This window comes from Tasmannia lanceolata, unplaced genomic scaffold (genome assembly GCF_043159265.1).
Source record: "Tasmannia lanceolata isolate RefF3 unplaced genomic scaffold, GAP_Taslan_0.1 ptg000020l, whole genome shotgun sequence".
In the NCBI taxonomy this organism is placed as follows: domain Eukaryota; kingdom Viridiplantae; phylum Streptophyta; class Magnoliopsida; order Canellales; family Winteraceae; genus Tasmannia; species Tasmannia lanceolata.
Window position 1 is genome coordinate 29,356,026 of NW_027518697.1, and position 72,089 is coordinate 29,428,114.

The window sequence follows — 72,089 nt, forward strand, 5'->3', positions numbered from 1 at the left end:
TTGGCAACTTAGAGGGGGGGTGAATAGGATGTTTATAAAACCTTTACCTTTTAAAATTTTTTCCTAAGATTTCACCCAAGACTTATCCCTTGTTTAATTAAGTTTGAAAAGTTGAATTTAAACAATATTACAAATTAATATAAGTTCAAAACACTTGTTGATTAGCAAACTTAATTAGGTAATTTTAATAGCCTAGTTAGCAAGGTTAAGATATATAGGTTGATTATCAATGCTAACTACTCACTCAATTCTATGCACAAATAATCAAATAAGAGAGTGAGAGGGAGTGAGAGAAAATACCAATCACACAAGTGACACAGAGATTTATAGTGGTTCGGGAAACGGCCTACTCCACTCTTCTCAAGGTCGCACTTGAGGATTTCCACTATTGAGACCTCCACGACGCCCGGCTCCAAGGCTTTTACAATCTAAGGGAATTAAATAAGGATGCATTTCCACCTTTACAATGACTCTCCGCCGAGTCCTAAGCGCTTCACCCAAGGGAATTAAAAACAACGGATGCCTTTGCCACCGATCGAATAAAAAAGAAAATAAAAGCTTTGCCTCTATGTAGGCTACAATGCAAGTTGAAGCTCCAAGGATGCTCTCAAGAATAAAAAATTTAAGCCTAAACCAATCTCAAATGATTTTCTCAAATCAAGGCTGAAATAAACAAGAGGGGGGGTGAATTGAATTTTAACACAAAATTATCCCTTTTGAAAATTACTTGTGAACCTAGTTAGAATTTTTCTTCTTTAAATTAGGTTTTTGGTTAGTGCAAGTAAGATTGAAAACAAAAGATATACCAAACCAAAAACAAGAATTGAAAGTACAAAAATGAGAGATGACACACCGATATATAGTGGTTCGGGCAAAGCCCTACTCCACTCTTCTTAAGATCGTCCTTAAGAATTTCCACTATTGGAGACCTCCACGATGCCCGGCTCCAATGCGGTTACACTTCCAAGGGATATTAAATAAGAATGCCCTTACACCTTTACAAAAGACTCTCCTTCTCCGCCGAGTTCTAAGCGGTGCTCCCTAGGGTATTAAAGTAGGATGCCCTAGCCACCTTTACAAGAAATGAAGATTGAATAGCTTGGCTTCTTCTTGAAAGCTTGATGCTCTTTGTAGACCCTTGATTGCTCTTCAATGATGGTAGTTGCAAGTTAAAGCTCTAAATATCCCAACTCAAGAAATTTGCAAGTGCAAGCAAAAATGGATTGCAAGTTTTCTTTAATGCTCAAGGAGGTTTTCAAATCATCAAGAGAGACGAAATGAATCCTCTAGATGTTGTATATATAGCCTCTCCAAAGAATATGACCGTTTGGGGGTGGCAATAACAAAAATCACAAATTTATTCAAATCCCAACGGCTATATTCTCACCTGTCGCGAGGTTCTCAGAGTTCCGAGAACCATTCTCGGAGCTCCGAGAAATTCTCTGAGTTCCGAGAAATATTCTCGGAGTTCCGAGAGACAGAAGAACAAAATATTCTACTGGACCATTTTCTCGGAACTCCGAGAAAATGGCCAGAAGCTACTGGACCATTTCTCGGAGTTCCGAGAGAACTCTCGGAGTTCCGAGCTCGAAGCTCCGAGAAAAATCTCGGAGTTCCGAGAAGCCTAAAAAATCAGCAGTTTTTGTATTTTTTGCTTATTTGATTTTTTGGCTTTTGGAACTCAACTCCTATGATAATTATGGAATGTTTATGAGGGTCCCAACATGTTGGTCCACCACATAATCATTTACTAAACCTTTAAAGTTCTTTAAGTGTTCTTTGAAAAATATTTTGAAAATACTTTGCCTTGACTTGAAAATCTAAAGAGAGGAGATGTACAATGATACCTATGCAACCTTCAATTTCTCTTTAGCTTTGGTCTTCAAGTTGATCTTCCATCTTTGTATGCTTGCTTGAGAGATGATGTGAGCTCCACTTAGCTCCTTTGACTCTTGTTGGGTACATCTTCAAGCATGACCATGTTGTGTGTTGGTTTCTTCAATGATCAATCCTATCTTAAACACAACACTTCAAAGCAAATTGATTAGTATTCAAAAACACAATCAATTATGTTTAGAATCATCAAAACAAGATAGGAGAGTAGACCCTTGGGCTTACAATCTCCCCCTTTTTGATGATGACAAACAAAATTGATTATGAGGTGTGTGTGGAGTGACATAGTAGGCAAGTGAATACTGGAACTCCCCCTCAATATATGCACACAGATAAATGATAACAATTAAAAGCATATGGTGCATAAAGTCAATTGAATAGATAATCAATTTCAAACTTCTCCCCCTTTTGTGATCGACAGAAAAGGGTGTAAAAAATAAAGCAATTTAGGAGTAGATAAAGATTGAGTTAGGTACTCCCCCTAAATCAATGCTTATGGTATAAAAATATATAAAAATGTATATAACCAAGTAATGCACATATACCTTCATGATCGAGATGTTGACATATGTCAAAATGTTAGGTATTTTAATTAAAGTGAAAGTACCTCTCCAACTTAGAAAACTAAGAAGGCTAAGAGTACCAATTGAGTGATTTTTAAGATTAATATTTGACATCTCATTCATGCAGATACTACCAAACAAAGATGATATATATAAATACTATATAGATAAGCTGGTGAAAGGCACAAAGTATTTATTTGGCAATTTCTTTGACTTGATCCGCACTCCAAATGTTTAAGGCACTTCGGATATAACAAATTCTATCATCACTAAGGGGTTTTGTAAAGATATCCGCTAATTGATCTTCAGTGTTGATATACTTTAAGCAAATATCCCCTTTTTGTGAGTGATCTCTAATGAAGTGGTGTCTAATCTCAATGTGTTTTGTTCTTGAGTGTTGTATGGGGTTCTTTGTTAAGCTTATAGCACTAGTGTTGTCACATTGGATGAGAATATTTTTCATTTTAATGCAATAGTCCTTCAATGTGCTTTTCATCCATAGGACTTGAGCACAACAAGCTCCAGCTGCCACATATTCTGCTTCTGTTGTGGACAGAGCTACTGAATTTTGCTTCTTGCTAAACCATGAAACAAGTGATTTGCCTAAGAATTGGCAAGTCCCACTAGTGCTTTTACTATCTACTCTACATCCAGCGAAGTCTGCATCTGAATATCCGATGAGAGTAAATGAAGATGATCTTTCATACCATAGTCCTAGACTTTGGGTTCCTCTTAAGTACTTGAAGATCTTCTTGACTGGCGATAGGTGAGACTCCTTTGGATCCGATTGAAATCGAACACAGAGACAGACAGTAAACATAATGTCTGGTCTGCTGGCTATCAAATAGAGTAAGCTACCTATCATACCCCTATACATCTTCTGATCCACAGATTTGCCAAATTCATCATTTTCTAGCTTAGCAGTAGTACTCATGGGAATTCTTGATGTCTTACTGCTATCCATGCCATACTTCTTTAATAACTCCTTTGTATATTTTTCTTGATTTAAAAATATTCTATTTTTGTATTGTTTAATTTGGAGTCCTAAGAAATAGGTTAACTCACCCATCATGCTCATTTCAAATTCATTTTTCATTAAAGTTGCAAATTCATCACACAATTTTTGATTAGTTGAGCCACATATGGTATCATCCACATATATCTGGATAAGGAGAATATCTTGATTTTCTCTTTTGATAAATAATGTTTTGTCCACCTTTCCCATCTCAAATCTTTTTTCAACCAAGAAAGTGCAAAGCCTCTCATACCAAGCTCTAGGAGCTTGCTTTAACCCATACAAAGCTTTATCAAGTCTGAAGACATGATTTGGATGTTTGAAGTCTTCAAAACCTGGAGGTTGCTCAACATACACTTCCTCTTGGATATAGCCATTTAGGAAGGCACTTTTGACATCCATTTGATATAATTTAAATCCTTTATGAGATGCATATGCCAAGAGTATCCTAATAGCCTCCATACGGGCAACAGGAGCAAATGTCTTATCATAGTCTATTCCCTCCTCTTGATTGTACCCTTGGGCTACAAGCCTAGCTTTGTTTCTAGTGATAATTCCATTTTCATCCAACTTGTTTCTATACACCCATCTCGTGCCAAAGACTGGATGATCACTAGGTCTAGGCACTAGCCTCCACACCTTGTTCCTTTCGAATTGACTCAACTCTTCTTGCATAGCCATCAACCAATATTCATCATTTTCGGCTTCCGTGATGGTTTTAGGTTCTAATTCGGATAGGAAAGCCAAATGGTTACTCACACTACGATAGTATGATCTAGTTCTTACCGGCGATGTGGCATCACCTAAGATTTGGGATTCAGGATGATCTACCAATGTTCTCCTATCCCTAGGCAATGAGTTATCATCTACATTTTCTGCTTCCTCACTAGGTAATATATGACTTGTAGATACATGAGGAGGAGCACTTAACTTAGGTAAGAGATGTTCATTAGGTTCATCCTCATCATTTGGCATTTCTTGAGGTGTTGGCTCTCTCTCATCAAATGTCACATGCATGGATTCTTCGACAACTAGGGTTCTTCTATTAAATACTCTATATGCCTTGCTATGTGAAGAGTACCGTAAGAATATTCCATCATCCGACTTCTTATCAATTTGTGTAAATTATCTTTAATGTTTAAAATGAAGCATTTACATCCAAACACTCTAAAATAGCTTATATTTGGTTTCAAGTATTTGCAAAGCTCATAAGGTGTTTTCTTAGAAATTGGCCTTAAATATACCCTATTTATGATATAGCAAGCGATGCTAACCGCTTGCGCCCAAAAATATCTAGGGAGATCATTTTCATGCAATATAGTTCTAGCCATTTCTTGGAGAGTACGATTCTTTCTTTCTACAACTCCATTTTGTTGAGGTGTTCTAGGTGCGGAAAAATTATGTTTTATGCCATGTTCATTACAGTAAGTGTCAAAATGTACATTTTCAAATTCCGTTCCATGATCACTTCTAATGTAAGAGATAGCAACACCTTTTTCATTTTGTATTTGATTGCACAATGTAAGGAAGTTTTCATAAGTTTCATCTTTGTGTGCTAGAAATATGACCCATGTAAATCGTGAGTAGTCATCCACAACTACAAACACGTACCTCTTTCCACCTAGGCTACTTGTCTTCATTGGTCCAAAAAGATCCATATGAAGTAGTTCCAAGGGGTAGGAAGTTGAAATCATATTTTTAGGTGCAAATGAGCTCTTCAATTGTTTTCCTAATTGACAAGTTCTACAAATATGATCTTTGGTGTATTTGAACTTATGCAATCCTCTAACAATTTCTTTTGAGGAGAGGGTCGAAATGAGTTCCATTCCGGCATGACCCAACCTCCTATGCCATAGCCAAGACAAGTCACATTTTGGAGTCTAAGATCATCTAGTCCAATTGTGTAAATGTTATTGTCTCTAGAACCTATGAATTTTACTTTTCCATCTATCTTATTTTTAACAATGCATTTGTCGGGACTAAAGACTACTTCAAACCCATTATCACATAATTGACTAATGCTAATAAGATTATGGGACAAGCCATCAACAAATAGTACATCATGTATGGGAGAGGTAGAGTTACCTATGGTGCCTTCACCTTTGACTTTTCCTTTCTTATCATCTCCATAGGTAACGTCTCCACCATCCTTGAGTGATAGGGATGCGAATTGAGTAAGGTCTCCTGTCATGTGTCTAGAGCATCCACTATCAAGGTACCATGTGTTCTTCTTGTTATGACTTTTAAGGCATACCTACATATGAATAGGCAAGTGAGATCCCTTAGGTACCCAAATCTTCCTAATCTTGCTATGTTCATTTATTTTTACTTTAGAGTTCAATTTGATTTTATCTTGTTTAGCATGCAAGCAAGAAACCTTGTAATGACCTTCTAGACCACAATAAAAACAAATCTTAGTACTACTAGAAGAAGCCTTTTCAAGTTTGTTTTTATAGTTAGATATTGTAGTATTCCATTTATGTCCAAGTCCACTTTTGTCACTTGACATTCTTTGTATATTAACAAGCTTATCCAATTTCAATGAACTATTTTCAAATTTTTCAAAAAGTTTCTTTAGTTCATCATATTCAAAAGATAGTTTACCATTTTCATGATGTAGCTTGTTGTTTTCATTAGAAAGTTTTTGTCGGTTTTCATTTAAGATTTTGATAGAAGCATTTAACTCATGAATTTCTACTTTGTATTTTTCATTTTTATCATCTAAAAATTCATGATCTTTCTTTAACCAACCAAATTCTTTTGTCATGTTAGCAAGAGAATTTTCAAGTGATGCAATTTTATCAAATTGAATTTCAAGTTCATCATTTGCATTTTGTAAGGAATCTAGAACTTCTTTTAAGACAATGACATCATTTAAAGTGTTTACCTCATTATTGTCGTTTGTTGAGGCCATGAAGCACACGTTCCTTGCTATCAAGCAATCTTCGCCATCATTTTGTTCGCCTTCGCTTTCAATTTCCTCATCCCAAGTGGCGGTCATTCCTTTCTTGCCTTCTCTTCTCTTGAAGCGGTTGGTTGAAGAAGGCTCATTATTGAGCGGACAGTCCGGGCGACCTTATCTACTATCATAGTAGTTTCCTTCTGTGGTGTGTCAGATTTAACTTTCTTAGGTAGCCTGCAATCTGCTGCAAAGTGACCCCATCTCCCACAGTTGTAGCACTTGCCCTTCTTTCTCTTAAAGACAATCTTTTTGGCTTCCAACTTCGGGATATCACTCTTAGGTGACTTGGATTTCTTAGGAAATTTCTTGCAACCGTAGCATCGGGGTTGAGAAGATCCATCACCCAGTTCTTCTTTCTTCTTGAATGGAGGATTGGTCCTTCTATTTCTCATGCCTCCCGTATTTCTTTGCAAGAATTTGATCCTCCTTGTTAGGAGGGCAACTTCATCTTCCATGTCTTCCTTTGCATCTTCATTTTCACCTACATTACAAGCAAAAGCAATTCCTTTTCCTTTTTCAATTTTAGTTTCAATTTCGGGTGCTTTTGTTTTGAAAATCATCTCATGGGTGATCAAGGACCCTATTAGTTCATCTAGGTTTAATGTATTCATGTCCTTGGCTTCCGTGATTGCAGAGGTTTTGGATTCCCATGACAAAGGTAGGGACCTAAGGATTTTGGTCACTAAATCTCTATTATAAAATTATTTTCCAAGACCCCTTAGTCCATTTACAAGATTGGTGAATCTAGTGTACATTTCAGCAATTGTTTCATCGGGTGTCATTTGAAAGAGTTCATATTGCCGAAAAAGATGATTCATTTTAGATTCTTTGACTTTATTGGTTCCTTCATGGGTGACCTCTAAGGTATCCCAAATTTCCTTAGCCGAATTCAAATTTGATACTCTATTGAATTCTCCGGGAGATAGAGCACAGATAAGGGAATTCATAGCTTTGGCATTATAATTTGAAGCTTGTTATTCGGCTTCGGTCCAATCATTTAGATTTCTTGTGGGTAATGTGTATTCATTATTAATTGCTCTCCACATTTGATAATCTTGGGTTAAAAAGATTTCATTTTAGTTTTCCAAAAACCATAGTTTGTGCCATCAAAATAGGGTGGCCTAGTGTTTGAGTAACCTTCATGGTGTTGAGGATGGTTTGCCATTTTAGAATCTTTACTCTAGACCCGTTAGGGTTTTAAAAAATTAGAGACGAGGCTTTGATACCAATTGAAATAAACAAGAGGGGGAGTGAATTGAATTTTAACACAAAATTATCCCTTTTGAAAATTACTTGTGAACCTAGTTAGAATTTTTCTTCTTTAAATTAGGTTTTTGGTTAGTGCAAGTAAGACTGAAAACAAAAGATATACCAAACCAAAAACAAGAATTGAAAGTACAAAAATGAGAGATGACACACCGATATATAGTGGTTCGGGCAAAGCCCTACTCCACTCTTCTTAAGATCGTCCTTAAGGATTTCCACTATTGGAGACCTCCACGATGCCCGGCTCCGAGGCGGCTACACTTCCAAGGGATATTAAATAAGGATGCCCTTACACCTTTACAAAAGACTCTCCTTCTCCGCCGAGTTCTAAGCGGTGCTCCCTGGGGTATTAAAGTAGGATGCCCTAGCCACCTTTACAAGAAATGAAGATTGAATAGCTTGGCTTCTTCTTGAAAGCTTGATGCTCTTTGTAGACCCTTGATTGCTCTTCAATGATGGTAGTTGCAAGTGAAAGCTCTAAATATCCCAACTCAAGAAATTTGCAAGTGCAAGCAAAAATGGATTGCAAGTTTTCTTTAATGCTCAAGGAGGTTTTCAAATCATCAAGAGAGAAAAAATGAATCCTCTAGATGTTGTATATATAGCCTCTCCAAAGAATATGACCATTTGGGGGTAGCAATAACAAAAATCACAAATTTATTCAAATCCCAACGGCTATATTCTCACCTGTCGTGAGGTTCTCGGAGTTCCGAGAACCATTCTCGGAGTTCCGAGAGAACGGCCAGAAGAACAAAATATTCTACTGGATCATTTCTCGGAGTTCCGAGAAAATGGCCAGAAGCTACTGGACCATTTCTCGGAGTTCCGAGAGAACTCTCGGAGTTCCGAGAAGCCTAAAAAATCAGCAGTTTTTTGTATTTTTTGCTTATTTGATTTTTTTGGCTTTTGGAACTCAACTCCTATGATAATTATGGAATATTTATGAGGGTCCCAACATGTTGGTCCACCACATAATCATTCACTAAACCTTTAAAGTTCTTTAAGTGTTCTTTGAAAAATATTTTGAAAATACTTTGCCTTGACTTGAAAATCTAAAGAGAGGAGATGTACAATGATACCTATGCAACCTTCAATTTCTCTTTAGCTTTGGTCTTCAAGTTGATCTTCCATCTTTGTATGCTTGCTTGAGAGATGATGTGAGCTCCACTTAGCTCCTTTGACTCTTGGTTGGTACATCTTCAAGCATGACCATGTTGTGTGTTGGTTTCTTCAATGATCAATCATATCTTAAACACAACACTTCAAAGCAAATTGATTAGTATTCAAAAACACAATCAATTATGTTTAGAATCATCAAAACAAGATAGGAGAGTAGACCCTTGGGCTTACAAAGGCACAAGGGATTGGTGAAAACAATTAACCCAAAAATGGTTGCAACTAAGTTTCTAGGGTTTGTTAAGGTTGGAACATGTTCATCAAATCTTTTGAACCCATACAATGGGTATATATAAGTTCCCAACACAATATTACCGTTTTAGGGGCAAAACAGCAATTTTCAGGTCAAACAGTCAACTAGCTGTTGGTCCTCCAACGGCTATTATTTTTTGAGTTCGTAGTGTTCTCGGAGTTCCGAGAACCATTCTCGGAGCTCCGAGAAAATCTCCGAGTTCCGAGACAAATTCTCAGAATTCCGAGAGAACGGGTAGAAGATGGAAAATACTACTGGACTATTTCTCGGAGTTCTGAGGGAACTCTCGGAGCTCCGAGAAAAATCTCGGAGTTCCGAGAAGCCTATGAACAGCAAGATATTCCTGTTTTTAGAGCTGTTTTGTTTTAGGCTTTTGGAACTCAATTTTATCATGTTAAATGGAATGAGGTTCCACAATGATGGAACACCACATGGTCATTCACTAATCCAATTAGGCTCTAAGGGTGTGTTGTAGTCTCTTTGGAAAACATGATTTTTCACTAGTTTTAGGGGTTTAAAAATGTGCCTTGACAAGAGGAAATGCAAGAGAGATAGAAATACATTCTACCCTTTCTATGACTCTCTTCAACTCTTCTCTTGAGCTGGGATCTTCTATGGTTGAGATTTCATTCTTGACATCTTCAAGTTGTGGTACAAGCTTCTTGGTCCTTTGCATTAGGTTCTTGATCCTCCAGCTTTGGCCTTCATTGATCTTCCTTCATTTGTTCAATGCTTTGAGATGGTTGTGTGGAACTTCTCCTTGGTTGATCCTCTAAGGTATGGTTTGTCCAAGTATGCTCTAGCTCCTTTGTCCTTTGTTTGGTTCATCTTCAAGCTTAGGCCATCTGTGTGTGTGTGCTAGCATGGATTGACCTGTGAATTACCTGTCTATAGCACAACACTCAAGGCAAACAATTAGTCCATAAATGACTAATCAATTTGCGTTTGTTAATCATCAAAACAAGGTGATTGAGTGAACCCATGGGGAACCCTTGGGTTAACAGGTTCTTACGATTGAGATCGCAATCCAACGGTTCCGAAAGACATTGAGTAAATTGATTCAATTTGTTGAAGTTAATGATTTTCAGTTCCTTAAAGGTTTCCGAATCCTAAAATCTAAGGAATACCAATGGATCTAATATTGGCAAGTTTCCGCCTTGAGTTGCATTCATGAAAGGGAATCGTGCTTTCCACCCTTGTATTGCATAATTTGACACGTAAGTTATAGTATGTTATTGCCTGGCATATTTCTCAAGATTTTCGTGGACAGTGGACCTCCGAGCCAACAACATACTATAATTTAAATGCTCAAATTATTAAGGATTGATCACAATTAAGATACGATTATGAACGCAATCTTGGCGATTATACTATCAAAGCATTGCAAATCAGCAAAGGAAATCAATGACTCTTAGGGTTTCTGTTTCGATAGTTTAAGGATTGAATACGTGATGAAGCATTAGAATTCTCTGGAAATTTTTATAACAATTGGAATTTGTTTCGATTTTCTTAAAGATTTTAACAAATTCCAGTTCAGATTATAGATTTACACATAAACTTATAGCAAATCGAATCTAAATAAGCTGAAATTTTTACAGTTGCTTTCCCTTGACCAGAGAAAACTACGGTAAACTTTTCATGGATTTTAAATGTATTTTGCTATCAGTTTTTCAATGTTGAAGATGTTTGTCCAGATTATAGATTTACACATCAACTTATAGGAAACCAAATCTAAATTATTTCAAATGTTTACAGTAATATCCTCTGGGTCAGAGAAGGTTACTGTACAATTTTTATTGATTTTGAAAATGATTTACTATTAATTGTAAAATGTTAAAGAGATCTATCTAGATTATAGATTTACACATAAATGCATAGAAAATCTAATCGAAATAAGATGAAATTTTAACAATAGATTTATCTAGACCAGAGAGGATTACTGTAAAAGGTTCATGAATTTTAAAGATGATTTACTATCAATTTTTTATTTTAAAAGCATCTGTTCAGATTATGAATTTATAAAGAAACACATAGTAAATCTAATCCAAATCAATCCAAACTTTGTGATAACATGTAATTCCAGCAGTAAATATCAATAAAATATTTTTAGAATTTTACATTACAATTTTGCTATGTTATTCCGATTTAATATGGCATGCTTGATTTGGTATAAAAAATCATAAACAAGTAACTAACAGCAACCAAAAATTTTAAAAAATTCACAGGAGATTAGATCAAGTCTTAGTTACTTTTCAACCAAATTTCATCTCTGGAAACTCAATATATCTTTCAAAAATTAGTTTTTTCCAATTAAAACTCTGTTAAGTTTAAATTTTCAAAACCTTAAAACTTTGTTATGTTTAAATTTTCATTGACTTTGGATCTGTTTTGACATCTTTTTGAATTTGATCTTGAGAATTTTACCCCTTTAAAGGTAAAGTTCAAAAGGTCAAATCGTAATAAAAACGGAGTCAAAATTTCTGAAAATTCCAGATTCCTATGCTTTTTAATACACAAAAGACTCAGAGATTGAAAAATTCAAGAAATTTCAAAGGTTTATTAAAGTTACTTTGTAAAGTGAATTTAACCCTCTTAATTTTAAAAATTGGATTTTAATATTTAAAAATAGATTTTTCAAGAAAAAGTTTAGATTATGAAATAACATAAACCTGATCTCATCTCCTCAAAATTTCAAATGCAAACAATTTCATATTCATAGCTTTTCAAAGAAAATCATAAATTCAATGCTAGCAAGCTTCTAGTTTAAACTACATGAAATAGGATTTTGGAAGACCAACCTTGCTAGCTCTCCTTGTCTCTAGGGTAAGTAATCTATGGATATACGCTTTGACTTACCCTTTTAATCGCAAAGGAAACCCCGAAGAATAATAATATAGTCGTTGATCGCGCTCCTTGTCTCTAGGGTGCGTAGATCTGAGGAATACGCTTTGACGCACTCTTTTATACGCTCTAGAAACCCCAAAGAACCATAAACTAGCCTCTAATATGTTGAATGTATTGAATATGTGAAAGCACTTTTTGAAGAACCAAGTGGAAGAGATGAACACTAAAGCAACAAAAGAGATGAATGAATTCCAATGAGGAAGAGAGAGATGGATCAATTTTCTAGAGAAAAGCCAAAGGTTGTGCTTGCTTTGTTTTTATAGAAAAAGTTAGGGCTAGATTGGATTTAGAAGTTTCCATTGTGAGGACTCCTTCCTTTAGTTAGTTTTCAATTCTCACCTACGGCTTGCTTTTTCCTTACCTTCTAAATTGTATTAACTTCTAATATTGATTTCTTGCAAGCCAATCAATGCTAAATTACACAATGAAGATCCTTCAAGATCAATATAAAAGTCTTCTCACATAGGAAACTAGCTTTTATTAATGATTTTCGGCCAAAAAGGGTTGTCCGACGTTTGAACTCATTTTTGACCTATTTAAAGGCTAATTCAGAAAACATCATAAACTAGAAAGTTGTAGATCGTTTCGAGACGTTCGAAACAAGTATATAAAAAAAATTTGTAGAGAAAACAGTAAAACGTTATGGTAGTTTTAGTAACCTGACCATTCAAGCCATTTATATTTATAACTCTTCCTTCTTTATTATTTTTCTACAACAAATATGATGTCACCAACCACCTCATCCCATATTGGACGTTTTTGCGTGTGGCCTCCTCATGTGGTGCGCCCACTTATGTGGCCGACCCACATGGGTGGGTCTACATGGACCCCCACCTTGTGGGCTTTAGCCCAATGGGCCTTCTCACATGAGTTTTGGATTTTTTTCATAAAAATTTAATAAAATTCTTTTAAATTCAATATTTTATGGATTGACCTAACCCATGTGACCTTTATGGTGCACTCCTAACATATGGTTGAACCATCCGCTTTACAGAAACAAATTTTCTAGACCAAAACACCCCTGACCCGCCAAAATGCGACCAAAATACCCTCAAATTGGTTCATTTTTTTAAGGGGAAAGTTAAAAATGGAAAGTTTTCGTGGTCAAACCTCAAAAATAGAAAGTTTTTAAGTTTACTTCTTTTGGTGGGTAATATCAAACAGGATCATTTGGCATTCCCTAAAAATGCCCAAAATGCCCTCAACACTCAAAATTTCCAAATCAAGCGAAACCCCTGAGAGGTCTAAATTTAGCTGGTTTTTCAAAATTCATGGAATCACTCAAGAATTTTCAGACACAATCCGGGGGTCAAATGAAACACATTGAAAATTACCATATTACCCCTGTGGTGCAAGAATAAAGGAAACCTTGAGAAATCTAAATTTAGCAGGTCTTCCAAAACTAATGAAAATACTCATGATTTCTCAGCCACAACTCGGGGGTCAAACGGGACACATAGGGAATGACCAAAATACCCCTGTAATGCAAAACTGGGCAAAAATGAGGGAAACCATGAAAATTCTAAAAAATTACAAGTTTTTTCACTTGCTTGGAAACTTAAACTTTCATCTTTCAGATATCATTGGAACACCCTAGGATTGCGAATCAACTTCCAAACACCTAAAATGAAAGGAACTCTACCCTATAATGTATGAATGCCTAATCTATTGCGGAATATGGACTCGAGACTTGACAAACTACCGAATCTTTTGCTTTTTATAGTGTAGCAAAATGGGGTGTCTACAGATGCCCCTCTTTGGTAGAGATGACATAGTCATTGAATACCAAAGTAAAAGTGACAGAGCCATTTTGTGTAGCTTTAATTAACAAAAGATTTACTACACACAATGCAACCTAAATGCTTCTTAATGCAAAATCCTAGACGAAGTCCTAGAATTTTGAGAAATTAGGTTATTCGGATGAAATTATTTGTCATAGAAGCACTAAGCTTTTTCTCTAGGGCAGAAGAAAGAATCTTTTTGGTTTAGTGGCTTCTGCTCTTTACTCTAAACCAAAAGGAAGAAGAATATCTCGATTCAGAGGCACTTTCACTTTTTCTCTGAAAAGAGGAAAAATGGAAAATGGAATTTCGATTCAGAGGCACTTTCACTTTTTCTCAGAAAGGAAAATTTTAATCCAGAGACACCTTCGCTTTTCTCTGAAAAGAAGGGAAAAGGATTTTCAATCTAGAGGCGCCTTCGCTTTTTTTTTTGAAAGAAATGAGAGATAATTTTCAAACCCAGAGGCACCTTCGCTTTTTCTCTGAAAAGAAATGATAGAGAATTTTCAATCCAGAGGTACCTTCGCTTTTTCTCTGAAAAGAAAGGATTTTCGATCCAGACGCACTTTGGCTTTTTCTCTAAAAATAAAGTAGAAGATATATTTTTGATCTAGAGGTACTTTCGCTTTTTCTCTGAAAAGAAAAGGAGGTTGAATTTCGATCTAGAGGCACTTTCGCTTTTTCTCTGAAAAGAAAAGGGAGATGGATTTTCGATCGAGAGGCACTTTCGCTTTTTCTCTGAAAAGAAAAGGAAGATGGATTTTCGATCCAGAGGCACTTTCGCTTTTTCTCTAAAAAGAAAAGGAGGATGAATTTTGATCCAGAGGCACTTTCGCTTTTTCTCTGAAAAGAAAAGGAAGATGGATTTTCGATCCAGAGGCACTTCCGCTTTTTCTCTAAAAAGAAATAAAAAATGGATTTTAAAATTTAATTTGAACTTGATTTGATGACCTGAAATGAACTTGAACTTGGAGATTTGAGCATGAACTTGAGTTGATGATTCGAAATGAACTTGAATTTGGAGATTTGAGCATGAACTTGAATTTGATAAATTTAAAAATTGATGAACTAAAGATGTGTGAAATCGGATTCGAGGACAATAGATATTGTGGAAGACTCAAATTCAAACGAATGATGAGACAACGCATATCAGGAACTAAATGCAACGGTGTAGACACCCCATTTTGACCTGACCCAAATTTCCCAAAAATTGAATAAATCCCGAAATTCGAGTCCCGAAACCGAATTCACTGTCTCCCCGAATCAAGTCTCAAGTTCCCAAAACCTAAGGTCCGGAACGAAATTTAAAGTTTCCCAAAATATCCAAACCCGACATGATCCTAAGTTAATAGCCCTACCCGACTTTGAGAAAATTTAACCTAAGTTGCACTCTAATCCATTTTTTTTTAATCTCAAAATCAAGCAGGAGGGAGGTGAAATATCCAATATGGGTGTGCTAATACCAACCCCATGGGCAGTAAACAACTAAGAGCTAAATGTTAACCCCCCATTTTCTACTCAGACCACCCCTCGTAGTTAAAAAGAGTAGTCATAAATACACTTGAAGAGGATTGTCCAAGGAACAAAAGGGGGGGGAATATATCATTTCCCTAACAAAAGGGATCCAATTAGGGTTTAGAAATGGGGGGGGGATTTTTTCTAAAAAAAAAAGAAAGGAAGGAGGAAGAGGGCAACAACACAGAGAAAAAGAGGAAGAGAGGAGCAGGAGGACCGGCCACCACCACCTTCGCTCAACCACCTCTAGCCACCATCACTTCAAGCCGGAATCCAGCGAGGCCTCCTCCATTACCGGAGCCAATCTCCACCAAACCACCACTCCTACCTTCTCCAACCAAATCCCCATCTTCCGTCCATCTTCCGACCTCCATCGCCACCTCCACCTTTGCCCCATCCTCCTCCACAACCCACGGCCATCATCCACCACCTCCATCTCCACCGTACCAGCCACCATCCTCAACCTCAAACCTGAAACCCAAAACCCATCTCCATTTTCAACCTCTGCAACCCACCTCTTCCACCTCCACCATCCTCCGCCTCCATCTCCACCCCAACACCACCCTTCAAAAACCCTCTTCCATCCTCCACCTTCACCTTCCTCAACCCCAAAACCGAAACCCATTTTCTGCACCTCCAAAAATCGAAACCCACCTCCACCGAATCACCACCACCACCTCCCTCCAAACCCCTGTTCTCTTAACCCCATTGAAACCCAGCTCCGGCCGGCCACCTACCACTCCATCGGCCACCCTCCCCATCTCTTCTCCTCCCTCCACCACCACTATCCCCATTTTTGAAAAAAAGGGAAACAGAGAGAGAGAGAGAGAGAGAGAGAGATAGATATATATATATATATATATATAGAGAGAGAGAGAGAGAGAGGTTGGGGGTTGTCTTCTTCGGCCTCGTTCTTGCCAGCCATTTGCTCCGGCCACCGACCCTACCACCATTTTCTTTTACCCATCAAACCCACTTGGGTTTTCTTCCATTTGCAGCCACGATCCCACTCTCCGTTGATCTACGCCCCAAATTCGATTTGTCATCATCTTTGGCAATTTCGCCCCGATCCGCCGCCTTTGCCCAAATCAGAAGAAGAAGAAGAAAGGAGGAGCAAAAGCTTGAACCTACAAGGCTCCAATTTCAAGTAATTCTCCCAATCTCTTCCTTCATTTCATTCTTGGTACTCTCTATTTCTCTTTCTGTTTCTTTCATTTCTGATGGTCTTAATTCCACGTTATTTTGTTTTGGTCTTGGAAAACAACAAATGATTGGTGTGTGCTTTATGTATGTCCATAATATGTTTGATTAAAAGCCTCTAAGTGTCGAACATTTATTTGAGTTTTCTTGGGCCATCTTAGATGTGCCGATTGTGATTTGAGGCTCTATTCTTTGAAGTCATAATACTTTTGTCTTTAAATTGTTAAGATGAGAAAACCATCTATACTACCATGTACCTGTCTCTTTTTGGATGTGTGTTCTCATGCCTACTCTAATTTGCTAAATTTTGCCATCTTGTACATGCCCTCCGGTTCTATGTCTAGTAGTATTGGAAGTTATTATCTGTGTTCAGGGTCTCCTTCGGTTCTTCAGGATTTCTATCGCCTTTTTGGAAACTCCTTCTCGGGCTAGGGCGATGACGGAATGTTTCTTGAGCCACCCCGTTGCCCTTCATGTCTCTTTGCCTATCTCTTCATTTCTCATGGGCTTAGGGATTTTCCCTTCTTGGAGGCCATCCTTTCTTACAGGGCTTAAGGATTCCTTCCTCTCTGAGATGATCATTTTCTACAGGGTTAGGGATTCACTTCTTCCCTTCTTCGGGTTCATCTTTTCACACGTTCCTTGGGATTTTCCTTGCATTACGGGATCCCCATCGATTTTGGGAACAATCGTCGGGTTTAGGCGATGACGGACGGCAACCTCTTGAGCCAAAATCCCCTTTCAATCAAAAGGGATAAAAACAACAAAAACAACAAAAATTCAAAAACTCTCAAAGCGTTTTTCAAAAAGCTGGTTGGCTTGATCCCTTTCTACAGGGTACGTAGGCAGCTTGGGATCGTCATCCCAAGTTAGTCAAACCTTTCAATAAAATCATTTAAACCCTTCAAAAAAAAATTCATTTCAGCATCCAAAAATATCTTTCAAGCCTTTCCCAAAAATCCAAAAACCAAAATGGGCAAGGATGGTGATTGCCAGGTCACTCGGAGCCTTCTTTTCATTTCATTTCCGATTTTGATCGTGGTTTGCCGGTTTTATCAGTTTTTCGACGTTTTATCGGGTTTTGGGACGGTCGACAACGTAGCGTGGCCCCTTTACAGGGATTTTCCTCGCTGAGCCCAACGATAGGCTATGACGATCGCGAGACTTGTCCGATCTTTAGCGGATCAGGATCACTGAGCTCGATTCCTTTAGAATCGCTCCCTGAGTCTATCGTATGTCCCATTTTCTTTTCCCTGGCATTTTGGGTTTGCGAATACCGTCTATTTTCTGATTCTTTTCTTTCCTTGCATCTTTTAGTTTATCGTGTGTTTGTATTTGCTTCATTGTGTGTTTACTTTTAGCTTGCTTATTCCTTGTGCGTTTAGTTTCACATGCTTAGCTGTAGATATTTACTGCTTTTCTGCTTATCATATCTGCCATTACTTGCTTAGCAGTAGCTGTGTATGCGGATGTTATTGATTTCCTAGATGTGATGGGTTAGGAGTAGATGCAGTGAGTTAGGATTTGGATGTTTATTTTCTTTTGCCCATCCCCGGGTCATGTATGCTTAGATAGACGTTTCTTCGGGGGTACTCGTTCTCATTTCACATGATTTTAGCCCAAAACTCTTCAAAATTAATTAAAAATGGCATAAGAGACCAGGTGCTTGCACTTGGGCGAATTGGGGGCGCTTAATACCTTCCCCATTCGTCATCAGGCACGGACTTTTGTATCTCTGGTTATCCGTTGCAACAGAGTATTTCATGGGATCCAGGGCCTACTTCCTTGGATGGCGACTCTTCTTTGTTATAGGTGCATCTTGGTTCCGGGCTGGTCCTTGAATCGAGAGGTATCTCATTTATATCGCCACCCATGCTGTGAGTGGCATCATTTCGAGAGTTCCTTGGTAGAGTTCTCCTTCACATTGTGGAGATCTTAGAGGACCAACGTGGGATCTCGTGTCCCTCGCCCGTTGTCCTCGGGATCGGGGTCCACAAACGGCTATTGACATTTATCCTTAAAGAAGAAATGATGAAACATAACTTATGAGAATTGCTAAGAATACTTTCAGGAACTTTTAAGAAGAGGTTACTGCCTAAAGACCATTTGTCTTTATTGCTGGAGATTCTTGGTATTCATAATTGAAACCCTGATCTAAATACCTGAACTGGTAATCTAGAACAATGGCTCTCTTGGATACTGAAATTGGAAGGTGGGATTTTTTTTTCTGGCTGGTATTTTGACAAACATTTCTCGACGGTAATGGTATGCAATAAGCTGGAAAGAAATTCTGAATTTTAATGTTTCATCTTGCTGAGGAATCAGTCCAACCATCGTCAAGTATGAGACTCTCCCAAGCCTATGGTGCCTTTCTGGGACATGGTCTTCTTATGGAAACTGTGTCTTCTGACGTTTTGCTTTTAAATTCTTTCTGAAGTGGCTTGCTTAAACCGAATCTTTCATATGACGACTCCTGAAGTTCTTCCATCAAGATTTGTATGGCTCAAGTACTGAAATAAACAAGAGGGGGGTTAATTGGTTTTAACACTAATTTATACCTTTTTTAATTTTTAGTATTAAACCGAATTTGATTTTTCTTCTCTTGATTAGATTTTGGTTAGTTCAAATAAAATCAAAAACTAAATAAATGCCAAACCAAAATCAAGAATGAAAGTGCAAGACAAAGAAAGAACACACCGATATATAGTGGTTCGGGCAAAGCCCTACTCCACTCTTCTTAAGATCGTCCTTAAGGATTTCCACTATGCGAGACCTCCACGATGCCCGGCTCTGAGGCGATTACACTTCCAAGGGATATTAAATGAGGATGCCCTTACACCTTTACACCGACTCTCCTTCTTCGCCGAGTTCTAAGCGATACTCTCTAGGGTATTAAGATAGGATGCCCTAGCCACCTTTACAAAAATAGAAGATGAAAATTTGCTTGGCTTCTCTTGAAAGCTTGATGCACAATGTTGTCCCTTTGATTGCTCTCCAATAGTGGTTGCAAGTGAAAGCTCTAAATCCAAACTCAATAGATTTGCAAGTGCAAGGCAAGTTTGGGGAGAAAAACAAAATCTTAAGCTCAAATGGGTTGCAAGTTTACTTGAATGCTTAAGGAGGTTTTTCAAATGTTCAAGAGAGGAAAATAATCCTCTAGAAGGTGTATATATAGCTTCTCAACAAAATATGACCGTTTGGGGGTGTTAATATCAAAAACTACATTTTAATTTAAATCCCAACGGCTCTTTTCTGTGCTGTCGCGAGGTTCTCGGAGCTCCGAGAAATTCTCGGAGTTCCGAGAGAACGGCCAGAAGATGGAAAAATTCTATTGGACCATTTCTCGGAGTTCCGAGAAAATGACCAGAAGTGAAAAATACTACTAGACCATTTCTCGGAGTTCCGAGCTCGGAGCTCTGAGAAAAATCTCGGAGTTCCGAGAAGCCTAAAATAAGCAGATTTTGTGTTTTTATTGCTTATTTGATTTTGGGCTTTTGGAACTCAATCCCTATGATAATTTTGGAACGTTTATGAGGGTCCCAACATGTTGGTTCACCAGATAACCATTCACTAAACCTTTTAAGTTCTTAAGTGTTTTTGAAAAACTATTTTAAAACACTTTGCCTTGACTTAGAAATCTAAAGAGAAAATATGTACATTGAATTCTAGGTAAACCTCAACTTTTCTTTAGCCTTGGTCTTCAATTGGTCTTCCATCTTGTGTATGCTTGCTTGAGAGATGATGTGAGCTCCACTTAGCTCCTTTGACTCTTGTGTGGTACATCTTCAAGCATGACCATGTAGTGTGTTGGTTTCTTCAATGATCAATCATATTTTAAACACAACACTTCAAGGCAAATTGATTAATATTCAATAACATAATCAATTATGTTTAGAATCATCAAAACAAGATAGGAGAGTAGACCCTTGGGCTTACAATCTCCCCCTTTTTTATGATGACAAACAAAATTGATTATGAGGTGTGTGTGGAGTAACATAGTAGGCAAGTGAATACTGGAACTCCCCCTCAATATATGCACACAGATAAATGATAACAATTAAAAGCATATGGTGCATAAAGTCAATTGAATAGATAATCAATTTCAAACTTCTCCCCCTTTTGTGATCGACAGAAAAGGGTGTAAAAAATAAAGCAATTTAGGAGTAGATAAAGATTGAGTTAGGTACTCCCCCTAAATCAATGCTTATGGTATAAAAATATATAAAAATATATATAACCAAGTAATGCACATATACCTGTTCATGATTGAGATGTTGACATATTGTCAAATTGTTAAGTATTTTGATTAAGTTGAAGGTACCTCTCCATCTTAGAGAAATAAGAAGGCTAAGAGTACCAATTGAGTGATTTTTAAGATTAATGTTTGACATCTCATTCATGCAGATACTACCAAATAAGGATGATATATATATACTATATAGATAAGCTGGTGAGAGGCACAAAGTATTTATTTGGCAATTTCCTTGACTTGTTCCACACTCCAAATGTTTAAGGCACTTTGGATATAACATATTCTATCATCACTAAGGGGTTTTGTAAAGATATCAGCCAATTGTTCCTCAGTGTTGATATATTTTAAGCAAATATCCCCTTTTTGTGAGTGATCTCTAATGAAGTGGTGCCTAATCTCAATATGTTTTGTTCTTGAGTGTTGTATGGGGTTCTTTGTTAAGCTTATAGCACTAGTATTGTCAGATTGGATGAGAATATTATCCATTTTAATTCCATAGTCCATCAATGTGCTTTTCATCCATAGGACTTGTGCACAGCAAGCTCCAGCTGCCACATATTCTGCTTCTGTTGTGGACAGAGCTACTGAATTTTGTTTCTTGCTAAACCAAGAAACAAGTGATTTGCCCAAGAATTGACAAGTCCCACTAATGCTTTTCCTATCCACTCTACATCCCGCAAAGTCTGCATCTGAATATCCAATGAGAGTGAAGGCAGTAGATCTTTTATACCATAGTCCCAGACTTTGGGTTCCTCTTAAGTACTTGAAGATCTTCTTGACTGCCGATAGGTGAGACTCCTTTGGATCCGATTGAAATCGAGCACAGAGACAGACAGTAAACATAATGTCTGGTCTGCTGGCTGTCAAATAGAGTAAGCTACCCATCATACCCCTATACATCTGGTTATCTACAGATTTGCCAAATTCATCATTTTCTAGCTTAGCAGTTGTACTCATTGGAATTCTTGATGTCTTACTGCTATCTATGCCATACTTCTTTAATAACTCCTTTGTATATTTTTCTTGATTTAAAAATATTCCATTTTGGTATTGTTTAATTTGGAGTCCTAAGAAGTAGGTTAACTCACCCATCATGCTCATTTCAAATTCATTTTTCATTAGAGTTGCAAATTCATCACACATTTTTTGATTAGTTGAGCCACAGATGGTGTCATCCACATAAATCTGGACAAGGAGGATATCTTGATTTTCTCTTTTGATAAATAATGTTTTATCCAGCTTTCCCATCTCAAATTCTTTTTTCACTAGGAATGTGCAAAGCCTCTCATACCAAGCTCTAGGACCTTGCTTCAATCCATATAAAGCTTTATCAAGCCTGAAGACATGATTTGGATGTTTGTAGTCTTCAAAACCTGGAGGTTGCTCAACATACACTTCCTCTTGGATATAGCCATTTAGGAAGGCACTTTTGACATCCATTTGATATAGTTTAACTCCTTTATGAGATGCATATGCCAAGAGTATCCTAATAGCTTCCATACAGGCAACAGGAGCAAATGTCTCATCATAGTCTATTCCTTCCTCCTGATTGTACCCTTGGGCTACAAGCCTAGGTTTATTTCTAGTCATAATTCCATTTTCATCCAATTTGTTTCTATACACCCATCTCGTGCCAATGACTAGATGATCACTGGGTCTAGGCACTAGCCTCCACACCTTGTTCCTTTCGAATTGACTTAACTCTTCTTGCATAGCCATCAACCAATATTCATCCTTTTCGGCTTCCTTGATGGATTTAGGTTCTAATTCGGATAGGAACGCCAAGTTGTTACTCACACTACGATAGTATGATCTAGTTCTTACTGGCGATGTGGCATCACCTAAGATTTGGGATTCATGATGATCTACCAATATTCTCCTATCCTTAGGTAATGAGTCATCATCTTCATTCTTTACTTCCTCACTAGGTAATGTATTACTTGTAGATGCATGGGGAGGAGCATTTGTCTTAGGTAAGAGATATTCAATAGGTTCATCCTCATCATGTGGCATTTCTTGAGGTGTTGGCTCTCTTTCATCAAATGTAACATGCATGGATTCTTCTACAACAAGGGATCTTCTATTAAATACTCTATATGCCTTGCTATGTGTAGAATATCCTAAGAATATGCCATCATCCGACTTCTTATCAAATTTGTGTAAGTTATCTTTAATGTTCAAGATATAGCATTTACAACCAAACACTCTAAAATAGCTTATATTTGATTTCAAGTTTTTCCAAAGCTCATAAGGTGTTTTCTTAGAAATTGGCCTTATATATACCCTATTTATGATATAGCAAGCAGTACTAACCGCCTCCACCCAAAAGTATCTAGGGAGATCATTTTCATGCAACATAGTTCTAGCCATTTCTTGGAGGGTTCGGTTCTTTCTTTCTACAACCCCATTTTGTTGAGGTGTCCTAGGTGCCAAAAAATTGTATTTGATGCCATGTTCATTACAGTAAGTGTCAAAGTGTACATTTTCAAATTCTGTTCCATGGTCATTCTTAATGTAAGATATGGCAATACCTTTTTCATTTTGAATTTGATTACACAACTTAAGAAAATTTTCATAGGTTTCATCTTTATGTGCTAAAAATATGACCAATGTAAATCATGAGTAGTCATCCACAACTACAAACACGTACCTCTTTCCACCTAGGCTACTTGTCTTCATTGGTCCAAAAAGATCCATATGAAGTAGTTGCAAGGGGTAGGTGGTTGAAATCATATTTTTAGGGGCAAATGAGCTCTTCAATTGTTTGCCTAATTGACAAGTTCTACAAATATGATCTTTGGTGTATTTGAACTTAGGCAATCCTCTAACAATGTCTTTTGAGGAGAGGGTCGAAATGAGATCCATTCCGGCATGACCCAACCTGCTATGCCACAACTAAGAATCTTCACTAATGGCATTAAGACAAGTTAAATTTTGGAGTCTAAGATCATCTAGCCCAATAGTGTAAATGTTATTGTCTCTAGAGCCTATGAATTTTACTTTTCCATCTATCTTATTTTTAACAATGCATTTGTCAGGGTTGAAGACTACTTCAAAACCGTTGTCACACAATTGACTAATGCTAATAAGATTATGAGATAAGCCATCAACATAAAGTACATCATGTATGGGAGAGGTAGAGTTACCTATGGTGCCTTCTCCTTTGACTTTTCCTTTCTTATCATCTCCAAAGGTAACATATCCACCATCCTTAAGTGATAGGGATGCAAATTGAGTGAGATCTCCGGTCATGTGTCTAGAGCATCTACTATCAAGGTACCATGTGTTCTTCTTGTTATGGCTTTTAAGGCATACCTACATATGAATAGGCAAGTGAGATCCCTTTGGTACTCAAATCTTCCTAATCTTGCTAAGTTCATTTATTTTCACTTTAGAGTTCAATTTGATTTTATCTTGTTTAGCATACATGCAAGCAACTTTATAATGTCCTTCTAGACCACAATAAAAGTAAGTTTTAGTACTACTAGAAGAAGCCTTTACAAATTTATTTTTATAGTTTGACAATTTAGTATTTCATTTATGTTCAAGTCCACTTTTATCATGTGACAATCTTTGAATATTAACAAGCCTATCCAATTTTAGTGAACCATGTTCGAATTTTTCAAAGAGTTTCTTTAACTCATCATATTCATGAGATAGTGTAGACACCCCATTTTGACTGTGCCCTAAACCTTTCAAGTTTGACCTAAATCCCATCAAATGATTGAATTAGGGTCCCAAACTTCACCCTAGGTTGGATTATGGTCTTCTCTTCCCCCCTGCAAAATTTCATCGAGATCGGGGCTCGTTTGCTTAGCGAACAGATTGAGAAGGTGTGTGTAGTGCAAGGAGAGAGTGGCCCGCATTGTTTCTTTGATTTACCCCAAAAACCTTGTATTTTAGGAAAAAACCAAACCAAATCAAGCCCCTAAGTGCCCATGAATACATTTTTAGAAGCCTTATAACCTCAGAAAAATCCTCGCAAAATTTCAGAAAAGTTTCGCCGAAAAAATTTGGAAAAGACAAGCGGAGTTTGTGTGGTTATCAGGAAGTGGGGGGTGCATTAGCCATTTAGGGTCGCGCATTTGTGCGCTTATCAATTAGTGTTGCCAATATCATTTCCCAAATTTTATATAAAAGCAAAAAAAATCAAAGCTTATTAAAAAAAAAAAAGAGAGAATTTTCGTTTCCCCTTTTAGAGAGAGAGAGTCTGCAAAGCTAGAGAGAGAGAGTAGATCTCGTGCGATCCAAACCCTGAATCCATTCCTTTTCCTTCGCCGATCATTTTCCGGTTGATTTTCTGGTGGAATTCTCTTCTCCGGCAAGCGTTTCACGGTTTCAATCTCACTCTGTATCATCTTCGGCTTTGATTTTTTTTTTAGCTACGAATTCTAGATCTAAACTCCCTAACCTAGTTTTTCCCCTCTTTCTTCTCCGACAAGCGTTTCACGTTATAATTTTGGCCAAATTTTCGGCCGTTTCTTCTTCTCCGGTGAACGCAACCTCTAGCTTTCGATTCTGCAAATCTATTCTTCTCCTCTGTTTTTCTCGTTTAAGCCAGAGTTTGTTTTTCTCTGCATAAACCCTAAGATCTGAACTTGTTTTCTTCTCAACTGATCTTTGATCATCATTTTCTTTGGAAATCCATGTTAAAATTCGGAGAAGGAGAGACCGGTAGATATATGCAAATGTAAAGTGTGTTTTTGCTTCAAAGCTGAAAGTTCTCTAAAAAAGAAAGGAATCAACTCGGATCTATTCAAGATTGCAGAGATTTTCTTCATTTGGATCACAAGATTTGTTCTCGAATTAAGATTTCTACATCGGAAGAAAAAAAAACAAGGAGAACATTAAAGTCACTGTGATAATTCAGGTATTTTCCTTATCTTCCACTATTAGATCTATCAAATTCTATATTAAAAAAAAAAAGAAGAAGAGAAGCTATCGATTTTGATTACTTGTATCGATCTGTGGAAAATCATAGATATAGTTTTCTTTTGAATGAATAGCTTGTTTTTTTAATTAGCAAGTATGAATCATATAATTTGATCTATGAAGTTTTTTTTTTATGGAGAATGTAAGTAATAGCGTATAACTCTGTTTTTCTTTAAAAAAATTTAATATATAATTTTTTTTTTAAGATGTGATGTTTTCTAATGTGATTGATCTGATAGAATGAGGTCATGATTTCTGATATTTTATTGTTTTGGTTTCATGTGTGCAAATCACCTGTGTAATTGTTGAGATTGTAAGAATTCTTTTGATGTCTTGTCTAGATTATGAATTATGTTCATTTCAAGAAGAGTGAATGATATGTTTTGATTTGTTGATTAAGGATATTTTCGATTTCTTTAATCGTAAGTATTATTTTTAGCCTGTGAATATGTCATTTACTATTTTGTTTTTCATGAATCTTTTTCTGTTCCTTCTTATAAGTTTAATAATAATGATATGGAATAAAGGTTATCTGAGTATAGATAGTGGTGTTTGTACTTGAAAAATTTAGAAAATCATAAGCTGTATGTTCTGTTCTACTTGAACCAGGTGGTAAATAATTTTTTTTTTACGAGTTGATGTGAAAGTACCTGTGTATGTTTTTTTTGAAATGGTTTATTTTTCGTGTAATGCATTATTCGTAGACACGATCAGTCCTGGATGGTTCCCTGTTTGCATATGATTCAATTCTTGTGTTAGTTATTGCTTAAATACATAGTTTTGTCCTATATATTTTCTTGGTCACATGTATTTCAATTTTTGAATCCTACACTGAAACCAAATCATCTCATTCACTTCACTTTGATAAGAATCAACCCCTGTTTTTTTTTTTTTTTTTTTTTTTTTTTTTTTTTTTTTTTTTTTTGTACGGGAAATAGACATAATTCAATCGTCAATTAGGCCCATTTATTTATGGATTGTGAGAGCAATTCTGATGTTAATTTTTCTTAATACATGCCAGTTCAAAGTATTTAGGGATGTATATAATATGTTTAAAATGTTTATTTTAAGTGTAGGAGTTCAAGTTATCTAAGTATTTTTCAAAATTAAATTGGTTTTCTACTCGAAGATTGATTTAGTGGTGTATGACATTAGTGTCATGGGTAGAAAAATATTTCCATATTTGTAATCCATTTTATTTTGAGAAATGTTAAACTGTGCACATATTATATCCCTGATTTGGTAAAAAAAAAAATATATTGAATGTTTAAGGTAGTATCTATGAATTTTTATTGCATATTATTAGAAATGGGAAATAAGTTTTATAGATATCAACAACTTAACCTATTTGATTGGATGGCATGAGGTCTTTGACATTCTAATAAGAGATGTATTGAATTTCCACTGTTTGCAAATTTCATTAGATAATTTCTTACAGGTAAATGCAATAGGGATTAGAAAATAGTATGAGGATTGTCTTTGTGAGCAATGCTTCATGTCTATATGTATATAATTGAAGCCTTTGTACCCTTATTTAATATGCACAGCCCTTATTTCACTTTTTAATATTCGCAGCCCCTCATTCTTAATAATGACAGCCATTTCTCTTTAATAATGGCAGCCCTTGTAGCCTTGTTTTGTGGTAGCCATATTGAAACCCCCCCTCATTTACGCTATCATTCCAAAGCTTTTGATATTATTTTATTTTTTTCTTTTATCTCTTTCTCTTCTTAATTCTTGGATTGTATAAAAATTAATATTATGTGAGGATGAGATACTTGATTTTATGCTTATATCCGTAGTCCAAATTTTGTGACTGTATTTATCTTGAAACATTTTTTTTATATATTTTGTATGACTTAGTTTGAATTTTTCGGTGATAGAGAAGACCTTGTGGGATTTGTAGTGGTACTTGGAGAATTTCTAAAGATGCTAAAGCCTATCTTAGCAAAAGCTCTTTTTATATTGCTGTATAAATGAGTGAATTGGTTGAAAATTTGTGCTGTATTTTATACATGCCCTGTATTTTAGCAACAAAAAGTTATCTTTACATGATTAAGGCGCATGCATAGGAGTTCAGGTTAGATCCAAGGTATAGTAAGCTTAAGGTAATAGCAACAAAGAGCCATCTTCAGACTATTATTGTTTAAAGTTTTCATCAGTTACATAGTAGTTATCTACGATTTGGTCATTCAGTGTCATAGCATGGGATGTGTTCTCATTATTTGATCCATCATGCTTAATGCCTTGACACCCATTGGTTCATTTTCATAAGAACATAGTTGCTATCTATTGTTGTTTATTGTTTGCTGCCCATTATTGTGAATAAACTGCTGCCCATTGGTTCATTTTCATAAGAACATAGTTGCTATCTATTGTTGTTTATTGTTTGCTGCCCATTATTGTGAATAAACTGTTGCCCATTGGTTCATTTTCATAAGAACATAGTTGCTATCTATTGTTGTTTATTGTTTACTGCCCATTATTGTGAATAAACTGCTGTCCATTGGTTCATTTTCACAAGCATATAGTTGCTATCCATTGTTGTTTATTGTTTGCTGCCCATTATTGCGAATAAATTGCTGCCCATTGGTTCACATTCACGAGCACATAGTTAATATTCCCTGTTGTTTATTGTTTGCTGCCCATTATTGCGAATAAATTGCTGCCCATTGGTTCACATTCATAAGCACATAATTAATATTCCCTGTTGTTCACTACTTGCTGTCTATCAGAATAAGAGAAGATGGTTTTTTTTTTTTTTTAAAAAAAAATGAAATGAGAATTAGACAAGGCTGTATCTATTGGTGAATTTTTTTTTTATTTTTATTTAAAAAAAAAAAGAAAAAAGAAAAGAGGCGATGAAGGCGTTAGCCTAAGCCCATTTTTAGATTTTTTTAAATAAATTGTTTAAATAAGAAGAAGGAGATCAGATGACTACTCTATTCGATATTATCGACATGAGTACTGTCTGATTTCAAGGCGGGATGTGGAAATATTATCATGTGTATTATGATATCAGATGATTACTTTAGCATCATCTGATTTCATCCCCATATTGGGGTGGTGTGTGATTGGGAATAGAAGTGTTTGCTATTGTTTACTTTTACTTTATTAGGCTATCCAACGGTTGGTCTGGACTAATTAATATTGTTTACCTTTTTTATGATTGCTATTCTATTGAAAAATTCTTCTTTGCTTGATTTATTTTTATAAGAATAGAATAGAATCTGCGATAGACTAACACAGTCTTATAGATTTTGTTAAATTTCTTTAGCCATTAGAATCCTTCTCATTGCAAGGTTAATATTAGTGCTAGTTGGAGCCTTCTTTTAGGGAGACAAGCTATGTCCCAGCATTAATGTCAAATCCATTTAGAGACAGGCTTTGTCTCATTAAAGTGCCAATCTTTTTAGAGAGACAAGCTATGTCTCACAAAAAATAATCAAATCCTTTAGAGACAAGCTTTGTCTCATTTAGCGAGTTATACATAGGAGACTATCCAAGTCTTAAATAGAACGCCCTTATTAGTTCAAAACCAACTTGGTCTGTTTGTTTGCCTTACCTTTATTATCATTGCAAGGGTAATGGAGCCCATCTCTGTGTTTAGGAGACTTGCCTAGTCTCACTAACACCCTTCTTATATCATTTTCTTTTAGGAGACTAGCCTAGTCTCATTGGCACTCCCCTCTTAGGGTTTTGTATTAGGAATCAGTCCTTTCATATTTGAGTCAATCCTCTAGCATCGGAATCCGTCCTTAGTCTACCCAGTCTCTTTCTCTTGCTAAACCTCCTCTCTGTGCGTAGTTTGGTTTTGGGAGAACACTCTACTCGGCTTGGCAGCATACCCCTATCCTTATGGGTATTGGGTTGCATATTTGTTGCACCCTAGGGCTAGGTAGCTATCCGGCCCGGTTGGGTGTTTTACCTTTGTCAAATATACACAGGGTTTCTTTTCCTTAGTACTTGTGAGCTTTATCTTAGTTTTGATAGACCACTAGCATAGGAATCTGTCCTTAGTCTAGAGAGTCAGTCCTCTTGTTCAGGAATTAAATTCTATCATCATAGGGGTTAGGATTCCATCCTACCTCTCATCATATCATATCTTTCTATCCGCTCTTGCAAGGTATAGGAAGCTATCCAACCCTTGCAGAGTCGTGTTTCTGTCTTTTTTTTCCCCCGCAAAGCATAGGATGCTGTCCGACCTTTGCAGGATTTCAGGAGTTAGTCCTGCCCTTATGATGATAGGATTTTGTTCCTCTTGTGTCAAAAATTCCAAAAATCCAAAAAAAAAATAAAAAATCTCAAAAACACTTAAAAATCCAAAAATATCTCAAAAACACTTAAAAATCCAAAAACATCTCAAAAAACACTTAAAAATCCAAAAACATCTCAAAAACACTTAAAAATCCAAAAATATCCCAAAAACACTTAAAAACCCAAAACATCTCAAAAATACTTAAAAATTTAAAAATATCTCAAAAAACACTTGAAAATTCAAAAACATTTCAAAATCCAAAAAAATCTCAAAAATCTTGAGTCATTTAGAGTAGTTAGGAAATTCTATTCCGAACTACGTTGGCTTGATCCCTTTCCAAAGGGTACGTAGTGCAGCTTTGGATCCACATCCCAAGTCCAGCCAAACCTTTAAAAATAAACATTTCAAGTTCTCAAAAAATACAAAAAATCTTTAAAACCCTTTTCAAAAAAGATCTTCCCCTAGAGTTAGGACTCTGTCCTAGGTATTTAGGGTGTTTTAGAGTTAGGAGTCGGTCTTGATTTGTATTGATGTGGTGTGTCCTGTCGTGTGAGTGTCCCTAGAGTTAGGAGGCCTCGAGTCGATCGGTTAGACACTTAGTCGAACCAATGGCTAGACTAGGAAACATATAGTCAGCCCATTGGTTTTCTTTAGGTTGCACAGCCTAGATACACATAGGATGTAGGGCCCACCTGCATTAGTTTAAGGCTAATCAACCTGCATTAGTTAGGGCATATAGAGTCCTAAAACTTACAGTTCACTTGAACTTAAGCAATTGTGTAAAAAAGCTTTAAAAATCAGTCGAGTCTAGCGGAATCGAGTCTAGGATAGCGGTTCTAGATGGTTAGGCATCGTAGTTAGAATAGGGCATCGAACTACGTTGACTCCGATTCTTCCCGAGGCCGGGATACGTAGAGCAGCTAAGATGGACGGCCATCTTGGTCCGAGTCAAGTCCTGCATTAGAGTTAGGATTTGTTTTTCCTGTTATATATATAGTTTATTTGTGCTGTGTGTTTTGTTGTGTTTTCTTACCTTCACGTACAGATCCTATACCTTTTTGCTGTAACATGCATGTGTTTGCACACCAGAACTTAGACACCAGTTAGGTTTGACATCCATAACCTAGTTACTTAGGCGACACTTTTATTTCTTTTATGTGTGTTTATTAAACATCTCCGAGACATGCATGATTAGATAGACGTCTTCTCGGAGATATTCGTTCCCATTTCATATGACTTTCGCTCAAAACTCTTCAAGATTAATAAGTAAATGGCATAAGAGACCAGGTGCTTGCACTTGGGCGGATGAGGTGCTCTTTAGACCTTCCGAATTCGTAACCAGGCACGAACCCTATTTTATATCTCTGGTTATCCGTTGCAACAGAGCATAGTATGGGATCCTTGGACCCTTTTCCTTGGATGGCGACTCTTCTTTGTTTAAGGTACGCCTCGAATCTGGGTTAGTCCCCGAATCGAGAGGTATCTCACCTTTTCTCGCCACTCATGCTGTGAGAGGCACATTCTTTCGAGAGTTCCTTGGTAGAGCTCTCCATTCACGTGGATGATCCACTGAGACTGGTTTGCACGCGTGTGGGGCTCGTCCCTCACCGCCGCCCCTCTCTCGGATCGGGGTCCACAGGCTGGCGACTCTGCTGGGGATATTCTCTTACGAGATATTGCCTAACTCTGTTAAAATGCCATTTGTTATTAATTTTGAAGAATTTTGAGCTAAAATCATTATAAATGGGAATTTAATCGCTTAGAATCCAGGGGCACCAGATAGGTGTTTAAAACAAAGGATTCACACATTGCACAGCATACATCATTTTGTTCTTCATTTTCTTTTATTGATTTTCTTATTATTGGCTCCACGGGATAGATATAATGCGTGCCTCATGGGATATCACTATCCAGATGGTGCTGTTGTATCTATTACCAAGCTATGCGCCAGTGCTGCAGTCGTAAACACTCGGTGTACTTGTGTTTACAGCAGCCGGTGAGCAATGAAGCATACTGTATATAACACTCGGTGTACTTGTGTTATATACTTAAAGTATGGATCATATGCATAGTACCTGATTAAGTCCGGAGCTCTACTTTCATTTTACATATATTATGTACATGGATATATATGTTGATTTAGTAAAACCCAATTAGGATCTGCATGTGCTTATATATATATTGCATTCATATAAGGACGAACATGTGTTGCTTACACATGTTGGAGCTTAGATTTAAGAGCCATGTCCTATTTCTTAGATTATTGTAGCTCACCTTATGTGACTACATCGCAGTCCTAATACACTCACATGTCTGTCTTGAGTCAAGCTGCTTGACTCTATGGGATCATCTTTTAGGGCTGGTGCCCCTGGTTAGGATATATATGTATATATCTATATTTTGATTATCAGATTAGAGCCTACTCATTAGTGAGGCTTCCTTATCTAATCAAATTAGTCATATCAGTCCGTTCTTCGGATCTAGACCCGACCAGTGGCTTTCACTTGCCCTCTCATGGTCGTGGCCTATCTTTTGCTTTAGTCATGGAGATTTTGTCCATATATCTTTTGATTATAAGATTAGGACCTACTTTCTAGTAGAGATTCCTAGCTTGAATCAATCAGTCGTGTATATTCATCTCTCAGATCTAAACCTAGCTAGTGGCTTCTACCTGTCACACTCATAGCTATGGTTTATTCCTTGACCTAATGATGATAAGTATTACCTGTTTTCATCCTTCAAATGCAAACCTCATTTATCCATTCTTTTGTTGTATTACTCAAATTATTGTTCGTCCTGTCTTAGATATGGTTGATAGCTTGTCTGCTGTCCCTATGACCATAGTCTACCATTATTGATCTTCTTGATCGTACATTTTTGTCGTCCACCTTTCAGATTTAGATCCGGTCTATGATCTACTTTTGTCATTTTATGACCGTGGTCTCTTCCCTGAGTTTCTGATCATTTTTGATCATCAATGGAACATTTGATGTCGCCAATTATATCCTTCTTGTGATTATTGGTTAAGTCCATCTTTATTCTTTGTTTATTCCGAGTTATTCTCCATTCCCTAATTATCCCATCCTATTCTTTGTGTTTAGGTTAAATCATGGCGAATAATTTGTTGAAAGGCTGGATAAGCGAGACTATTGGGGCTCTTCCGCTAGAATCCTCGGATAGGAGTATGGCTGATCGGTTCATCTGTGCCTTCAGTCATTTGAGTGTTTCCGATATAAATTGGAAGTTTCTCCAAGCAGCCGCTAGATCCTGGGATCCTAATCTGCATGTTTTTCGATTTGGATCATTCGAGCTTTGTCCTATATTCGAAGATTGGTGTGCTTTATTAGAGCTCCCAACAGATGGACTTTGGATACAATCTTCGAACATAGATTCCTCTCATTCCATTTTTTGCAAGCTATTCAAAAATCAAACCGTTGATGCACTTTCATGCTTAACGGATACGTGTGTACAAGTTCAAAACCTCATCACCCTTTTTTCTGAAAACGTCGATCCTACCAACTCTCGTTTTCAGAGTTGTCGACGCAATGCTTTGATTTTTAGTGTCTTTGCGCGATATGTCATTCGGAAAAACCCTCGTGTTGCTCCGTTAACCTTGTTAACTGTGGTAGACCAAATTAACAAAGGGAGGAATCCTATCCCTACCATGTTAGCAGAGACCTTCTTGGGACTAGATCTTATTGCTTCCCAAGAGATCAAGGACAATTTCTATGGATGTGTCAAGTTGTTGTATGTCTGGCTTAGTGAAAAACTTCAAATTCTTCAGCGACAAAGCCAAAATCCATATACCCTGAAGAATTTCCATACCTGGAAACCAATAGCCCATCAACCTAAGTCCATCGATGAATGGCACAATTGGTTGCAACATGTAGAGGAGAATCAGTTTCGCTGGGTAAGTCATTCATGTTTCCATGTTTTTACTAGCACTTACCCGCATTCATTTGTTTACCTCATGGGTACCGAGAAATCTTCCTTTTATGCACCCATGCGAATTCTCCACCAGATTACGGGAATTCCGTGTCCTCCCGGAATCATAGTCCCTCCTCTTTGTGAAGATCTCACTCCTGACCTTATCCGATCCATTGTGGCTGCTTGGGGAAACAAAAATATAGAAAGGAGGTTAGGCTTATCTCGCAAATTCCGACGTGGAGAGATATCGGAAGAGCCCGCAAGTCGGAGGGCTCGGATTGAGGAGCCTTGAAGATCCGTATCATGTTTTGTTATTCTGATTTCTGCATTTCCCATTTTTGTCAGTCTGTTTATCCAGTTGTGATTAGAGATTAATTTTTATTTTTTTTTTCATCCTTTGTAATCACAATTCGAATTTTATTAATGAAAGTGTGTTTTTGTCTCTTTTGTCATTATTTGATCAAAATAGTTTATCTCGATTATCAAAATTTTAATCTAGTGTTTATATTTCCATATCAGGATTCTTGATTGAGCAGCCATTGCTCCTAAGAAAATCCTCGTTTCAAAATCAACCTGGTCCCGTCAGTCCGCTGATTCCAGGCTGAGTCGTTTTTCTTCCTCACCAATTTCTTTTACCTCCCCTGCATTACCTTTCTCCAATCTCCAGGAAATCCCTTCGCCTGTCCAATTTCCTATTGCACCGATGGCTGACTCTGGAAACGCTATAGCTGAGATGAGTGAGATGATGAAGGCTATGCTTCAACAGATGAATAATATGAATGAAGAGATAGCCCGTCTGAAAAATGACAGAGAGTCTACTTCCAGAGAACATGTAGCTCAGCACCCATCGGTTATACCTCCTCCCCCTCCTGCAATGGCCGGGCCTGCGGTCTTGAACGTCGAAGACGATCTTGATAATCAGCAGTATGAAGAAGAAAATCGTCATCCTAATCTGAATAGAGCCAATGAGGACAGAGCGATGGCGGACAGAATGGATAGGCTGGCCCAAGAGATGGAAAACATAAAATTTCAAGGCCCGAAAAAGTTGAACATGGCCGATTTTATGTTGTATCCGGGAGTCACATTGCCTCCTAGATTCAAAGTTCCGGACATGGATAAATACGATGGGACCGGGTGTCCTCGAAGCCATCTAATGTCAGTCCTTCCGCTTTTACAACAGCATGGTCTATCTCCGGAGCAAGTTGCTCTATTATTTCCTAGATCCCTTGTTGGAACAGCTAAGAAGTGGTTCCTGAGTTTGAAAACAGAGGAGATCCGAACTCTAGAGAGTATTGCAAACAGGTTCGTTGAACAATTCTCTATGGAAGAGGGGATCGATGTAACTAAGAGAGATTTGAAGGCTTTGAAACAGGGCCATAATGAAACTTTTACTTCCTTCATCCGTAGATGGAGAAGGAAAGCTGCCCAGATGACTCATCGGTTGTCAGATGAGGATCAGATCAAGATGGTGGTGAAAAACCTATCACCACAATATTACCACCATATGGCTATCCAATATTTCCTTGATTTTAACCATCTTATTAAGACTGGGACTCAGATAGAAGATGCATTGGCTAAAGGCTTGAGATCTAGAGTACCATCTGATGGCAGAGAAGGGAAGCGACCTGTGATGGCGCCGAAAGAGATCCATAATGTCAATTATGTCAGGCCGCCCCCACCTAGAGTAGTTACTGAAGTAAGAAGGCCGACAATGGAGCAGAAGCCTCTTCGTCATTTCGATCCCCTTCCGTATTCTTTGTCCGTAGCTTTGAAAAAGCTATTGAAGGACAAGAAGATTAAGTTGCCTGACATTAAACCTCCTCCCAACCCGTTGCCAAGAACCTGGAGAGAAGATCAATTCTGTGATTACCACCGTAACACTGGCCATATCACTGACAGGTGTTTAGCTTTGAAACACCAAATTCAGAACATGATCGATAGGAAGGAACTGTCAATCGAGTTACCAAATGTAACTAGAAACCCCCTTCCTACACATGCAATGCCGCCTCCATCCTCGGTCAATGTCATTTGCGCCGAGGAGTCTGTCATTGATCCGGCTTCCTTCATATGTGCTGTGGAATCCGAAGAACCCTATGTCTGGAAATTTGAAGAAGGAGATCAGTGGGTAGAATCAGAAAGGCCATATGTTTTATCCTGGAACGATCCTGATGTGGCTGGACCATCAAACCAGTCATATATTTTCCAGTGTGAAGATGAGGAGAAAGATTCTGAATCTCTATATGTCTTAAGGGTGGGTGATGATGAGGGAGAAGAAATAAAAACCCCTTACACCCTTAGGATAGAAGATGAAGATTTGTTGCTCCTGAGCGATCAATGTGATGAACTCCGCCACGTCACACGAGGTGGACGAGTATTTAAGCCAGCTGAACTCAGAGTTGATAATCCAGCTGAGATTGCAAGAGGGGTTGACAATCAGAAACAGAAACAGAGGCTTGAGGAAGAAGAAGACAATTTGTTGAATCAGCTCAAGAAGACACAAGCTAATGTGTCCATTTGGGGTTTATTGATGGCATCGCCGAAGCACAGACAGGTTGTACTTCGTGAGCTGAACTCGTCCCAAGTATCTGTTGAGATTACTCCAGATGAGTTGGTCGGCCTGGTAGCCATGACCAAAGCTTCAAAAGCTTTGTCTTTCTCAGACGAAGATTTGCCGTCAGAAGGGAAGGACCATACTCGTCCTCTCAAAATTACCTTGCTTTGCAACCAGAAGAAAGTATCAGAAGTACTGGTAGACAATGGGTCAGCTTTGAACGTGTGTCCTTTGAGTACTGCCACTACTCTGGGGTTTGGGCCTGAAGACTTCATTCCGTCTGAGCAGGGTATACTGGCATATGATGGAACCCGAAGGGACGTTATTGGAACCTTGGCTACTGAGATTGTCATTGGAGGAGAAACCTTTGACATTGAATTTCAGGTGTTGGATATCAAGACTTCTTTTTGTCTATTGCTTGGTCGACCTTGGCTGCACAAGGTTGGAGTTATCCCTTCCACACTTCATCAAAAACTGAAATTCATTCGAAACAATCGGGTGATCACTGTCAAAGGAGATCCCGAGCCAGAAGTTGGGCAAATATCTCAAGAGCTTGTTACTGAAAACACAAGAGATATCAGTCTGACAGGATTTTCAGTGGAGGTTTCGGCTATCACCATGAAAGAGGCTATGAGTGAAGAAATTATGTTTCTCTCTAGCACCAATACTCGGGTAGTCAAGATGATGCGCCGATTTGGATATCTCCCAGGGGCAGGTTTGGGGAAGAATATGCAGGGCCCGATTGAGCGGCCCGAGTTGAAAGCATCTGATGGGTTGTTTGGGTTGGGATACAAGCCGACTCGCAAGGAGGTGCAGGAAATGAGAGCCTACATGTTTAAATGGGCCGAGTGTCGCCGCAAGGGTTTAGAATTTCCAATGGGACCCTTCAGTATGATAATGAATGGCAGATTCCGGAAAGAAGGAGCTGATTGCCCTTATTACGGTTTTTCAGAGCCATGGTATGATGAGAGCGGGCTAAAGCTGCCTGGTCTTGAGATCTTCTTCGCAGATGAGCTGCCAGCAGAATTTTACAGTAAGCAGATTGCAGAGGCAGTAGTGACAGAGGAACCAGACTCAGACTGGGTTGAGAACTTTGAGCCAGAACTCCTGAATTCTTTGTTTCAAACTGAGGCACCAGTCATTGCTATGATTGGAAGAGATGCACCTTTTCTGAACCCAGAGGACTATATCACCCCAGCCAAGGGACCTCTGGATAACTGGACCTCACAGGTTATACCCCAAGTAATCCCTCAGTACATTCCAGTCCCTTCAAAAGAGTCAGTTATTTTAAAGTATGTGTCAGTTTCTGAGTCCATCCCAGAGTCTGTCATTTCTAACTTTTCTTTTGATGCAGGTACTGTAGAAGTCGGGTCTACCTCTGGAGTAGGTGACAAGTCTGTCCTGGGTAGCGTTGAGTCCGAGTCTGAGGGCATATTCATTGATTCTTTGGCTGTACATGTTTCTAGTTGTGTCGATACTGATGTCGACTTATTTTTTCATTCTGTTTCAAAATCTGTAACGCCTGATGTGGGCAAGTCATCTGATGTAATCATTCATTCTGATGAAATAAAAGATTCTTTTGCTTACATTCCTGTACTTGTCTCTTCTACTGATCCTGCTTCTAAACCTGATCAAGTAACTAATAATGATAATCAAGATTCCCCGTCTAATGAGGTAGCCGACGAAACTCCCCTTGAAATCAAGCATATGATTCAACAAGAGGAGAGTCGCCGCGCTAAACCACTTGAAGAGGAAATTGAAACCGTAAATATAGGTGATGAAACCTTAATTCGGGAAATACGAATTGGCAAAATTTTATCTCCTGAGGAGCGTGAAGAATTAATCACCTTGCTAAAAGAGTTTAAGGAGGTTTTTGCTTGGTCTTACGACGACATGCCAGGATTGAGTGAGGACATTGTCCAACACAAATTACCTCTAATCCCTGGCATCAAGCCGAAGAAGCAAAAACTCCGAAAGCTTAAAACAGAATGGGAGTTGAAAGTTCATGATGAGGTTAAGAAACTACTCGAAGTGAAATTCATCGAAGTAGTTGAATACCCTGAATGGCTTGCAAATATTGTACCGGTGCCCAAGAAGGACGGGAAAGTCAGGATGTGTGTCGATTTCAGAGATCTGAACAAGGCCAGTCCGAAAGATGATTTTCCGCTTCCGAACATTGATCTCCTGGTTGACAATACCGCTGGACATGCACTTTTATCCTTTATGGATGGATTCTCAGGGTATAACCAGATCAAAATGGCGCCTGAGGACATGATGAAGACGGCATTTATTACTCAGTGGGGGACATATTGTTACAGAGTGATGCCATTTGGTCTCAAGAATGCTGGTGCCACCTATCAGAGGGCCGCGACTACTCTTCTTCATGACATGATTCATAAGGAAGTCGAGGTCTATGTAGATGACATGATTGTCAAAGGCAGGACTCGGCCAGAGCATACAATCGCTTTGAGAAAGTTTTTTGAGCGAATCCGAAAGTTTCAGCTTCGCTTGAACCCTAATAAATGTGTATTTGGGGTCACGTCAGGGAAGTTGCTTGGATTCATGGTCAGTGAAAGAGGAATCGAAGTAGACCCTCAGAAGATCAAGGCTATCCAAGAAATGCAACCACCAAAGACAGAAAAGCAGATTCGTGGATTCCTTGGCAAAGTGCAATATTTGAGGAGATTCATATCTCATTTAACTATGACGTGTGAACCCATCTTCAAGTTATTAAAAAAGAATTCTTCCAAGAAATGGAATGAAGAATGTCAGGAAGCATTTGAAAAAGTCAAGCAATGTTTGTCTTTGCCCCCTGTCTTATCCCCGGTCATTCCTGGTCAACCGTTGTTGATGTATTTGTCCATCACGGATACAGCAATGGGTTGTATGCTTGCTCAGCAGGAGGCAGGGTCTAAGAAAGAAAAGCCCATTTACTACATCAGTAAGAAAATGTTGGAGTATGAAATCAAGTACACTGTCTTGGAAAAGACGTGTTTAGCATTGGTCTGGGCGACTCAAAGGCTTAGACATTATCTTCTGTCGAACAAGATATTTTTGCTCTCACGGATGGATCCGTTGAAGTATTTGTTCGAAAAACCCGCTCTTACTGGAAGAACAGCCAGATGGTTGCTATTACTGTCTGAGTTTGACATCACTTATGTCACTCAGAAATCAATTAAGGGGCGGGTCATCGCTGAGCAGCTAGCTGATGCTCCTATTGAAGAGAATGCTTTTCTGAAGGCTGATTTTCCTGATGAAGAGATTATGGACATTGAAGAAGAGATTCCGAGTTCCAAATGGCTTATGTACTTTGACGGAGCTGTCAATAATCATGGTCAAGGAATAGGGGCTGTTTTGGTATCTCCAAAGAAGGAGTACATTCCGTTATCCATCAAGTTGCAATTTGAGTGCACCAATAACATGGCTGAATATGAAGCATGCATCGCAGGACTTGAGGCAGCTTTGGCTTTGCGAATTCAAGACATCGACGTATTCGGAGATTCAATCCTGATCATTTGTCAAATAAATGGGGATTGGAAGACAAAGGAGGCGAGGTTGATCTCATATCATACTTATCTCGAATCTCTGGTCAAAAAGTTCAGGAATGTCACCTTCACTCATCTGTCAAGGACGAGAAATCACTTTGCTGATGCTTTGGCTACTCTGGCATCAATGTTGGACATTTCTGCTACAATGGAGGTTCAACCTTTAGCTGTAAGATTGCAATGGGCTCCAGCACATGTGAATGCCATTGAAATATCTGCCAGATGTCCAGATGGAAAGCCATGGTATACAGATATCAGAAATTTCATTTCAGGCAAGGGGCATCCGCCTGAAGCTTCCAGCAAAGAGAGGAAAACTCTTCAGAAGTTCGCTGCCAACTTCATCATTTGTGGTGGAGAGTTGTACAGAAGGTCATTTGACGGTATTCAGCTTCTGTGTGTTGATGAAGATCAGGCTGCAGAGCTCATAGAGCAAACACATGAAGGTGTTTGTGGTCCTCACATGAATGGTAAGATGCTGTCAAGGAAAATCCTTAGACTTGGCTTCTATTGGCCCTCAATGGAAACAGATTGTTTCGCATTCGTGAAGAAATGTCATAAATGCCAAGTCTATGCGAATCTTATTCATGTGCCTCCATCAGAGCTGCATTCTATGACCTCGCCATGGCCATTCTCAGTATGGGGAATTGATATCATTGGCAAAGTCTATCCCAAATCGTCAAGTGGGCACGAGTACATCTTGGTGGCCATTGATTATTTCACGAAATGGATAGAAGCTGCTTCATATGCTTCCATAACTTCCAATACAGTTGCGAAGTTCATCCGTGCGAATATCATTTGCAGATATGGAGTACCTCATGAATTGATTTCTGATAATGGATCTCACTTCAAGAAAGAGGTAGTGCACCTGTGTGAAGAGTTTAAAATCAAGCATCATAAATCATCTCCTTACAGACCGCAGACCAACGGGGCTGTAGAAGCAGCGAATAAGAATATCAAGGTCATAATCAGTAAGATGACCGAGACTTATAAGGACTGGTCGAACAAGCTTCCTTTTGCTTTATGGGCTTACAGGACATCGATCAGATCCTCTACAGGTGTAACTCCATATTCTCTAGTGTATGGAATGGAAGCAGTCCTCCCTGTTGAAGTGAGAATCCCGTCTCTAAGAGTTATGATGGAAGCAAATCTGCCAGAGTCTGAGTGGGCCAAAGCCAGACATCAGGAATTGCAGATGATTGATGAAAAGAGGCTGAGAGCCTTGTATCACATCCAAGGGTATCAGAGAAGAATTGAAAGAGCCTTTAACAAGAAAGTCAAGGTCCGAGACCTGAAACCAGGAGATCTCGTCTTGAAGTCTTACAGGGCACCGGTGTTTGATCCCAGAGGGAAGTTCAGGCCAAATTGGTCTGGTCCTTACATTGTTGATGAAGTCCTGCCTGGAAAAGCCGTAAGAATCCTCAATGAAAATGGAGAAAAATTAACAGAACCTACAAACCTGGACCAACTAAAAAAGTACTATGCTTAGATACACCAGGAGGCCGTCTTTGATCGATCAGAGCTCAAAAGCCAACAACCTCAAAGTCAAAAAACCATTTGCAAACACTTTGGGCCTAAATAAAAAAAAAAACACTTTCATTCTTTGATAAACTCAAACCAGGGGCATCTTTTATGACTTGCGTCATAAAAGATATTTAACCTGAACTACGTCATGACCTGATCCCTCTCTACAGGGTACGTAGGTAGCCTGATTAATTCAGGTTCGGTCAAATCTTTCAAATCCTTAGAAAAGAAAAGAACAAAACAAAAAAATCCTTGAAACCCAAATGGGCGAACTACGCGGACCTGATTCTCATTTTCTTTGGGGATACGTAGGCAGTCTGGAGGGCCAGATTCGGTCAAATACATGAAAACTTACCAAAAATCAAAACCTATTTGAACCCAAGCCTACCTAAAAGTCTTTCTGGTGTATTTAAGCTCAGGTTTGTAGAGAAACAGAAAAAAATAAAAAATGATGGAGTCTTAGACCCGTTAGACTGAAAACCTGTAAGGGCGGTCTAGGCAAAAGTTAGGGTCATTCGCCCGCTAAGTTGAAAACCCGAAAGGGCAGCTTAGGCAAAAATTAGGGTGCTAAGCCTGCTGGATGGAAAATCTGCAAGGGCAGACAGTTCAGGCAAAAATTAAGGTATACGGTCCGCTAAATCGAAAACCTGAAAAGGCGAGTTGGTCATGGCAGTGACTTCATAAAGGACAAACCCTCTGAGAGCCAATAACTTTCATTTCTTTGGCGGTACTACTCCAAAGTCTGAGTAAGTGCCAGCAGAGATTCTTCTGGCACTCTCTAAGCTAGGAGGTTAAGACTAAGCAATCCAAAGGGATACTAACCATGACAGAAAATCTCGGAAAGAGGAATGAAACACCTTTAAATATGGTCTTTCAAAAGAATCTAAAAGTGGTAGACTGTACCAGTTTAAAACACTTATCAGACTAAGAAGCAGATTCAGTCTCTCTTAGAATTCAAGTCATGTCATCATTGAAGTTCTTGATATCAGTGTCAAAGTCCTTTCTGTGCTAAGTCAAGGTCAAGCTTCAAAGTCCAGTATGAGTAGTCCTGTGTATTTATTATCCCTCCCAAAGCTGGGGTGATAAGAGAAAAATGTGCAGTTATACTCCCTCGAAGGTGATACCAGAGTCGAACAAGGGTTCAGCAGAGCGGCAAATTCTCAGATTCAGTCGAAGCGCCAGCAGTTGGTAGAAGAGAAAGAAAGATGTTAATCAGATTCAGTCCTGTATATGAGGAAAATTTTGTAACCTCAAATATTCAATGAAATGAAAGCTTATGACCATTTTCCTGTGTTTTGCTCTCTTATGAATCTGTCATGGAAGTAAAAATATACTAGGGGCATCTTTTATAACCTGAGCAATCAGGTCATAAAAGATATCAATTAAACAATGGCTTTTGAGATGATTATTCTCAACAATTGAAGACAGGAGGAGCTTGAGCATTCTCCAGTCAAGTGTTTTTTAGCAAAATCAATGCTTTTGAAAATTAGTTTCTTGGAAACAGTTTTCAAAATAATCTTTTGAAAAATGGAAGAGGGCTTACTCAAAATCCTTTCAAGTCCTTGAAGTTTTGTTCTCAACAGAGAACGCAAACTCTTTATTTCTCTTGGCAAAAAATGAGAAATCAATCTACTCAAAATCATTTTCTGATTTTGAATCCAATTCGGTTTCTTTTAACCCTTGCTTTCTACAGCATCCGTCTTCATTTCGCCATTCAAGGTATTCAAGTCCATTTTCACATGGCATTCAAGTCCATTTTTACATGGCATTCTAAGTCCGTTTTCACACGGCGTTCAAGTCCATTTTCACATGGCATTTCAAGTCCATTTTCACATGGCATTCTAAGTCCGTTTTCACACGGCGTTCAAGTCCATTTTCACATGGCATTTCAAGTCCATTTTCACATGGCATTCTAAGTCCGTTTTCACACGGCGTGCAAGTCCATTTTCACATGGCATTTCAAGTCCATTTTCACATGGCATTCTAAGTCCGTTTTCACACGGCGTTCAAGTCCATTTTCACATGGCATTTCAAGTCCATTTTCACATGGCATTCTAAGTCCGTTTTCACACGGCGTGCAAGTCCATTTTCACATGGCATTTCAAGTCCATTTTCACATGGCATTCTAAGTCCGTTTTCACACGGCGTTCAAGTCCATTTTCACATGGCATTTCAAGTCCATTTTCACATGGCATTCTAAGTCCGTTTTCACACGGCGTGCAAGTCCATTTTCACATGGCATTTCAAGTCCATTTTCACATGGCATTCTAAGTCCGTTTTCACACGGCGTGCAAGTCCATTTTCACATGGCATTCTAAGTCCGTTTTCACACGGCGTTCAAGTCCATTTTCACATGGCATTTCAAGTCCATTTTCACATGGCATTCTAAGTCCGTTTTCACACGGCGTTCAAGTCCACTTTCACATGGTATTCCAAGTCCGTTTTCACACGGCATTCAAGTCATTCAAGTCCGTTTCTACACGGCATCCAGATTCATTTTATCTTCAAATTTCAAGATCATTGGCAATCAAATCTATCATGTAATGTTTTGCAAGAGAGGCTATCTCACTAATATATCAATTGTTGAGTTAAGAGTTGGAGAGAGGCTATCTCACCAGTGTTTGCAGAGTCAGAGTCCGGTGAAAAGCTATTTCACCCATTTGCATTGTGAGTATCATTTTCAAAAATCCAAAATTTTACAACTCTTTAATCTTAGGCCAGTCAAAATGTGCTGTCTGTTCAGCTTTGACATTCGCGTGACAAACACGCTCTGCCAAAGAGGGGCATCTGTAGACACCCCATTTTGACTGTGCCCTAAACCTTTCAAGTTTGACCTAAATCCCATCAAATGATTGAATTAGGGTCCCAAACTTCACCCTAGGTTGGATTATGGTCTTCTCTTCCCCCCTGCAAAATTTCATCGAGATCGGGGCTCGTTTGCTTAGCGAACAGATTGAGAAGGTGTGTGTAGTGCAAGGAGAGAGTGGCCCGCATTGTTTCTTTGATTTACCCCAAAAACCTTGTATTTTAGGAAAAAACCAAACCAAATCAAGCCCCTAAGTGCCCATGAATACATTTTTAGAAGCCTTATAACCTCAGAAAAATCCTCGCAAAATTTCAGAAAAGTTTCGCCGAAAAAATTTGGAAAAGACAAGCGGAGTTTGTGTGGTTATCAGGAAGTGGGGGGTGCATTAGCCATTTAGGGTCGCGCATTTGTGCGCTTATCAATTAGTGTTGCCAATATCATTTCCCAAATTTTATATAAAAGCAAAAAAAATCAAAGCTTATTAAAAAAAAAAAAGAGAGAATTTTCGTTTCCCCTTTTAGAGAGAGAGAGTCTGCAAAGCTAGAGAGAGAGAGTAGATCTCGTGCGATCCAAACCCTGAATCCATTCCTTTTCCTTCGCCGATCATTTTCCGGTTGATTTTCTGGTGGAATTCTCTTCTCCGGCAAGCGTTTCACGGTTTCAATCTCACTCTGTATCATCTTCGGCTTTGATTTTTTTTTTAGCTACGAATTCTAGATCTAAACTCCCTAACCTAGTTTTTCCCCTCTTTCTTCTCCGACAAGCGTTTCACGTTATAATTTTGGCCAAATTTTCGGCCGTTTCTTCTTCTCCGGTGAACGCAACCTCTAGCTTTCGATTCTGCAAATCTATTCTTCTCCTCTGTTTTTCTCGTTTAAGCCAGAGTTTGTTTTTCTCTGCATAAACCCTAAGATCTGAACTTGTTTTCTTCTCAACTGATCTTTGATCATCATTTTCTTTGGAAATCCATGTTAAAATTCGGAGAAGGAGAGACCGGTAGATATATGCAAATGTAAAGTGTGTTTTTGCTTCAAAGCTGAAAGTTCTCTAAAAAAGAAAGGAATCAACTCGGATCTATTCAAGATTGCAGAGATTTTCTTCATTTGGATCACAAGATTTGTTCTCGAATTAAGATTTCTACATCGGAAGAAAAAAAAACAAGGAGAACATTAAAGTCACTGTGATAATTCAGGTATTTTCCTTATCTTCCACTATTAGATCTATCAAATTCTATATTAAAAAAAAAAAGAAGAAGAGAAGCTATCGATTTTGATTACTTGTATCGATCTGTGGAAAATCATAGATATAGTTTTCTTTTGAATGAATAGCTTGTTTTTTTAATTAGCAAGTATGAATCATATAATTTGATCTATGAAGTTTTTTTTTTATGGAGAATGTAAGTAATAGCGTATAACTCTGTTTTTCTTTAAAAAATTTTAATATATAATTTTTTTTTTAAGATGTGATGTTTTCTAATGTGATTGATCTGATAGAATGAGGTCATGATTTCTGATATTTTATTGTTTTGGTTTCATGTGTGCAAATCACCTGTGTAATTGTTGAGATTGTAAGAATTCTTTTGATGTCTTGTCTAGATTATGAATTATGTTCATTTCAAGAAGAGTGAATGATATGTTTTGATTTGTTGATTAAGGATATTTTCGATTTCTTTAATCGTAAGTATTATTTTTAGCCTGTGAATATGTCATTTACTATTTTGTTTTTCATGAATCTTTTTCTGTTCCTTCTTATAAGTTTAATAATAATGATATGGAATAAAGGTTATCTGAGTATAGATAGTGGTGTTTGTACTTGAAAAATTTAGAAAATCATAAGCTGTATGTTCTGTTCTACTTGAACCAGGTGGTAAATAATTTTTTTTTTACGAGTTGATGTGAAAGTACCTGTGTATGTTTTTTTTGAAATGGTTTATTTTTCGTGTAATGCATTATTCGTAGACACGATCAGTCCTGGATGGTTCCCTGTTTGCATATGATTCAATTCTTGTGTTAGTTATTGCTTAAATACATAGTTTTGTCCTATATATTTTCTTGGTCACATGTATTTCAATTTTTGAATCCTACACTGAAACCAAATCATCTCATTCACTTCACTTTGATAAGAACCAACCCCTGTTTTTTTTTTTTTTTTTTTTTTTTTTTTTTTTTTTTTTTTTTTTTGTACGGGAAATAGACATAATTCAATCGTCAATTAGGCCCATTTATTTATGGATTGTGAGAGCAATTCTGATGTTAATTTTTCTTAATACATGCCAGTTCAAAGTATTTAGGGATGTATATAATATGTTTAAAATGTTTATTTTAAGTGTAGGAGTTCAAGTTATCTAAGTATTTTTCAAAATTAAATTGGTTTTCTACTCGAAGATTGATTTAGTGGTGTATGACATTAGTGTCATGGGTAGAAAAATATTTCCATATTTGTAATCCATTTTATTTTGAGAAATGTTAAACTGTGCACATATTATATCCCTGATTTGGTAAAAAAAAAAAATATATTGAATGTTTAAGGTAGTATCTATGAATTTTTATTGCATATTATTAGAAATGGGAAATAAGTTTTATAGATATCAACAACTTAACCTATTTGATTGGATGGCATGAGGTCTTTGACATTCTAATAAGGGATGTATTGAATTTCCACTGTTTGCAAATTTCATTAGATAATTTCTTACAGGTAAATGCAATAGGGATTAGAAAATAGTATGAGGATTGTCTTTGTGAGCAATGCTTCATGTCTATATGTATATAATTGAAGCCTTTGTACCCTTATTTAATATGCACAGCCCTTATTTCACTTTTTAATATTCGCAGCCCCTCATTCTTAATAATGACAGCCATTTCTCTTTAATAATGGCAGCCCTTGTAGCCTTGTTTTGTGGTAGCCATATTGAAACCCCCCCTCATTTACGCTATCATTCCAAAGCTTTTGATATTATTTTATTTTTTTCTTTTATCTCTTTCTCTTCTTAATTCTTGGATTGTATAAAAATTAATATTATGTGAGGATGAGATACTTGATTTTATGCTTATATCCGTAGTCCAAATTTTGTGACTGTATTTATCTTGAAACATTTTTTTTATATATTTTGTATGACTTAGTTTGAATTTTTCGGTGATAGAGAAGACCTTGTGGGATTTGTAGTGGTACTTGGAGAATTTCTAAAGATGCTAAAGCCTATCTTAGCAAAAGCTCTTTTTATATTGCTGTATAAATGAGTGAATTGGTTGAAAATTTGTGCTGTATTTTATACATGCCCTGTATTTTAGCAACAAAAAGTTATCTTTACATGATTAAGGCGCATGCATAGGAGTTCAGGTTAGATCCAAGGTATAGTAAGCTTAAGGTAATAGCAACAAAGAGCCATCTTCAGACTATTATTGTTTAAAGTTTTCATCAGTTACATAGTAGTTATCTACGATTTGGTCATTCAGTGTCATAGCATGGGATGTGTTCTCATTATTTGATCCATCATGCTTAATGCCTTGACACCCATTGGTTCATTTTCATAAGAACATAGTTGCTATCTATTGTTGTTTATTGTTTGCTGCCCATTATTGTGAATAAACTGCTGCCCATTGGTTCATTTTCATAAGAACATAGTTGCTATCTATTGTTGTTTATTGTTTGCTGCCCATTATTGTGAATAAACTGTTGCCCATTGGTTCATTTTCATAAGAACATAGTTGCTATCTATTGTTGTTTATTGTTTACTGCCCATTATTGTGAATAAACTGCTGTCCATTGGTTCATTTTCACAAGCATATAGTTGCTATCCATTGTTGTTTATTGTTTGCTGCCCATTATTGCGAATAAATTGCTGCCCATTGGTTCACATTCACGAGCACATAGTTAATATTCCCTGTTGTTTATTGTTTGCTGCCCATTATTGCGAATAAATTGCTGCCCATTGGTTCACATTCATAAGCACATAATTAATATTCCCTGTTGTTCACTACTTGCTGTCTATCAGAATAAGAGAAGATGGTTTTTTTTTTTTTTTTAAAAAAAATGAAATGAGAATTAGACAAGGCTGTATCTATTGGTGAATTTTTTTTTTATTTTTATTTAAAAAAAAAAGAAAAAAGAAAAGAGGCGATGAAGGCGTTAGCCTAAGCCCATTTTTAGATTTTTTTAAATAAATTGTTTAAATAAGAAGAAGGAGATCAGATGACTACTCTATTCGATATTATCGACATGAGTACTGTCTGATTTCAAGGCGGGATGTGGAAATATTATCATGTGTATTATGATATCAGATGATTACTTTAGCATCATCTGATTTCATCCCCATATTGGGGTGGTGTGTGATTGGGAATAGAAGTGTTTGCTATTGTTTACTTTTACTTTATTAGGCTATCCAACGGTTGGTCTGGACTAATTAATATTGTTTACCTTTTTTATGATTGCTATTCTATTGAAAAATTCTTCTTTGCTTGATTTATTTTTATAAGAATAGAATAGAATCTGCGATAGACTAACACAGTCTTATAGATTTTGTTAAATTTCTTTAGCCATTAGAATCCTTCTCATTGCAAGGTTAATATTAGTGCTAGTTGGAGCCTTCTTTTAGGGAGACAAGCTATGTCCCAGCATTAATGTCAAATCCATTTAGAGACAGGCTTTGTCTCATTAAAGTGCCAATCTTTTTAGAGAGACAAGCTATGTCTCACAAAAAATAATCAAATCCTTTAGAGACAAGCTTTGTCTCATTTAGCGAGTTATACATAGGAGACTATCCAAGTCTTAAATAGAACGCCCTTATTAGTTCAAAACCAACTTGGTCTGTTTGTTTGCCTTACCTTTATTATCATTGCAAGGGTAATGGAGCCCATCTCTGTGTTTAGGAGACTTGCCTAGTCTCACTAACACCCTTCTTATATCATTTTCTTTTAGGAGACTAGCCTAGTCTCATTGGCACTCCCCTCTTAGGGTTATGTATTAGGAATCAGTCCTTTCATATTTGAGTCAATCCTCTAGCATCGGAATCCGTCCTTAGTCTACCCAGTCTCTTTCTCTTGCTAAACCTCCTCTCTGTGCGTAGTTTGGTTTTGGGAGAACACTCTACTCGGCTTGGCAGCATACCCCTATCCTTATGGGTATTGGGTTGCATATTTGTTGCACCCTAGGGCTAGGTAGCTATCCGGCCCGGTTGGGTGTTTTACCTTTGTCAAATATACACAGGATTTCTTTTCCTTAGTACTTGTGAGCTTTATCTTAGTTTTGATAGACCACTAGCATAGGAATCTGTCCTTAGTCTAGAGAGTCAGTCCTCTTGTTCAGGAATTAAATTCTATCATCATAGGGGTTAGGATTCCATCCTACCTCTCATCATATCATATCTTTCTATCCGCTCTTGCAAGGTATAGGAAGCTATCCAACCCTTGCAGAGTCGTGTTTCTGTCTTTTTTTTCCCCCGCAAAGCATAGGATGCTGTCCGACCTTTGCAGGATTTCAGGAGTTAGTCCTGCCCTTATGATGATAGGATTTTGTTCCTCTTGTGTCAAAAATTCCAAAAATCCAAAAAAAAAATAAAAAATCTCAAAAACACTTAAAAATCCAAAAATATCTCAAAAACACTTAAAAATCCAAAAACATCTCAAAAAACACTTAAAAATCCAAAAACATCTCAAAAACACTTAAAAATCCAAAAATATCCCAAAAACACTTAAAAACCCAAAACATCTCAAAAATACTTAAAAATTTAAAAATATCTCAAAAAACACTTGAAAATTCAAAAACATTTCAAAATCCAAAAAAATCTCAAAAATCTTGAGTCATTTAGAGTAGTTAGGAAATTCTATTCCGAACTACGTTGGCTTGATCCCTTTCCAAAGGGTACGTAGTGCAGCTTTGGATCCACATCCCAAGTCCAGCCAAACCTTTAAAAATAAACATTTCAAGTTCTCAAAAAATACAAAAAATCTTTAAAACCCTTTTCAAAAAAGATCTTCCCCTAGAGTTAGGACTCTGTCCTAGGTATTTAGGGTGTTTTAGAGTTAGGAGTCGGTCTTGATTTGTATTGATGTGGTGTGTCCTGTCGTGTGAGTGTCCCTAGAGTTAGGAGGCCTCGAGTCGATCGGTTAGACACTTAGTCGAACCAATGGCTAGACTAGGAAACATATAGTCAGCCCATTGGTTTTCTTTAGGTTGCACAGCCTAGATACACATAGGATGTAGGGCCCACCTGCATTAGTTTAAGGCTAATCAACCTGCATTAGTTAGGGCATATAGAGTCCTAAAACTTACAGTTCACTTGAACTTAAGCAATTGTGTAAAAAAGCTTTAAAAATCAGTCGAGTCTAGCGGAATCGAGTCTAGGATAGCGGTTCTAGATGGTTAGGCATCGTAGTTAGAATAGGGCATCGAACTACGTTGACTCCGATTCTTCCCGAGGCCGGGATACGTAGAGCAGCTAAGATGGACGGCCATCTTGGTCCGAGTCAAGTCCTGCATTAGAGTTAGGATTTGTTTTTCCTGTTATATATATAGTTTATTTGTGCTGTGTGTTTTGTTGTGTTTTCTTACCTTCACGTACAGATCCTATACCTTTTTGCTGTAACATGCATGTGTTTGCACACCAGAACTTAGACACCAGTTAGGTTTGACATCCATAACCTAGTTACTTAGGCGACACTTTTATTTCTTTTATGTGTGTTTATTAAACATCTCCGAGACATGCATGATTAGATAGACGTCTTCTCGGAGATATTCGTTCCCATTTCATATGACTTTCGCTCAAAACTCTTCAAGATTAATAAGTAAATGGCATAAGAGACCAGGTGCTTGCACTTGGGCGGATGAGGTGCTCTTTAGACCTTCCGAATTCGTAACCAGGCACGAACCCTATTTTATATCTCTGGTTATCCGTTGCAACAGAGCATAGTATGGGATCCTTGGACCCTTTTCCTTGGATGGCGACTCTTCTTTGTTTAAGGTACGCCTCGAATCTGGGTTAGTCCCCGAATCGAGAGGTATCTCACCTTTTCTCGCCACTCATGCTGTGAGAGGCACATTCTTTCGAGAGTTCCTTGGTAGAGCTCTCCATTCACGTGGATGATCCACTGAGACTGGTTTGCACGCGTGTGGGGCTCGTCCCTCACCGCCGCCCCTCTCTCGGATCGGGGTCCACAGATAGTTTACTATTTTCATGCTTTAGCTTGTTGTTTTCAATAGATATTTCTTGTCGATTTTCATTTAAAATCTTGATGGTAGCATTTAGATTATGAATTTCAATTTTATATTTTTCATTTTCATCATCTAAAAATTCATGATCTTTCTTTAACCAACCAAATTCCTTTGTCATGTTAGAAAGAGAATTTTCAAATAATGCATTTTTATCAAATTCAATTTCAAGTTCATCATGTGCATTTTGTAAGGAATCAAGGACTTCTTTTAAAACAATAATATCATTTAAGGTACTTACGTCTTGATTGTCATTTGTTGAGGCCATGAAGCAAACATTTGTTGCTATCAAGCAATCTTCTCCATCATTTGGTTCGCCTTCACTTTCATTTTCCTCATCCCATGTGGCGGTCATTCCTTTCTTGCTTTCTCTTCTCTTGAACCGATTGTTTGAGGTAGGCTCATTGTTGAGTGGACAATCCGGGCGAATGTGTTCAAGTTTCTTGCATCCATAGCATCAGGGTTGGGATGATCCGTCATCGAGCTCTTCTTTCTTCTTGAATGGAGGATTGGTTCTTCTATTTTTCATGCCTCCCATATTCCTTTGCAAGAACTTGATCCTTCTTGTTAGGAGGGCTACTTCATCTTCCATGTCTTCCTTTGCCTCTTCGTTATCACCTACATTGCAAGCAAAAGCAACACATTTTCCTTTTTCAATTTTATTTTCAATTTCGGGTGCTTTTGTTTTAAAAATCATCTCATGGGTTATCAAGGACCTTATTAATTCATCTAGGTTCAATGTGTTCATGTCCTTGGCTTCGGTGATTGCGGAAGTTTTAGATTCCCATGACAAAGGTAGGAATCTAAGAATTTTGGTCACTAAATCTCTATTCGAAAATTATTTTCCAAGTCCCCTTAGTCCATTTACTAGGTTAGTTAATCTAGTATACATGTCGGCAATAGTTTCATCGTGTGTCATTTGAAAGAGTTCATATTGCCTAAATATATGATTCATTTTAGATTCCTTAACTTGGTTTGTTCCCTCATGTGTAACTTCTAGGGTGTCCCAAATTTTCTTTGCCGAATTCAAATTTGAAACTCTATTGAATTCTCCGGGTGACAAGGCACAAATAAGGGAATTCATGGCTTTGGCATTGTAGTTGGAGGCTTGTTGTTCGGCTTCGGTCCAATCATTTAGATTTCTAGTGGGTAGTGTATATCCATTATGAATGGCTCTCCACATTTGGTAATCTTGGGTTAAAAAGATTTTCATTTTGGTTTTTCAAAATCCATAATTGGTTCCATCAAAATAGGGTGGCCTAGTGTTTGAGTAACCTTCATGGTGTTGAGGATAGTTTTCCATTTTTAGAATCTTTTCTCTAGACCGGTTAGGGTTTTTAAATAAAGTAGAGACGAGGCTCTGATACCAATTGAAATAAACAAGAGGGGGGGTGAATTGGTTTTAACACTAATTTATACCTTTTTTAATTTTAAGTATTAAACCGAATTTGATTTTTCTTCTCTTGATTAGATTTTGGTTAGTTCAAATAAAATCAAAAACTAAATAAATGTCAAACCAAAATCAAGAATGAAAGTGCAAGACAAAGAAAGAACACACCCATATATAGTGGTTCGGGCAAAGCCCTACTCCACTCTTCTTAAGATCGTCCTTAAGGATTTCCACTAATCGAGACCTCCACGATGCCCGGCTCCGGGGCGATTACACTTCCAAGGGATATTAAATGAGGATGCCCTTACACCTTTACACCGACTCTCCTTCTTCGCCGAGTTCTAAGCGATACTCTCCAGGGTATTAAGATAGAATGCCCTAGCCACCTTTACAAAAATAGAAGATGAAAATTTGCTTGGCTTCTCTTGAAAGCTTGATGCACAATGTTGTCCCTTTGATTGCTCTCCAATAGTGGTTGCAAGTGAAAGCTCTAAATCCAAACTCAATAGATTTGCAAGTGCAAGGCAAGTTTGGGGAGAAAAACAAAATCTTAAGCTCAAATGGGTTGCAAGTTTACTTGAATGCTTAAGGAGGTTTTTCAAATGTTCAAGAGAGGAAAATAATCCTCTTGAAGGTGTATATATAGCTTCTCAACAAAATATGACCGTTTGGGGATGTTAATATCAAAAACCACATTTTAATTCAAATCCCAACGGCTCTTTTCTGTGCTGTCGCGAAATTCTCGGAGTTCCGAGACCCATTCTCGGAGTTCCGAGAGAACGGCCAGAAGATGGAAAAATTCTACTGGACCATTTCTCGGAGTTCCGAGAAAATGACCAGAAGTGAAAAATACTACTGGACCATTTCTCGGAGTTCCGATGGAACTCTCGGAGTTCCGAGGGAACTCTCGGATTTCCGAGCTCGGAGCTCCGAGAAAAATCTCGGAGTTCTGAGAAGCCTAAAATAAGCAGATTTTGTGTTTTTATTGCTTATTTGATTTTGGGCTTTTGGAACTCAATCCCTATGATAATTTTGGAACGTTTATGAGGGTCCCAACATGTCGGTCCCCAACATGTTGGTCCACGACATAACCATTCACTAAACCTTTTAAGTTCTTAAGTGTTTTTGAAAAACTATTTTAAAACACTTTGCCTTGACTTAGAAATCTAAAGAGAAAAGATGTACAATGAATTCTATGTAAACCTCAACTTCTCTTTAGCCTTGGTCTTCAATTGGTCTTCCATCTTGTGTATGCTTGCTTGAGAGATGATGTGAGGTCCACTTAGCTCATTTGACTCTTGTGTGGTACATCTTCAAGCATGACCATGTAGTGTGTTGGTTTCTTCAATGATCAATCATATTTTAAACACAACACTTCAAGGCAAATTTATTAGTATTCAATAACATAATCAATTATGTTTAGAATCATCAAAACAAGATAGAAGAGTAGACCCTTGGGCTTACAAGTACAGTTGGAGATAAGCTGACGCCTTACCTCTTTCACCAAGACAGTTGTGACCTTCGAACTCAAAGACAATGACCTACTCTATTCAAAGGAAAAATCTGGTAAAAGACACAATTCGAATGATCGAGGATTTCTAAATGAATGACCAAATAACAACACGAATTGACTGGCTAAACGGACACACAGTGATGCTTCTGACTTAGTGTTTTATTTGGTAAGTCTGGCCTTTTAATGAGTAGTATTGCAATTGACAAACAATGGACTTCCTCTTTAAAACAGTAATACTTCAAGGATTTGATTACCACTCCTTAGATTGCTTGGTTTCATGCCCCTAGTTTCGAGGATTTAGAGTGTGCTTGCTTGAACTTCTTGAATCCTTGATCTTGATATTAGGTTTAGCCTGCTTAGATATTTTCTCTTACCTTGACCAAGTCGCTTTTTTCAAGTTTTCAACTTGGCGGACCGTTTGACCTTAACTTTTGCCTAAGCTGACCTTCAGGTTTTCAACTTAGCAGGCCATCCCCTTAACTTTTGCCTTAGCCGCCTTTTCAAGTTTTCAACTTAGCAGGGAATTATCCTAAATTTTGCTTAGACCGCCCTTTTAGGTTTTCAGTCTAGCAGATCTTCAAACTCTGTTCTTTTCTTTGTTTTTTTTTTGGATTGGGACATAAATCCTTGATTCTGAACCCCGGAAAGCTTTATAGGTAGGATGGGCTTTTTCAAAGAAAATTCTTATGGCTTTACCAAAATTTCGACCGAACCTATAAATAGGTTGCCTACGCATCCTAGTGTAGGAATCAGGTCACGCATAGTTCGGGGCAGATACCCCTAGTTTGAAGGTAAACTGATTTTTCTTTTCTTTTCTCTTCTTTTTTTTCTTGATTGACTCTATTTTCTTTTCTTTCATTTTTTATTGACTTCTTTCTTTTGATTGATTGACTCTCTTTTTTCTTCTTTTTGGAACTACTGAATTTTTTCTTTTGAAACGACCGAACTCAGTTCGACCGAGCTGCATACGTCCCTTAGTGTAGGGATCAGGTCTCGCGTAGTTCAGGGCTGATGCCCTTAGTATAATGGGTTTTGAAAGAAAATATTATTCAGGCCCAAAGGGGTTTGCAAAAAGGGTATTCTTTTTTCACACTGGGTCATGAACTTGGGATTTGTTCGGCCAAATGAGGCCTTCCAATGTTCAGGTTTGGAATTGATCTAGGTTGATAAATTTTCTTTATTATTTTTTTCACAGAGTTTGACGGCATTTCCAGGTAAGAGATAATGAGTCTTCTTCTTTCAAGATTCTGATATGCACTTTTGACTTTGATGGAGGGAAACTTGTTCTTTAACATCCTCCATTTATGAATTAGTAACTTCTGATATTTGACGATCGTTTTTCAATACTTGCTCTTGAACTCTTATCTTGGAGATATGAAAGTTGTTTCTAATCCATGCCCCTGTGTACTCTTTTGGAGGGTAATGGATTTCCAATTGGTATTTACTGGATTAAAATTTTCGTGCCAATGTTTATCATTTCAATTTTCTCTTTGAGAGGTTGGGCCCGGCCCTCTTCCTCTTGTTTGAACATATGCTGCCAATCAAGGGGAGTTTCGTCGGCATCTTTTTTCTCATTTGAGAAGAGAGTCTCATTTTTATTTATTAAGATCAGAAGCAATCACTGAAACATTATTGGGAAGCAAATTTCATTTGATAGAAAGACACTACAAATGATGACCTATCCTGAACATGCTCAAGATTCACAATTTTTTTACTTGAAAATAAATGCAAAAAAAGACTCACCCAGACTAGGCGTTGACTCTATAACCTTGCAAGACTAGACTCAATTTCTGAACTGACAAATTGACCGACTCAACACAAAATAGTAAATGACTGAAACTTTAACATTAAACGCTGTAAAGGTCTGGCTTTGGAGGCTCGGCAAAGGCGGGTCATGACTGGTACTTTCAACCCCCTTCCGCAACTGGACCTGTGCTTCTTTCAACCCTAGGTTGTCTTAAGTATTGAGATTTGCCGGCGGTGGTATTGCATGAGTCGGCATAGGATTATTGATGACGTTCGGCCTCTGTTGAAATGCCAATTTTTTCTCATCAATCAACTTCTGGATCACATACTTCAAGGATATGCATCGATCAGTGACGTGGCCCGGGCCTTAATGGTAATCGCAGTGCTCATGTGCTCTCCAACTTCGGGGTAAAGGATTGGGAGGTGGTCTAATGGGAGGCAAAATGATGCGCCCTAAGGCTAAACAATCTTGTAGGATTTTAGAAGGTGGAACGGGTAGAGGATCAAAATCCTTCTTTGGTTGCTGGTGGGGTGCGACCATGGGTTGATCATAATCCATGACTCTAGGGTTCTGAGGTCTCGGCAGTTGAGAATTGGCACGAGAGACACTGCCAACCTCTTTTACCTGTGCGGGTGCAGGCTGCTTAAAATCTCGGATATTAGGATTGCTTCGGTTATACACCCCTTGTGACATTGCTTCTTCAATTTGTGTGCCAGCATTAATGAGGTGCTCGAAGTCAGGATAATACTGGAGAGACATGTGATAATAGAGCCGAGGGGAGAGGTTTTTAAGTATCATCTGAACTTGCTCTTTCTCAGTAGGACGGTCAATCATCTATGCTGCCAACCCCCTCCATCTTTTCACAAATGTCAAAAAAGACTCCCTTGAATCTTGTTTGGTCTTTTCTAAGTCTTTCTTAGTGATCTCTGCCCCGTCATCATACTTGAATTGCTTCACAAACTGTTCAGCAATGTCTTTCCATGTCCTATAGCTGGTCTTGTTCAATCCCAAAAATCACCTCCTGGCTACCTTAGTTAAAGAAACCAGGAAAAGCTGGGCCATTTGTTCAGGAGATAAGTTTTGAGGTTGGCACATGATAGTGAACATCTGAAGATGGGAAGTAGGGCACCCCGTGCCATCATACTTGTCAAAGTCTGGCATCTGAAAATTCTTAGGAAGCCGGATTTCCTGGAAGAGTGTGAGATCATTTAAGTTAAAGGACCCTTGCTCTTGAATCTGCATATTATCAACCTTCTTAGTTAGCTGTTCCAACTTCTCCATAACCAACTTATCAACTAGCAATGAGACCGGGTTGTAGTTCTCTTCACCATATTGTTCTTCATCACTAACATCAAATGGGCCTTGAGGAATGGGAATCACCATAGCCTTAGGATGAAGCTCTGACATGACAGGTTTCATGGGTTCTTTGCCCTTTGAAGGTGAAGGAAATGATGGACCAAACTTCTCGGCGAATTGGGCTTTAAAAAACTGATTATCTTCTTTGATTCCTTTCATTTGTTCAAGGAGTGCGGCCATCATAACTTCAAGGTTATTGGTCTGAGGGTTCTCAAAGTGTTCTGCCATGGGTGTATATGGAGATGATGGAGAAGCTCCCGAAGGAGATGGGGGAGGTGACTTCCTGACCAGACGAGAGTCTGAAATTCCAAGGGTAGGCCCGAGTACTATTCTAATGACAACTTATGAGGAGGTAAAATTAGGTTACTAACAAGTTTTAAGCTTTTGAAAACTCTAACCCAATTTTGAAGATTTAAGAGATCAGAAAGGCAATTAAGCACACAAGTTAAATCCTAAGTGCAATGCAAATATAAAGCAAGAGATAAGAGAGAATGCACCCGAGATTTAAAGTGGTTCGGTCCTCAAAACGCGAGGCCTACTCCACTCCACCAACCAAACCCGTTGATGGCTTCACTATGTTGATCTTCTTAACTTCGGCGAAGATCGGTGCCGATTACAATTCCAATTGCCTTTAACCTTGGTGGCAATCCTCACCACGGAGAGTGGGCTCCGCTTCTCCGAACACTCGCCCTCACAAGGGTTTAAAGGTTTGTAGAAGATGTACAAATTGAAGCCTATGATCCAAATCCTAATTCTAGATAATGAGAGGCATAAACAAGCTTAATACACTCTTCGGATATTCCAATAGGTTTTTAGAGTGTTAGGATTGATGGTTGGGAAGTTTAGAACCCACATATATATAGAAAAACTAAATATGACAGTTTGAGGAGCATAGTGGTAATTCTGGCAAAAACCCCAACGGCTATAATATTGTTCCCGAACTAGTGGTCTCGGAGTTTCGAGAATTTCTCTCGGAGTTCCGAGAATTTCTCTCGGAGTTCCAGGAAATGAAACAGAAGATAAGAAAATGTTACTTGATCAAATCTCGGAGCTCCGAGAAGCCTATTTCTAGCAGATTTTCAATTCTTGTTTCTTATTTGTTTTGGTCTTCCAAATCTTCACCAAGTGGGATTGTTATGAGGGTTCCAAATTGTTGGAACACCACAAGGACAACCACTTAAGCATTTAGGGTGTGTGGATACTTATTTATGCCTCTTAAAATCTAAACTATGATTGGATCTTGACATTCTAAAATGACTTCGATCTTCAATTGCGATGCTTCAAGTCTTCATGCGCCTTGGATCTCCGATGTCTTGGCCTACCGAATGTGGTCCAATGAGAGCTTTTTGGCCTTAATCCAAGCAATCTTGTCTTAACACAATCATGATCTACAACTTATACATTCAAACACATTAGTGATATAAAATCACTTGTGTATTGGAATCATCAAAAGAAGATGGGAATGCCAAGGTGGGAACCATTGGGCTTACAGAGTCTATTCGAACCCAAGTTGCTTGAGCGGGATCAATGGTGAATGCTCCGAACATGGAAACAATAAGCACAAGGTATAAGATTGAGATTCAGCATGTATTTATTCTCAATGATTAGAGATGATTGTGGCCTTTGCAAGATGGGATGACAGAATGAATCCTAAAATGAACAAGGTATAACAATGGCGACATAATGAGTAAAGGAGAATGTCCCTAGTCTAAGGACTTCGAAAATGAATACTTGGGTATTAAGAGAGAAGATTTGAATAATGCCCCTAGTGCAAAGGAACAAGGTCCTAGACTAGAAATGTAATGAGCTCAAACTCGAGTATCACAGAATGGACTTTCTTGATTAGAATGAGACCAATGAGTTCTTTAAACACAGCTTTAAGTATGAGAGATGGATGAACAGACAATTGAGAGGAAATGACAACAATGATCCGAACAAAGACTGACGAGGTAATGAACCTATAAAATGGACTTTCTAAACCTCAAAATGATGAAGATTAGCAAGGAAAATTTAGAAGATGAAACCAATGAAAGCTACGGGATCAGAGGAATATAGAGATAGAATCACCGTTCTTGATAGATGGATCATAGATGAAGAAGGATACAATCAAGATGAGATCGTACATGAGGGATAATCTAAGAAGATAATCTATGAGATCTTGGGAAAAGATGAGATTTATATCCTAATCTCTAAGGAAAAGCTTTTAATCTTCTTACATCTTATCTGGTGTTACCTGAAGGCATCCACCCTAATCCTAATCTAGCAGAATGGAGAGCAGATCTCGACTCATGACTTTGTTTGTGTACCTAAAACATATCATAGCCATTGGAAGATGGACTACGGCCAAATCTAGACACAAATGGGAAGGGTATCATAATCTAGGCTCACACACCTGATGCACGCGTGTTCATACTATATGCATGTATGGGGTAATCTAGGGGTAAGGCCAAGAGTTTCCTTAGTGCAAATCCGTGCTCAATATACTGTACCAGTGTCCGGCGTATCAGTACTTGAATAAGAGATTCGTTTACGTACCATAAAGGTACTAGGCTAAGAGTGGAATGCTTCTCTATCACGGAGGCACCAGGTGATGAAATTCCAGTCAACCATGCTAAATAACACTCCGGGTTCCTAAAATAGGACGTGTGTGCATGTGAGATGCAAGAGTTTAGATGCAAGTGATGTAAGTGTGTGAAATAAGTTTGCGAAATCTATGATGCCTTCAGATTTTGTTAGATTAAGTTTGAGTATGATGTGATGAGAAAATAAAACATACAAACTAATCTATCAAGCATATAAGATATAAGACAGAGTTTTCATGAGCCAATTAAAATCAATTCAAATGAGTTATCCTTTGAAATTTTAATGAAGCTAGGTGGTCCCCAGCAGAGTCGCTAGTCTGTGGGACCAGATCCCGAGAGAGGGGCGTGGCGCGTGACCCGCCTCTCTTGGTCTCTCGTACCCACGAGAATGGCTCGTGCCTTTTTTTTATTAATTTATTTAATTCATCTTTTCTGTGAATTTGGGATAACTAAAGTTTCACGCAAAAGAGAATGACAGAGTCACCACCTAGATGAAAGATCTAAGACCCATAATTGACCAGGAATCTAGATTCGTTACCTGATTACGAGAATAGAAGGTATGAGGAGTTACCACCACATGCATCATTCTTGCCCGATAATCCGGTCTTCAATTCTAAAAGTTAACTGTCTTGAATTTATTTTAAATGGCTCATTTAACTCTATATTAATGTGCAAACTATATGACATGCATCCTAAGATCTAATTTCAATGCATTTCCTAATGTGTATCTTGATTTTCTTAATTCGTTTGGATTCAATCTATGTGAAAGTTCTCTTAAAATTTTAATTTGGAAAAAAGTCCTAAGTGATTTAATCAATTTTAATTTAAGATTTTAAATGATGAAAGAAAAAAAAAACTACCCTAAAGAACCCCACTGATTGTATGTGGAGCCGACTCGTGATTGGTATGCCATCAAGCATCCAAGCTGCCTACGTACCCAAGCATCACTGGGATCAGAGTCGACGTAGTTCGGTGGCCTAAACTAAGCAATATGCCTAAGACGTCTAAGACACCAATCTAGACTGGAATGACTGTTTCAACAGTTTAAGAGAGATTATTTAATTCAAGTTGAGTAGATTTTATTATCCTAGGACTCCATCTAAGATGATATATGGTCCTATCTAAGTGCAAGACATCCCTTACACTAATGTAGGTGAACCTACATCCTAGGTAACTAGGCTTGTCATATGGAAAAAAAATGGTAACTAGTGTAACTAGATCTATGATTCAATTGTTAATAATAGCAATCAGTCGTGATGAAGCTAAACTCCCTAACTCTAGGACACCCTAAAACCTAGAACAGGAAATGACATTAGTGTTCCTAAAGGGGGCTCTAAAGGTTCTTACGATAGAGACCGCAATCCAGCAGTTCCGAAAGACATGGGGTAAATTGATTCAATTTGTTAAAGTTAATGATTTTCAGTTCCTTAAAGTTTTCGAATCCTAAAATCTAAGGAATACCAATAGATTTAATATTGGCAAGTTTCCGCCTTGAGTTGCATTCATGAAAGGGAATCGTGCTTTCCACCCTTGCATAATTTGACACATAAGTTATAGTATGTTATTGCCTGGCATATTTCTCAGGATTTCTGTGGATAGTAGACCTCGGAGCCAACAACATACTATAATTTAAATTCTCAAATTATTGAGGATTGATCACAATTAAGATACGATTATGAACGCAATCTTGGTGATTAAACTATCAAAGCATTGCAAATCAACAAAGGAAATCAATGACTCCTATGGTTTCTGTTTCGATAGTTTAAGGATTGAATACGTTATGAAGCATTAGAATTCTCTGAAATTTTTTATAACAATTGGAATTTGTTTCGATTTTCTTAAAGATTTTAACAAATTCCAGTTCAAATTATAGATTTACACATCAACTGATAGCAAATCTAATCTAAATAAGCTAAAATTTTTACAGTAGCTTCCCTTGACCAGAGAAGACTACAGTAAACTTTTCATGGATTTTAAATGTGTTTTGCTATCAGTTGTTCAATGTTGAAGATGTCTGTCCAGATTATAGATTTACACATCAACTTATAGCAAACAAAATCTAAATGATTTCAAATGTTTACAGTAACATCCTCTGGATCAGAGAAGGTTACTGTACAATTTTCATGGATTTTGAAAATGATTTACTATCAATTGTAAAATGTTAAAGAAATCTGTCCAGATTATAGATTTACACGTAAACGCATAGAAAATCTAATTGAAATAAGATGAAATTTTAACAGTAGATTTATCTAGACCAGAGAGGATTACTGTAAAAGGTTCATGAATTTTAAAGATGATTTACTATCAATTTTCGATTTTAAAAGTATCTGTTCCGATTATGAATTTATAAAGAAACACATAGTAAATCTAATCTAAATCAATCCAAACTTTGTGACAACATGTAATTCCAGCAGTAAATATTAATAAAATATTTTTAGAATTTCACATTGCAATTTTCTATGTTATTCCGATTTAATATGGCATGCGTGATTTGGTATAAAAAATCATGAACAAGTAACTAACAGCAACCAAAAATCTTGAAGAATTCACCGGAGATTTGATCAAGTCTTAGTTACTTTTCAACCAAATTTCATCTCTGGAAACTCAATATATCTTTCGAAAATTAGTTTTTTCCAATTAAATCCCTTAAATAAAATCCAAAATTCTTCAAAATATTCGTACTGTTTCAAAACCTTAAAACTCTGTTATGTTTAAATTTTCATTGACTTTGGATCTGTTTTGACATCTTTTTAAATTTGATCTTCAGAATTTTACCCCTTTAAGGGTAAAGTTCAAAAGGTCAAATCGTAATAAAAACGGAGTCAAAGTTTTTGAAAATTTCAGATTTCTATACTTTTTAAGACCCAAAAGACTCAGAGATTGAAAAATTCAAGAAATTTCAAAGGTTTATTAAAGTTGCTTTGTAAAGTGAATTTAACCCTCTTAATTTTAAAAATTGGATTTTAATATTTAAAATTAGATTTTCCAAGAAAAAGTTTAGATTATGAAATAACCTAAACCCGATCTCATCTCCTCAAAATTTCACATGCAAACAATTTCATATTCATAGCTTTTCAAAGAAAATCACAAATTCAATGCTAGCATGCTTTTAGTTTAAACAACATGAAAGAGGATTTTGGAAGACCAACCTTGCTAGCTCTCCTTGTCTCTAGGGTAAGTAATCTATGGATATACGCTTTGACTTACCCTTTTAATCGCAAAGGAAACCGCGAAGAAGAATAATATAGTCGTTGATCGCGCTCCTTGTCTCTAGGGTGCGTAGATCCGAGGAATACGTTTTGTCGCACCTTTTACACGCTCTAGAAACCCCAAAGAACCATAAACTAACCTCCAATATGTTGAATGTATTGAATATGTGAAAGCACTTTGTGAAGAACCAAGTGGAAGAGATGAACACTCAAGCAACAAAAGAGATGAATGAATTCCAAGGAGGAAGAGAGAGATGGATCAATTTTCTAGAGAAAAGCCAAAGGTTGTACTTGCTTTGTTTTTATAGAAAAAGTTATGGCTAGATTGGATTTGGAAGTTTCCATTATGAGGACTCATACCTTTAGTTAGTTTCCAATTCTCACCTATGGCTTGCTTTTTCCTTACCTTCTAAATTTTATTTACTTCTAATATTGATTTCTTGCAAGCCAATCAATGCTAAATTACACAATGGAGATCCTTCAAGATCAAATTAGAAGTCTTCTCACATAGAAAACTAGCTTTTATTAATGATTTTCGGCCAAAAAGGGCTGCCCAATGTTTGAGCTTATTTTTGACCTATTTATATGCTGATTCAGGAAAAGTCATAAACTAGAAAGTTGTAGATCTTTTCGAGACGTTCGAAACAAGTATATAAAAAAAATTTGTAGACAAAAAGGTAAAAAGTTATGGTAGTTTTAGTAACCTGACCATTCAAGCCCTTTCTAATTATAACTCTTCATTTATTTCTTATTTTTCTAAAACAAATATGATGTCACAAACCACCTCATCCCATGTTGAACGTTTTTGCATGTGGCCTCCTCATGTGGGGTGCCCACTTACGTGGTCGACCCACATGGGTGGGTCCACATGGACCCCCACCTTGTAGGCTTTAGCCCAATTTGCCTTCTTACATGGGTTTTAGGTTTGTTTCATAAAAAATTAATAAATTTTTTAAATTCAATATTTTATGGATTGACCTAACCCATGTCACCTTTATGGTGCACCCCTAATATATGGTTGAACCATCCCCTTTAAATAAACAAATTTTCTGGACCAAAACACCCATATTTTACCATTACCCACTAAAATGCGACCAAAATACCCTCAAATTGGTTCATTTTTTAAAGGAAAAAGTTAAAAATGGAAAGTTTTCGTGGTCAAACCTCAAAAATAAAAAGTTTTTAAGTTTACTTCTTTTGGTGGGTAATATCAAACAGGATCATTTGGCATCCCCTAAAAATGCCCAAAATGCCCTCAACACTCAAAATTTTCAAATCAAGCGAAACCCCTTAGCGGTCTAAGTTTAGCATATTTTTTAAAATTCATTGAATCACTCGAGATTTTTCAGACACAACCCGGGGGTCAAATGAAAAACATTGAAAATTACCCCTATGGTGCAAGAATAAGGGAAACCCTGAGAAATCTAAATTTAGCAGGTCTTCAAAACTTATGAAATTACTCATGATTTCTCAACCACAACTCGGGGGTCAAACGGGACACATCGGGAATGACCAAAATACCCCTGTAATTGAAAAATAGGCAAAAATGAGGGAAACCATGAAAATTCTAAAAAATAGCAGGTTTTTTCACTTGCTTGGAAACTTGAACTTTCATCTTCCAGATATCATTGGAACACCCTAGAAACCTTTAGGATTGCGAATCAACTTTCAAACACCTAAAATGAGAGGAACTATATCCTATAATGCATGGATGCCTAATCTATTGCGGAATATGGACTCGAGACTTGACAAACTACCGAATCTTTTGCTTTTAAAGTGTAGCAAAATGGGGGTGTCTACACCTGTCCACAAGCTATTCTAATGTGATGTTGTTCAGTATGCAATCTCATTGTCGTACCCATTTGTCGACACTCCATTTTGACCGAACCCTAAATAACCTTGTTTGAATAAAAGCCCATCAAATTAGTGAATTAGTGTCTCAAATTTCATCTTAGGGTAGGTTAGGATCCCAAGTATGTCCGTGTAAAATATCATGAAAACCCGTCAAAAATTTCCTAATAGGACGAGCTGAGTTAGAATAGTAGTGCAATAGGGGAGTGTATTAGCCATTTACCCAATTAACTAGAACATAAGAGGGGTGAAACATCTAAGCTGAGTGTGTCAATATCAACTTTACAAATAGCAAAAAGAAAGAACCTAAAACTTGCCCCACTTTTCTACTTGTACCACCAACTTCAAACACAAAGCATTGGCAAGGGGGGTGTCCCGTGTAACTTAAAGGGGGGAATATTAATCAAAAGCTCTAGCAATTTTGGCTAAGAATTCTAATTTAGTTCATTTGCTTCACTGTGATCTTATAAACCCTAGCACTCCTTTTGAAATCCTAGAATAGCTTCATCCATGACCTAAAACCCTAGATCTGCTATGTTTCTACCCTAGAAGCCCTAATTTCAACACTCATTGTATAAACCTTAGATCTATGAATTGATATCTCTGTTCTTTAGATTCAAGCTTTTAAACCTTGTATCAAAGCTCTAAAAATCACAGATCAGGTCATCTTTTGTTCGGATCAAACAGTTGCTAATTCAGATCTATCAGATTTTTTTTATGAGCAGTTTTTCTGAGGTTTCAACCGAGGCGTGAAGAATTTAAACATCTAGAAACATCGAATCGAAGCTATCTTATTTTTCTAACGAATTCAGGTGAGTTTTTTTTTTAGATTTACATATATCAATAGTTCTTCCTAAGAAGATCTTAGAATTCTCTTTCATGGAGATGTATGAATCAATGTTGTGAAGATAATTGAAATGTTTTCTGTGTGGTTGTATTTCTATTTGTTGTAATTCTTCTGTTGAGTCATGGTGAGAATATAGATTTAGTTGACTAGTATGATATAGTTCATGTGTAAATAGTATGATTGATTGTTCGATCTTTTTTTATGATGATCTAATGAGGATTCTTTTTGTATAAGATAGGTAATTTGCTGGTTGATGTTTGTAAAATTGAAGGTCGGTGTATTGTCTCTGATTTTTGGATCATTTTGTTTATATATATATATATAGAGAAAACATTTCCTACACACTTGTGTAGATAAGTTACCTACACACTAGCTTAAAATACAGTGGGGGCCCACATTGTTTGGGTGATCCAAACCATTCATTTGAATGGTCCTCGCATAGATAGGGTGTCCACAAAAAATCAGCTCATCCCAACCATTCAAACTATGGAGGCAAAAAATGGACTAATTTGTGAAGTTTTATACACGTCCATTTTACCTCCACAAATCGTAGGGTTGGGATGATCCTATGGATCTGATTTGTTGTGGACACCCTATCTCTGTGAGGACCATTCAAATGAATGGTTTGGATCACCCAAACAATGTGGGCCCCCACTGTATTTTAAGCTAGTGTGTAGGTAACTTACCTACACAAGTGTGTAGGAAATGTTTTCTCATATATATATATATATATATATATATTACTTTGTAAGATGGATAATTCAATGTTGTCGATTTTAATTCGAGCTCTGAGGCATGCTAAGATTTCAGATAAGTGTATTTTGCTCCCTAAAGGTATTCAAGTTGAAATATGAAGATAACATCTTAAAAATCAGTAATCCTGTTTTAGTTTTAGAGTATACCAGACCATAAGAATTATAAAGCATGATTATTCTCATATTGCTTCATCAACAGCTTTGACAATGGAATGAAGAATTGAATTGTTTATCCTGAAAAGTGTTGGAATTAGATATCATATTAGTATCATGTTTGGAGTCTTCTTTTTTTTTTTTTAAAGCTCTTTATAGTAGTACATAATTATTGGTGTTATTTTAGCTAGGCTTCCCTCTAAACCTCAATTTTTTAAAAAAAGAGAGATGAATTTCACTTTTAGAAAATGCCTCTGAGATTGTATTCTATGGCTTGTGTAGTTGTCTACTGACGTCTCTAAAATTCCGAGCATAATAGTGGAGGAAATTAGTTAATTTTGAACATAATATTCATTGGTATCATTAAAGAGATACATAGCTAACTCAATGATTGTGTTGTAAGCAATGAGTATATCATGATATTAATAAATAAAGGAAATCACTATAGACTTAAGATGGGATTACTTTCTAGGCCTTGTTTTTTGTCGAATTGGCAAGCCTTGATATATATGTTTAGGGAATATGAGATGGGATTTGGGCCACTTGCTTTTATTTTGTCCCTGCTTACAATAAAGTGACAGTAGGTGTATATGTTAGCTTTGTCATTTATTGTTGTCCTTATTGTTTAAGTTGGTTTTCTGGTTTCTATTGAGAATATTCATGATTAGTTAAAGCGGATAAGATAGGGTAAATAAAATTGTTTGAGCACGATGGTGTTGAGATTGATATTATGACATAAACAATACCATGTCAGTCATATATTATACCTAGTTTATTTCTTCTAATCTGATATGATTCCCTTGCTTAATTCTGTTTGAGAGTTATAGTAGTCATTGACTAATGGAGATGGTGAGTTTAGATGGGATAAATTGGTGTTTGTGCTAGAGGTTGTTAGGGTAAAAGTTATGAGGAATTTTCATAAAAGATGGAATTTGTAGTATTAAAATTGTGTTGCAGGTGTTGTAATAAAATGCTGATAAATTGAATCGTGTGGTTCATTCTGAATAGTTTTTTTTAGTATACTTTCAAAGGAATTGGTCATGTTAGTGAATTTCATTTGTAGGTAGTCATTTTTATACATGTTGCTTTAATTCCAAAAACTCTGCTGCTGGTTTCTTTGGGAACATAAAAATCTATTTGAGACGATACCGAAAGATTGTTGCTATTGTCTTCATATGATCTCTAAGTTATTGTATTGCTATTGCCTCATTTTTTTGATTTGGTTAACTGATAAAAATCATTGTACTTTATGACAATTTTTTAAGAAGGAATAGAAAAGATGAAAGTTTGAATTGTTGTTCAAGCACTGTAGGATTTGCTATGGCTTTTTAGACTACGTAACCTCCTTTTTATATTCTGGTTGATTCCATTATCAACACATGGTGTTGTAAATATCAATGACTTGTTCTGTTATTGATTGTAGCACTTTTGCATGTTTAAGGATTAAAATAGGAAGCATGACTAATTGATAAATGTACGGTTTTATCTTGATAGTAATGTCTTTGATTAGGCTATAGCAAAGTGTTTTTTTATTATTGGTTGGTTTTTATGATCAGTTACTTATTTACTAGAGCTTTCATTGCCTTTAGTATTTGTATGAATGAAATGTGGAACATATGTGTATATGTATATACATTTTTTTTACAGATTCAGTGGGTATTTTAGTCTTAGCTTATATTCTTGTTATCATTAGGAAATATATGTTGAGTGAGTTTAAGCCGGTTAATAAGATAATTCACTACTGTCAGTGCTACAAATTATCACCTAGGTTCCTTATAAACATGTGGCATTTGATATTTCTTTGGGAATATACCTTAGAGTAGGTTAAGTTTAAGTAACAATGATGGTATCATGTTAGCATGGCAATATTTAGTTTTTACCTGACTAAATTTCTGTAACATATTGAGTTATTTTTACAAATCAAATGTTAGCTACCATTTTAGGATGGTCATAACTACATGTGCAAGTTAAAATAAGTGTTGGTAACTCATATATTTTAGGAAATCATGATGAGTTGATTGATTCAATTGTGCTTCATGTATCACTCAAGCTACGAGTTCATTCCCAAGAAATCAAATTTCTGTTTGAATGCTTTTGGGAACTTAGGACATATTTTGTGTACTAAAGACATTTCAATAGTTCTTTTTTCTTTTAGGAAAAGATTAGTGAATTCACTTGTTTATTCAGTTTAGGGAAAATGTTGCAGTTGTCAAAGGAAGTTAATTTATATTCTAGTTCTCTGAATAGTGGAAAAGTCATGTTTTGCTACTTATGGTACTTGTACAATCAAATAAATTCATATAACAGGAGTTTGGATTAATATAGGTTTTTGTAAGCCCAATGGTTCCCACCTTGGCAATCTTCTATGTTCTGATGATTCCAAACACAAGTTGATTTGTGTTGTATTTCTAATGTGTTTGATGTTGAAATGCATGTGTTGGAGATTCAAGTAATCAAACACAAAAGTCAAGGACATTGCATGGATCATGGCATAAATCAAATGGAGAAGATCCTTTGAAGCCAAAGGAAGATGAAGACTTGGAGCATTTCATGAAGACCTTGTGAAGCCAAAAGAATGGAAGAGATGATCCATGATTGACTTGAAGCCTTGAAGTTCAAGAGAAGATTGAAGTGCTTGTCAAATCAATTTAGTTTGTATTCCTCTCCTTTGTTTTTAGAGATGTCAAAGGCACTTAAATATGGTTTAAAATGAACCTGAAAATCTAATTAAAAGCTTAGAAAAATGTATTTGAAAACTTAGGATTAAAGCCCACAGACCATAGCCCAAAAGCCCCTGATCTAAGTAAAAAAGAAATTTTATAGAGGGCCTGTCGACCGAGGTGTCCCAGGCGACCGCGGGAAGGTAGCTGGAAATCCAGCACTTGCCGGATATTGGCGGGCCGGTCGACCGGGTTTAACCGGGTGACCGCGGATATGTTTCTGTTTCGATCGAAACAATCAAGCATGGTTCGGGCGGGCGACCGCCAAGGTTTGGTCGACGGCGAAAAGGTTTTGTGCCGAATTTTTGAGCGTACAGGTAGCCCTCGTCAGGCAACCGCCACTGGCTCGGTCGATCGGGACGATTTGAAATTTGAAAATAGAAAAGGGCGCCCGATAGGGGCGGGTGACCGCTGTGGCTCGATCGACCGCGCTGGTCTGGCAAAAGAGCCATTGGGGCTTACAGGGCTTGACTTTTTAAACCCAGATTATTACAGTTTTACCCCCAAATGGTCATATTTTCAAATGGGCTATATATACACTATAAAAACCTTTCTAAACCATCTTTTCACATTATCTTAAATATTCAAAAGATCAACATCAACTTGTTTGAGTGCCTCTCTCATCTCTAAGCAAGGAAGTGGATTAGGCTTATATTTGTAAATCTTTATCCATCTTGTGTAACCCTTTTGAAGGGATTTTAGTTTTCTTTCTTCAAGATCTTTGTAAATTTAGCGAGTGCGAAGAGACGCGTAGCCATCTCAAGAGCGAGTGTTGGAGACGCGGAGCTTTCTCCGGTTCGTCGTGAGTCTTGGGAGGCGTAGCCGAACCAAGTTGTAATTAGGTTGATTCCCTTCCATTAAGGAAATCCGTAGTAAAATCACCAAGAGGTCTTGGTGGAGTGGAGTAGGTCCTTGAGTGACAGAACCACTATAAATCTCAGATGTACACTTTCTATCTTTCTCTATCTCTTTGTGCATTTGTGGTTTATTTTCATTTGTGTGCTTAAAGGTTTTAATTTGCCTTTGTTTTTAGCTTCCGCATTATTTTTTGGCAAAAGTTTTTAAAACCCAATTCACCCCTCTCTCTTGGGTTGCCATCACGCCTGGGATTTCACTTGGTATCAGAGCTCAAGGCTCTTATTTAGGGATTTTTTAATTTTCAAAAATTTAAAAGAGAAAAAGATTTTCTTTTGCAAACCCATGGATTTTCATCTTAGCCACCCAATTTTAGATTCACCTATTTATGATGAAAATAATTTTAATAAATGGAAAATTCGTATGAGTTTCTTTTTAGAATCATTAGATTATGATATTTTGGATGTGCTTGAAAATGGTTTATCTTTTTCTAAAAAAAAAAGGAAAAAATTGATTCCAAATGGCTTGATTTGAATGCTAAAGCTTTAATCGCCATTTTTTGGTCGTTGTCTCCTCAAGTATTTGAGAAATTTCAAAATGTAAAAATGCTCATGAAATTTGGATTAAACTTGAAAATATCTTTAAATCTCATGATTGTCATTTTACATTTGTAGATTCTAATGGATCTCATATACATGATTGTGTTGTGAATCCTAATGAGCATTTAAAGTCTTTTGATATTAAGAAAGATTTCAACATTTCAATTTTCAACATGCAAAAAGAGATTGATTCTTTAAAAGTGGAAATTGATAAATTTTCGCTCAAAAATGATGCTTTGATTCAAATGAACGAAAACTTGATTAGTGCTAATTTTAATTTGATTCAAAGATGCAATTCATTTGAGAAAGAAAATGAAAAATTGGTTTTTGAAAACCATGTCTTGCAAGAAGAAAAGAAATCACTTGAAAATCATAAATCTTCTTATGAATTTGTATGTCCTTCTACGTGTTGTTCTAAATGCAATTTTTGTGGTAGAATATGACATTATAAGAGTGATTGTATGTTTAGAATTTTACCTAAAAATAAAATGGTATGGGTTGAAAAGAGTAATTTAGGCAAATCTAAACCTATTGGAACCAAGTTGGTTTGGGTTCCAAAGGTCCCAACCTAGTTTTTTATGCTTTTACATTAGATTAGGGGCTTGTGCTTTAACTTGAATATCTTTATGATTTTGGTGTTTATGCCCAAGGTTCTTGTTTAGATTGTTACATCTTTACCTTGGCAATGTATTTTGACGACCCCAACATATATTCTATTTGTATTTCAAATAGGAGGAGATTTGATTTAGGGGAAGCTTGAAATTGTGTTATTTTTCAAAACCCCATTTTTATTTCTACGCCCTCCTTGTTTTGCATTTAGTTATTTAAAAATTGGGAGTTTTAGATTGTTTCATTCCTTGACAAAGGGGGAGCTACATTGCATATTTTTAATCCCTTATGTTTAAACTTTCATCCCTTCTTTTATGATGACAAAGGGGGAGAAGTTTTATGTTTATTGTGCTGAAATGTGGCAATCACCTTGTATGTTA